The sequence below is a fragment of the Rhinolophus ferrumequinum genome, chromosome X (assembly GCF_004115265.2).
Source record: "Rhinolophus ferrumequinum isolate MPI-CBG mRhiFer1 chromosome X, mRhiFer1_v1.p, whole genome shotgun sequence".
NCBI lineage: Eukaryota > Metazoa > Chordata > Mammalia > Chiroptera > Rhinolophidae > Rhinolophus > Rhinolophus ferrumequinum.
The window spans coordinates 66,437,789-66,509,877 of NC_046284.1; the positions used below are offsets into that span (position 1 = coordinate 66,437,789).

Consider the following 72,089-nt stretch of genomic DNA (forward strand, 5'->3'; position numbering starts at 1 on the left):
TCAGAAGAACTGACTCTGCAAAGTGAACCTGCAAAGACTGCAAGTTCAAATGCACAGATACCAATGTAAGTAGAAGAACACACAGACAACAAAATGAAATTAAAAAACAAATGCATGTACAAAATGAGAGGTTCTACAAAAAAAAAAGAAGAAGAAAGAAAAAGAAAGAAAGAAACTAACAACAGCAACGAAAACAAACAGAAATCCTACAGCTAAAAATATGCAATAATTGAACTGAAGAATTCAATAAAGAGCTTCAAAAGCAGAATCAAACATGCAGAAAAAGGAATTAGTGAACTGGGAGATAGGACATTTGAAATTATTCAGCTAGGGGGGAACAAAAAACTTGGATATTCCCATGTAAAAAAAAAATGAAACTAGACCTCTGTCATACACCACTTATAAAAACTAACTCTAAATAGATTATAGACTTAAATGTAAGACCTGAAACAATAAAACTAAAATAAAACATAGGAAAAAAACTCCTAGACATGGGACTTGTAAATGAATTTTTGGATATAACACCTAAAGCACAAGCAACAAAATAAAAAAATAAACAAGTGGGACTACATCAAACTAAAAAGATTCTGTACCACAAAAAAAAAGAATCAACAAAGTGAAAAGGTAATCTACAGAGTGTACAGAATTGAAAATAAAATTTAGAAATCTTATATCTGGTAAGGGGCTAATATCACACACACACACACACACACACACACACACACATCTTACGAGTCAATAGCAAAAAAACAAAAACACATAATTCAATTAAAAATTGGGCAAAGACCTGAATAAACAATTTTCCAAAGAAGATATATGAATGGCCACCAGGTATATGAAAAGATGCTGTACAACACTAGTCTTTAGGGAAATACAAATGAAAACTATAGTGTAAAATCTCTCCACACCTGTTAGAATGGCCTTGATTAAAAAGACAAAAGATAACAAATGCTGGTGAGTATATGAAGAAAAAAAAGCCCCTGTGCCCTGTTGGTGTGATTGTAAACCGTTGCAGCCACTATTGAAAACAGTATGGGAAATCCTCATAAACTTAAAAATAAGACTACCATATGATCCAGGAATTCCACTACTCAGAATATATCCAAAGGAAATAAAAACACTAACTCTAAAAGGTATCTGCACCCCAACATTCATAGCAACATTAATTTTGAAGACATGGAAACCAAACTAAGTGTCCATCAATAGATGAATGGATAAAGAAGTGTGTATATATATATATATATATATATATGAATATTAATTAGCCATAAAATGAGGAATTCCTGCCATTTCAACAAGATGTATGGACCTTAGGCTAAGTGATGACATTATGGCAGGCAGCATGCTAAGTGAAGTAAGTCAGACAGATAAAGACAAACACTTTATGATCTCACTTATATGTGAAATCTGAAATAAATAACTCACAGAAAACTTGATGAGATTTGTGGTTACCAAAGAAGGGGTATGATGGCGGGGTGTGGGGGGGATTGGAGGAAGGTAATCAAAAAGTACAAATTCCCAGTAATAAGATAAATAAGTACTAGGGATGTAATGTACGTACAACATGACGATTATATAATAGTTGATACTGCTGTGTGCTAGAAATGAAAACTGTTAAGAGAGTAAATCCTAAAAGTTCTTAGCAAAAAGACTTTTTTATTTTTTTTATTTTTATTGTACCTAAATGAGATGATAGATGCTAACTAAACTTATTGTGGTAATCATTTCACAGTATATGTAAGTCAAACCATTATGTTGTTCAGCTTAAACTTCTGCAGTGAGGTATGTCAGTTATATGTCAATAAAACTGGAAAAATATAATAAAATAATTAAAAATTATAATAAAAACAAAAGAAAGACTATATGGGTGGAGAACTCAGGAAACGTTTTGAAATAAAATTGGAGACACAGAGAACATTTTGATGGTTGCCTAATGGGAGGAGGTTGGAGAGGTATGTGAAAATGGGGAAGGGATTGAGAAATAAAAATTGGTAGATACAAAATAGTCATGGAGCTGTTAAATATAGCATAGGGAATACAGTCAATGACATTGTAATAACTATGGTGTCAGATGGGTATTAGATTAATTGGGGTGATCACATTGTGGGTGATATACTCGTAGATGTCTAATCACTTGATTACTTCATGGGTTATATAGATGTCTAATTACTATGTTGTACAACTGGAGCTAATATAATATTGTATGTCAACTCTAATTGAAAAATTAAAAAATATAAAAAAAATTAGAGACACAGATTGGGGCCAAGACATGTGGGGCCAAATCATATAGAGAGCTTGTATTTTATGCTAAATGGAATGAAAGTTGTATGGAGGATTTAACAGTGGTAGTTATTTCATTCATACATTTGAGGCATCTCTCTGACTATTATGTAGAGAATTTATTGCAAAGGGCAAACGTGAATGGAGGACAATCAGTTAGAAGGCAATTGCAGTGGTCCCTGTGAGAGGATGAGGATATAGACTGTGGTGTTGACTGTGGTATAAGGACAATTCTGGAGGGAGAACTAGGAAGTGAACTCTTTTAATTCTATACAAGAGTATACTTTTGGTAATTGAGAAGCTAAAAAGCATTTTTTTGTTGTTTGTTTCCTATATATTACTTAGCAATATTTTAAATCTGTTTTGGAATCATGAGGTCTTAATAAATGATACAGACCCTTTCTCCCCCACCCTCCAAAAAAGTATGCTCATGCACATATACACAAGCACACATAATTTTCAGACAATACAAAGGGCTTCACTCCTGCTAAGATAAGAATGCTCAACTTACAGTTAACTGACTTACCATTGCATCCTGGTGACATGACCGCCACAAAATGGACCAAACAAAGCATCATTTGACCATCTCCAGTGCTTCAGGCCATGTTCTTTTTCTCCTGGCTCCTAGGGAAGAGTTATTACCACAGATGAGCATGTAGATCAACTGACTAGTGTCTGCATCATCTTGAAGATATTCCAAACCAATGCAAGCTATGTAATAGATACAGAATAAAGCTCCACACATTAATTGTGTGCGTATACCAATAACATACAGCACATGCCTTTCCCCCTGAGTTTTCAGAATTAGAAAATGATAGTTTTCTTATTAAACATTTACTTCTTTATATATTCCAGTTATTGTTACCTGTTGATAACTGAGAGAATTTTCTTTATAATGGTCACAGATAAAGCTAAATAAATCAACTAGCTTACTCAAAATCATATAAAAGTCTACACAATCATCAGTAAAAACAGTTAATTGTGTAAGTATCTAGATAACTCATGTGATATATAATATGTTTATATAATATTTATATTTCACCTCATCGTGGACTTTTTAAAGATTGTTTGACAGCTAGCTCAACCTCAATATAGCCGAATTATCTAGGCTTTGGTTAATACAGTCCTTTTATACAAAAGTGACATATTTTAGTCCTGAAAGGACGTCTCATGATTTATCTTTTTTCCTGTAACCAAATATTACTAAAAATACCTGGGACGTTCTTATGCATTCCAAACATTCACTCTTTAGATCCACCAACAATTCTGCTCCGAACTACTTTTCCCTTCTCCGTAGATGCGTGTAGCTGGCATTTGCTGTTTTTGCTCAGCAGACATCATTCACCCTACTTATTAGCAATAGTATCTTGGGTGTAAGGTGGTATACACCCCTATATCACACAACCAATGGACTTGAAGGAAAGTAGACCCACCTGAGCTTCGAGAGAGCTCAAATCAATCGACACATTTCAGGCTCTGAAACTGGTGATTATCTTAGGGATGTGTAAATTAAAAGTTTATGCATGCTGGGTAAAGAAGGCCTTGCTAATAATGTGACATTTGGGCAAATATGTGAAGAAGTTGAGGCAATTAGCCATGTGGATAACTGGGAGATCATTTCCCTTTGGTTTCCCCAAAGCCCTTTACTCTGCATTTCCATGCCATTTATTACCTTCTATTTTGATGTATAATTTACTCCTTAATCATGCTTTTTATTCAGTCTTTAAGATGTAAGCATAATAAAAACATAGATCTTTGTGTATTTACTCATGTACCTTTAGCACTTAGAACAGTGTCTGGCATATAATACTGTTCAAAAATATAAGTTAAGTCAGTGAGCAATTCACAAGTAAGTACATGCAATCATACCTCCTAGAGTCCATTGACCCTGGGCACGTTGTGGATATGCACTTCCACGGGTATTCTCTCCTGATTAGCTTTTTGCTTAGTTCCCTAGGCAGATCACACGATGCAGAGGTAAATGGAATGTTTTCCAGAATTTTTTATGGGTCTGGAATAAAAGTTCCAATTCTTGCTGAGGCTTCCCTTGAGGGAAAGATGAAACCAGTTTTCTCCCACACTCCCTTTCAATATTTTCATAGTTGACTCAGGTAGAGGCAAAAAAAAAAATCACAGTAAATCAGCCTTCTACATGATTAGGCACCTCACTTGCTGGATATTTCTGTTTTAGAGTAGGCTTTTCACTTTCCCTTGCATATTACAAATCTCATTAAAGCATCATATATGTTGTGTATTTGTTTATACATGCATTTTCCTAAAGTGAAAATATTCTTTCCTAATGAAGGATCAGAAAATGTGTGGAAGTTTTAAAAGAGCAGATTGTCATCCACATTAATCTAGCTTCATAGTTTGTGTATCTCAGAGAATCCTATTATATTATGTTTTAGAATACCCAGAGTAAATTACGTGAAAAATATTTTTGGAATGTATGATTTGACAGTGTGATGCCTACGTATAAATGTATGCATACACATACATGTGCAAATTGATAAACACAAAAATTCACACATGATTCTATATATATATGACAAAAGTTCTTTTGTATTTGTTTTATATCGGTCTCATATAAAATTATCACAGATTTAGAAGCTTACAGGATCACAAATTTATTATCTTACTGTTTCATAGATCAGAAGTCCTGGTACAGTATAGCTAGCTGGTTCCTGTGTTTCATGTCTCACAGGTAGAAATCAAGATGCCAGCTAGACTGTGCTCCTTTCTGGAGGCTCTGGGAAGAATTTACTTCCAAGCTCCTTCAACTTGTTTACAGAGTTTAGTTTGTTGTGGCTATGGGGCTGAGGTCCCTATTTCTTTTCTAACTGTCTTCCTAGAGCCTGTCTCATCTCTTGGAGGCTCATCATGTTGACCTTCCTTCTTCAAACCAGCAACAGCACATTGAGTCCTGCTCATGCTTCAAAATTCTCTGACTTTTTCTTCTGCCACAATTTATCTGACTTCAGCCAGAGAATGTTATTTGTTTTTAAGGGTTCACGTAGTCTCACCCATATAATCCACAATAGTATCCTTATTTAAAGATTACTACATAGTAACTTTAATTACGACTGCAAAATCATTTTAGCTACATAACATATCTATAGGTTCCAGAAAATAGGGAATGGACATCTTTGGTGGGGAGGAGGGCGGATGATAATTCTGCCTAACACATTTCTCAACCCTGTCTTAAATTTTCATCTCTTATCCATTGACCTCCAGAAACGATATACTTGGTTTTCTTTTGTAGAATTATTTATAGCACGTACTTCGAAAGCATCTACACTTCAACCCTTCTAATAGCCTTTCTCCAGCACTAGCTATTGAGGTAAAAATAAACCAATGTAGCATTATGCATATATAATCTGTTTCTAGTCAAACAAAACAGATCAAAATTCCAAAAATCTGGATTTTTTTTCTTTTTATTAGGCTGTCATACAGTTAACATTATATTTTAGTAGCAGGAAAAACAACTTAAGAATTTAATTTAAATAGAATTTGTCTAAGTTTTACATTTTTTTAGTTCTATTGTCTCCCTGACTGCTGCTTTTAAAAATGTTTAAGCTTTATGTTTCCTCTCTTTTTAGAGCATACAGCAACAATTTATTTGGAAATTATTTTAAAACACTATACTCTGCTAGAGTAGATAAAATTTCTTTCAAAAATATAATTCTGAAAAGCTATAACTAGCTTGATTAATGAATTATGCACAAGCAGCTGATGTTTGAGGGAGAGATACTGAAGTGGCAATTAGAAAAGTGAATATTGACTGTTTTAGATGTTTATTTGCTAAGGAATGACTCTCCTTGAGTAAATATAAAAGCATCAGTTATTTGGAGAAAGGCAATGACTCACACATTTCATCTTGCTTCAGTTTGAAAAATTTTCCTGTTTTATTGAGAAATAATTAACATACATGACTGTATAAGTTTAAGGTGTACAGCATGATGGTTTGATTTACATATTGTGAAGTGATTACCACAGTGTTTAGTTAACATCTGTCATTTCATACAAATGTAATAAAAAGAAAAGAATAAAATTCTTCTTGTGATGAGAACTCTTAGTATCTACTTTTAAACAGCTTTCCTATAAAAAATGGATGAGGTACTAAATAGCATGTAAGAAGACATGCAAATGGTTGAGGTGCTCAACATCACTAATCACCAGGGAAATGCAAATCAAAACCAAAATGAAATATCACCTCGTACCTCTAAGAATGGCTATCATGAAAAGTGCAAGAGATAAGTGTTGGTAAGGATGTGGAGAAAAGGGAACCCCTGTGCAATGTTGGGGGGATTGTAAACTTGTTCAGCCACTATGGAGAACAGAATGGAGGTTCCTCAATAAATTAAAAATGGAACTATCATATGATCTATAAATTCCACTTCTAGGTATATATCCAAAGGAAGTTATCAAAAAGATATATGTATTCCCATGATTCAAAATAGCCAAGATATGGAAACAACCTAAGTTTCCATCAACAAACAAATGAAGGAAATAATATATATAAATATATATTATATATTATATGCATACTATTTATTCATGAGAAAAAAAAGGAAATCTTGCTATTTGGTACAACATAGGTGTAGCTTGAGGACATTATGCTAAGTGAGATAAGTCAGACAGAGAAAGACAAATACAGTATGATATCACTGATATGTGAAATTTAAAAAAAAACTCAAACTGAGAGAGAGAAAGAGGAATAGTAGTTATCAGGTGTTGTAGAATCAGAAAATGGTAGAGATGTTGTTTAAGGTTAATACTTGCAACTAGTAGATAATTAACTCGTGGAGATCTTATACACAGTACAGCAATTATAGACAACAAAAGTATATTATAAACATTAAACTTGCTAAGAGATTGGATCTTAACTGTTCCCACCACTAGAAGAAATGACAATTATATGGCACTATAGAAATGTTAGCTAGCCCTACAATGGCAATCATATTGCAATATAAGTGCATCAAATCAATGTTGTACACCTTAAACGTATACAGTGTTATATATCAATTATGTCTCAATAAAAATGAGAATAAATATCAATAATGTATTCATTTAGCTAATAATTAAAAAGTAAAAATAAAATGACTATTTTAGGGTTTATGGCATATGTAGAATTAAAATATATGGTGAAAATAGCAAAATAGTCAAGAAGAAAAAAATGGATGTATACTATTGAAAGCTTCATTATATTTGAAGAGATATAATATCACTGTGATAGTTCAAATTGTACATATGAACCCAAGAGCAATTCTTAAAATAACAAAACAAAGAGTTATAGTTAATAAGTCATAAAGAAGATAAAACAGAATCACAAAATGCTCTATTACTCTAAAAAAAATGCATTATAAAATAGTTTGTCGGAAAAAAATGTATTTCTTTTGCATTTTTAATTTATTTAAGATTTTTATTGAAGTATAGCTAACATACAATATTATACTAATTTCAGGTGTATACCATAGTTATTCAACATTTATATACCTAAAGAAGTGGTCACCATGATAAGTCCAGTGACCATCTGACACTGTACTATGCTATCACAATATTATTGACTATAGTCCCTATGCTGTACATTACATCAGGTGTACAGCATAGTGGTTAGACATTTATATAATTTAAGAAGTAATCCTCCTAACTAATCTAGTACCCACCTGGAACTTTACATAGTTATTACCATATTATTGACTATATTCCCTATACATTACTTTACATCACATTGATTATTTTGTAACTTCCAATTTGTATTTCTTAATCCCTTCACCATTTTCATCCAGCCCCCCTTCCATCTGTCACCCTGATTGATCTAGTGTCCATGTGACCCCATACATAGTTATTACAATATTATTGACTATAATCGTTATGCTATACTGTACATCCCCATGACTACTGTGTAACAATCAATTTGTACTTCTTAATCCCTTCACCTTTTTCACCCACCCCCAACCCTCCTTCCATCTGGCAACCATCAAAATGTTCTCTGTATCTATGAGATTGTTTCTGTTTTGTTTGTTTATTTTGTTCTTTAGATTCCACTTATAAGTGAAATCATATGACATTTGTCTTTTGCTGTCTGACTTACTACACTCAGCACAATACACTCTAGGTCCAACCATGTTGTCGCACAAGGCAAGATTTCATTCTTTTTTATGGCTGGGTAATATTCCATTATATATATGTACCACCTCTTTATCCATTCATACTTTCAGGGACACCCAAGTTTCATTCATTTATTTGCTATTGTAAATAATACTGCAATGAGAGTATGGATGAACACATCCCCTCAAAGTAGGAATATTCCTTTGGGCCATATATGCTATGCCATGGAAGACTTCTAGGTTAGAGTAGAGCCTGGTGGAAAAAAGATATTTCAGGTACAGGCTATGGTTCAAGCAGCCCTGCCAACTTAGGCCACAATATCTGGCAGACCCTGAAGTGTTGGAGCTATCAGTAGTGAGAAAAGATCATGTGGAACTTATGGCAAACTCCAGGGAGGAAAATCACACACACACACACACACACACACACACACACACACACACACACACACACACACACAAATCCTAGAATTCTGGAGCATAGGAATAGTATCTGCACAGAGAACTGTATGCCTTTTGAGAAACAGGTCCTGGTATGTTACTGCATCCAGACATAGAACATTTGACTATGGGGCACCAAATGCTCATAACTCTGAAACTGCCTGGTTTATTTATTTATTTTTTTGACATTCAATATTATTATATATTAGTTTCAGGTGCACAACACAGTGGTTAGGCATTTATATAATCTATGAAGTGATCCCCCCCGATAAGTCCAGTACTCATCTGACACTGTACATTATCTTTACATTATTGATTCTGTTCCCCATACTGTATTTCACATCCCTGTGACTACTTTGTGACATTTTTACTTTCTAATCCCTTCACCTTCTCCCCCATTCCCCAACCCTCCTCCCATCTAGAAACCATCAGTTTTTTTCTCTGTATCTATGAGTCTATTTCTGTTTTGTTTGCTTGTTTATTCTGTACTTTCGATTCCACATGTGAGATAATATGGTATTTATCTTTCTCAGTCTGACTTATTTCAATTAGCATAATATATTCTGGGTGATCCATATTGTTGCAAATGGTAAGATTTCATTCTTTTTTATAGCTGAGTAATACTCCATTGTATAAATGTACCACAATTTCTTTATCCAATCGTCTATTGATGGCCATTTTGGTTGTTTCCATATCTTGGCTATTGTAATCAGCACTGCAGTAAACATAGGGGTGCATATTTTTTTTGAAGTAGTGTTTTGGATTTCTTTGGATAAATACCAAGGAGTGGACTTGCTCGGTCATAAGGTAGTTCCATTTTTAATTTTTCGAGGACTCTCCATATTGTTTTTCCATAGTGGCTGTACCAATTTACAATACTACCAACAATGCACAAGGGTTCCCTTTTCTCCACATCCTCTCTAACACTTGTTGTTTGTTGATTTATTGATGATAGCTATTCTGACAGGAGTGAGGTGGTATCTTATTGTGTGTTTTATTTGCATTTCTCTGATGATTAGTGACATTGAGCATCCTTTCATATGTCTATTGGCCATCTGTATGTCCTTTTTGGAGAAATGTCTATTCAGGTCCTCTGTCCATTTTTTTTAATTGGATTGTTTGGTTTTTTGGTGTTGAGTTGTATGTTTTTTTTAATAAATTGTGGATGTTAACCCCTTACCAGATGTATTGGCAAATATCTTCTCCCATTCAGTAGGATGTCTTTTTGTTTTGTTGATGATTTCCTTTGCTGTGAAAAAAATTTTTATTTTGATTTAGTCCCATTTATTTATTTTTTTCTTTTGTTTCCCTTTCCTGAGTGAATATATCAGTAAAAATATTACTAAGGGTAATGTCTGAGAGTTTACTTCCTATATTTTCTTCTAGGAGTTTTATTGTTTCATGTATTACATTTAAGTCTTTAGCCATTTTAAATTTATTTTTGTATATAGCATAAGAAGGTGATCCAGTTTAATTTTTTGCATGTATCTGTCCAGTTTTCCTAGCACCACTTATTGGAATAAAGACTGTCTTTATTCCAAAGTAAATTCTTGCTTCCTTTGTCGTAAATTAAATAACCATATTAGCCATGGATTTATTTCTGGGCTCTGTATTCTGTTCCATTTATTTGTGTCTGTTTTTATGCCAATACTATGCTGTTTTGATTACTATGGCCTTATAGTAGTATAATTTGATATCAGGTAGGAGGATACCTCCCACTTTGTTCTTATTTCTCAGGATTGTCATGGCTTTTTGGGGTCTTTTATGGTTCCATATAAATTTTAGGATTATTTCTTCTAGTTCTATGAAAAATGCCATTGGTATTTTGATAGGGTTTGCATTGAATCTGTATATTCTTCTAGGTAGTATGGACATTTTAACTATATTGATCATTCCTATCCATGAGCATGGCATATGGTTCCATTTATTTTTGGTTTCTGGACAACTTTGTACATCAAAATCAGAAGAACTATTTTCTTATATCATGGTGTGTTTGTATTAAAAAGAGATGATAATATTGTGTACCAAAATGAAAACAGTAGAAATTTCTAGGTGTTTTCTCATTGACATTTATTTGATTCATTCTTTCTTTTTGCATTTTTGAATATGTCTGAATGAACGTACATTACTTGTGCATTCAAAATGTGACCAAATATTGAAAAAACTGTGTTTTGTGGATAGATATTAATTTACAAGTAAATGAATACATGATAAATTAAGAAATTCTTAGGAAGAACAATTTTCTCTTATCCAAATCGAAAGCCCAATAGTTCCACATTCTCCTCTACTTAGTACTTTCTTGAAAACCAAAATTGTTTTTGTTATTCTATTCTCATTCCAAGCAGAGATAAACATATTCTGATGATCCTTAAAATACCATCAACCTTATATTTTAATATTTTAGGTGTATTTGCTTGAGTATGTGTTTATATATACAAAGGGTGCCAAAAAAAAAATGTGTACACATTTTAAGAAAGGAAAAAAAAAAAACTGTGTTAAAATTATAATACTCAATATATATCAATGACAAAAGATGAATACAAGTCATGTGTATACATTTTTTTGGCACCCTATGTATATATATATAAACTTAATCACACTTATAATGATTTTTTGTTTGTTATCTGTTTGACTTGCAAACATAGATATGAATTTATTAGAATTAGTGCCAAAAATGATTTAACATACTGTTATATCAAAAAGATTTAAGCAATTTCCACATATTTGGTTTCGATGGCTTTTATAACATTGTTATGTGTCATTTACTTCACTTCGAAAGACTAATCTGCATTTTGAGAAAATAATGTAGTTAGTATATCATTGGTCAAATGCATAGAAATAATGAATGCTTAATATCCATTAAATGTACTATTTTAAAAACTCTAATCTCTTTAAAAATGTAAATCCCCTTATTGCTCTTATGAGAATTATGTGGTTATTATGTTTTGAAGCATATTTAAATCTAGCAATCTGCTACTAATATTAATCTAATGTTAATTTTATAACAATTATATTCATTAGGGTACTTGAATTTTAGAGATATTATTTGATGGCAGCCAATAATAACCATTATTAATAAAGTCTGCCAGTGTTTTTTGTCTGTTTATATATTTCAAGCTGAGCTACTTTGCTTCTGCCCTATTTAGGAGAGTTATGTTTTGTGTTTTGTAGTGTATGAGGCATAATTTTTCTATTAAAAGTATAGAAACATAATCAAGATGCTTTAAGTGAAACACTACATTAATATCATTTAATCAACTGAAATGTTATTTTATTGTTTTTCAATCTTTTGTATTCCTACTATGTACTTCAACATCAGATCAACTAAGTCCTTTTGAGGGAATTACTGCCTGTGGCTATGTAGATTTTACAGAACAAAACACAAAATATTAACACTTCAATCAGCTTTCTATTTGATATTTTATGTATTTTCTATTATTCATAAGCCTCTCTGATTTTTTTAATTTGGAGAGAAATAATTATTCTCTGTTTGATAGAGTTGACTTTTATAATGGGTGGAGTATGGACAATCTTTAATATCTTGACATGGAAAAATGTTCTCTGCCAAAATTATGCTCGATACTGACACTGATTCTGTATTTGAAATCTGTAGTTAAATCTCTTCTCTAAAGACAGTTGCTAATATGTAAACTTCCTCTAAAATGGACATTAAGTAATTCTTTTCTATAAAACCCTTAGCTAAATTCAGTTTCTCAATCTTGGGTGTGAAGCATATACCTGAGATATTAGGGCCATAAGAGTGTTATTTTGAAGATGAAGAAAGAAGGAAAATGATAAAGAGGTAAAGGTTAATGCAGAATGGATTTTGTGCCCCAGTGGAGGACCTCAGTAGAAGACCCTTGAGCAGATGGCCAGAAAAAAAGATAAGTTATTGAAATACTGTGAATTATAGCGGAGAAACGATGTACAAAAGTAAAAAGTAGAAAGGTGTTAAAGTTTTATCTGCATAACCGTTTTGCCAAGGGTGAGCAATGGCATTTGCAACCATGCAAGTATAATTTAAGCCTGTCTGGAAGGAACACTCTCCTGGCAGATTTAAGTTAATGTACTCTTTTCACATTTTAGGTTCCCCAATGTCTATTTAAAGGTATGGAAACTGGAAATATTGTACTCAAGAATTGGCCATTTGTATTCACAGTAATCTCACATTTTTCTTAAGTATTTATATATTAAAACAAAAAAACTCCCATCCACATAAATGAAAAATGTCACACAGTGCCATAAATTAACCACAGAATAAATTCTAACATAGAAAAATAGATTGGTGGCATTTACTATTATCTAAATAAAATACACTGCCTTCAATCTCAATCATTTCATAAAATGTCTGTGTGTATAAGTGGTAGTTCTTAATAAAGACTCAGAGTAGACTATAACTTCTTTTCCCTCGATTTTCTTTATATCTATTCCCTCTTATAATATTTTCCAGAGTATGAACATAAGAGAGGCTGATCATGTGTGATCAAATTAGTCAGGTCACAGACTATAATTTGTTTTAGTTTTGTTTTATATTTTCTGGGTTGTTTCATTTAAAGTCTAACAAAGAGGCATAAACTGATTACCTGTTTAATTAAACAGCTAATAAAAGATCCAAATTGAAAAATACCACAGGTTTGAAGGTTTTTTGTTTTGTTTTGTTTTAATTAGTTTCAGGTGTACAAAGCAACATAATAGTTAGACATTTAAATCCCTCATAAAGTGATAACCCAACCGCAAGCTAATACCCCTCTGACATCTAATATAGCTGTTACAATACCATCAACTATCTTCCCTATGTTGTACTCCACATCCCATGATTATATATACACCTATATAGTTATAATTGACATTCAATATTATTCTACTTCAGCTCTTCAGGTGTAGAGCGCATTGGTCAGGCATCTACACAGTCTATGACGTGATCCCCCTGATAAGTCCAGTGCCCACCTGGTACCCTACATGATCTTTACAACATTGTTGGTTATATTTCCCATACTGTATTAACTTCAATTTGTATTTCTTAATACCTTCACCTTTTTCACCCTGCCCCCAACCCCATTCCCATCTATAACCCTGAAATATCTAGTACCTATCTGGCACCATACCTAGTTATTACAATATTGTTGACTATATTCCTTATGCTATAATCTGTATCACCATAACTACTATATAACACCCAATTTGTTCTTCTTACTCCCTTCTCTTTTCACCCATCCTTAACACCCTCCCATCTTAAAGAAGTCCCTCTAAGAGTCCTTGTAATACTGGTTTGGTGGTGATGAACTTTTTCAGCTTTTTCTTTTCTGGGAAGCTCCTTATCTGTCCTTCAATTCTAAATGACAGCCTTGCTGGGTAGAGCAATCTTCATTGTATGTCATTGCTTTTCATCACTTGGAATATTTCCTGCCACTCCCTTCTTGCCTGCAAAGTTTCTGTTGAGAAATCAGCTGACAGTCTTATGAGAGCTCCCTTTGTAGGTAACTAACAGCTTTTCTCTTGCTGCTTTTAAGATTCTTGCTTTGTATTTAACCTTTGGCATTTTAATTATGATGTGTCTCAGTGTGAGACTCTTTGGGTGTATCTTGTTTGGGACTCTCTGTGATTCCCGGGCTTGTATGTTCATTTCCTTCACCAGCTTATGGAAATTTTCTGTCATTATTTCTTCAAATAGGTTTTCAATGCCTTGCTCTCTCACTTCTCCTCTGGTACCCCTATAATGTGAATGTTGGTATGCTTGATATTGTCCCAGAGACCCCTTAAACTCTCCTCAATTTTTTGGATTCTTTTTTCTTTTTGCTGTTCTTGTTGGGTGTTTTCTGCTACTTTATCTTCTATATCACTGGTTGGATCCTCTGCTTCATCTAATCAACTGTTGATTTCCTGTAATATATTCTTTGTTTCCATTATTGTATCCTTTATTTCTGACTGGTTCTTTTTCATGGTTTCCATCTCCATTTTTATGAGCTCATTAAGCATTTTTATAACCAGTATTTGGAACTCTGTGTCTGATAGATTGCTTATCTCTGTTTCACTTAGTTCTTTTTCTGGAGCTCTGTTCTGTTCTTTCATTTGGCACGTGTTTCTTTGTCTCTCCATTTTGGCTGCCGCCCTGTGCTTGTTTCTATGTGTTAGGTAGGACTGCTATGTCTTCTGGTCTTAGTAGAGTGGCCTTATGTAGTAGGTGTGCTGTGGGGTTCAGTGGCACAGTCTTCCTGGTCACCTGAGCCATGACCTCCAGGTGCATCCCTTGTGTGGGTTGTGTGTGCCCTCCTCTTCTGGTTGAGCCTTGGTTGATAATTGCACATCAATGTGAGGGACTGACTCACGGGCTCAATGATTGTGGGGACTGGCCTTCACTACAGTGGAAGAATTGTTGTGCAGGGACTGATCCTACAGAGCAGGATCTGCCTCAGTAGGACACTGGTGCCTGCCCAGTCTGCCCCTTGAGTATGTTATACTTGGAGATGGCTAGGTGATGCTCCAGTTCGTTTTGAAGCTGGCCACTGGGGGCACGAGATCCAGGACCACCTTGGAGGGGATCTGCTGTAGGTCTACTTCAGCCATAGCCCATGCCCCACCCGGGGCCATCTAGCGGGAGCCAGAAAGAAATTCACAGATGTCTGCCGTCCGTGCTGTGCTTGGAAGTGCCTTGAGAAGCCAAGCTGCAAACCAAGGCTGGCTGCCACTAGTGCCGGCTTAGGGCTACTCAGCCAGAGTTACGGAGATGCTCAAGCTAGATGCTGCTTGTCTGGGTTCCAAGAACCTTTGAGAGACCCTAGGAAAGTGCAGCTTGAGCCAAGACAAGCGGTCTGCATGAAAAGCCACTGGAAGCGGCCTGGGTGTGCCTGAAAGTTGGGTGGGGCGGGGTCTCGAATCAAGGTGGGCAATGAACAGCAGAGACAAAGAAAGGATGGCCACCTGTGTCTGCACTCTGGGAAGGGGGAGGGCTCAGCAAAGAAACAATGGCCTCTGCCAGCTCCCCCATGCAGGAGAAAGCCACCTCTCAGCCCCTGTCCCAAGCCAGACAACTCAATTCTCCACCATTTGTCCCTGCCGCCTTTCCAGCCGCTGCCCCAGCCCATTGAGCTCAGAGCGAGTGAGTCCACTGGTGGGTAAGTCTGCACGTGGTCCCTTTAAGAGGAGCGCCTGTGAGTGCAGCTGCACTGTCTCACTCAGTCACAATCTCTGCTGTTTTTCACAACCAAAAATTATGGGGACTTCTCTCCCTGGCCCTGGCACCCTAAGCTGAGGTGGGTCTGGGATCTCTCACTCCTCTAGGGGATGGGGAAACATCCCCACAGCCAAAACAGCCCTCCCGATCTTTAATGGTCATGCACGGGTGTGGGACCAGAGCCCGTTCTGCGTCTCTGCCCCTCCTACCAGTCTGGAGGCGGCACCTACTGCATATCCTTAGTTGAAAGGCTTCAGTTCAGTTTTATTTTAGCTGATTCTCAATAATGGTTGTGTCGTGCGAGGTGGCCTGCGGGGTCTCAGCTCCCACTCCCCATATAAGAACGCAGGATATGGCGAGGCCAAAAAGGAACACCCACGGAGCCATAGATAGGGGAGTCATATCACTATAGTCTCACTGGAGGCTGGGTTGGAGACACAGGAAGCAGGAGCCACAGAATCCGCAATCCACACGCCGCCACACTCCATCACTTGCTAGCTCAGCCACCATCTCCTTGCTAGCCCCCACTTTCTGCTAGCATAGCCACAGCAGTTATATTAGGGGCCAATGGCTCACTGGTTACAGCTGACGGCCAACTAGCCACAGCTGATGGCCATCCAATCACAGTTGATGGCCATTTACTACCCGAGTGAGTACCTTTCCACATGAGGCCGAGCGCCTGGAAACTGTACTCCTGGCTCTGTCCCCACAGGTTGTTTTGTAGATTAGTTGTAATTTTGATGTGGTTATGAGAGAAGGTAAACACAGCATTTACCTACAGTGCCATCTTGGTTTTCTGAGGTCTGAAGGTTTTTGCTAGTGCTATATCTGGCTTTCTTTTCATACTTGAACGTGAAGATACCTATTGTTATGGACTAAAAGTTTGTGTTCCCTCAAAATTTTTATGTTGAAGCCCTAAACCCACAATACGTTATTTTGAAATGGGGCCATTGGGAGGTATTTAGGGTTAGATGAAGTCATAAGTGTGCGACTGTCATGATGGAATTAGTACCCCTATAAGAAGAGACCACAGAGAACTTCTTCTCCGTCTCTGTCTCTTTCTCTCCTCATCATGTGAGGAGTGAGACGATAGTCATCTGCAAGCCAGGAAGACAGTTGTCACCAGGAACCAAATTGGCCAGTACCTTGTCATATGGCGTGTCATGCAGGGTCTCTAGTTCCGCTCCCCACATAAGAACGCAGGATATGGTGAGGCCAAAAAGGAACACCCATGGAGCCATAGATAGGGGAGTCATACTACTATAGTCGTGCTGGCGGTTCGGTTGGAGTCACAGGAAGCAGGAGCCACACTCATCCACAACCTGGTGTCCACTTCTCTCTGCCTACCAACCCCACTTGCTAGCTGCTATCCGTCATGCTAACTGCAATCCGCTCTTGCTAGCTCAGCCACTATCTTCTTGCTAGCCCCACCCCCACACCTGCTGCTAGCGTAGCTACGGCAGTTATATTAGTGGCCAATGGCTCACTGGTTACAGCTGACGGCCAACTAGCCACAGCTGATGGCCATCCAATCACAGTTGATGGCCATTTACTACCTGAGCCAGCACCTTTCCACGTGAGGCTGAGAGCCTGGAAACTGCACTCCTGGCTCTGTCCCCCCAGATGGGATCTAAAATAATATGATATTTAGATGTCACTACATGGATTCTAGCCTGAGATGTCTGTTTCAAAGAGGGTAAAGGGAGTCAAATATATGGTGATGGGTGGAAAACCGACTGGGTGGCAAACACACACTGCAATATATGGATGGTGTATTACAGAATTGTACACTTAAAACCTATATAATTTTACTAACCAGTGTCACTCTAATAAATTTAACAAAGAAAGAGAAAATTCAAAATGGAGAAAGAAAAACAAAGTGGCCATTTTGTAGGGCTACTCTGATACACCATTAAATGTTTTATTATTAAAATTTTCAGTTCCTTTCCGAGACTTTTTGTTGGAATATGTCAATACAAATTTACAAAATTGACTAGTTAATTTTATCATTAAGATTTGGCCATTGGAAGCTTGTCAGCAAATGATTGTCTGACTGACTAGAGACGTTGATTGTTGTGTCATTGGAATTAGCCCCTGGTCATTTGCAAAAGGAACAAATTCATAAGCTCAGCCTGAAATGAGGAAAGCAAGGAAGTAAGTTTATTCAAGAAGAAAGATGCCAGCATAGAAGTTGCCAGGGCAGACAACTGCACCTAACTGTATGTTAGAGTTTTCTTATATAGGAAAGGGTAGGTAAATTTCCTTATAGCAGGAGATGTGACATATAGACTGAGGTCATTTGATTGACATACGTTGGTTATATAACTAGTTTCTTTCTGTGCATGCTCTTACCCAGAATGCATACAGAAAAACCCACGGGGGGTGGGGTGGCAAGCCTTAATGAACAGTTTATTTTAATTGTATTATAATGAGGCTAGAGTTCAACTAATGGACAGATTTTAACAATTTGCACATGTATGAGAAACCAGTTAATACCAGTTGGGCCTTATCTCCTCTTTTTAGGAGTGTTTGGACATTTTAGATTTATTTCTAGGGGATGAGCCTGGGCAGTTCCTGGGGAGGGGATGCAGGCCTGGGCAGTCCCCTTTCAGGCTCACTTTTATTAACCCTTTTCTGCCCCATCAGTGATTAGTTGGTAGACCTAAATAATATAGGAAGTTACTCCTGGTAGCTTCAAATTTGAAATAGTGGCTTGGTACGTATTTAAAGGATCACATTTGTTTTAATTTTATTAAAATCCTTACATACTCTATGGAAGGACAACTTTTTTTTTCCTTTTTTCTTATGGCCACAGTTGATAATACATAAACTACTAAAGTCTAAAAAAAAATTTTAAACATTTTAACAATACTTGAAATCAATGTATAATTACAAGGAAATAAAAACATAACAAATATCAGTGATTTTGTCTTACCCCAAATTGTAGTGGTCCTATTCCTTTATCCTCAGAAAATAAAATCACAGGCCTGTTTACAGCTTCATTCTACTTAATCTATCTATAGGATTCAACATTCTTAATCACTCACTCTCTCATGTGTTTTTTGTTTTTTTTTTTCCTTAAGTTTCCATGATATTGTGGGGACAGAGTCCCACAGAGTGGTTTCCAGGCTCTCGGCCTAGCGTGGGGGGCATGCTGGCTTGGGTGGTGAATGGCCATCAACTGTGCTTGGTTGGCCGTCAGCTGTAGCTGGTTGGCCAATAGGCTACTGATGTAACTGCCGGGACTGCGTTGATTGGTTGGTTGGCTCTCAGGCAGAAAAAAGTGAATGGCAGACTGCGGATCATGTGGATCCTGCTGCGTGTGTCTCACCCAGCTGCCAACAGACTATAGTGGTATGACTCCCCTACCTATGGCTCTGTGGGTGTTCCTTTCTGGCCTCGCTATATCCTGCGTTCTTATGTGGGGAGTGGGATGAGAGACCCCGCATGACAGACTGCATGACAGATATAATTTACTTTCTAGTTTTTTTGCCTCTTTGACCTTCACTCCTCAGTTTATGTTGTGGATTTACCTTTCTTGTCATCAAATTCAGTGTTGATCTGCACCACATTTTTCCCCTTGCTCTCTTTAATACTCTTCCTTATCATTTATAAATTGATAACACCTGGGCTGACTCTGGCCCCAGAAATATTTAGTTCAGCATTTGCAATATTAAACAAGAAGGATTTAAATGTCTTTCAAGCAGAGCATGTACTCTCCATTTAGACCGTGGTTTTCATCTTCTTTCATTCATCCTATAGTCCTTCTGCGTTGCTCAATTATTTCATGTAACTTGACTTGGGGACCCTGACTCTGCATAGACTTTTGGGCAATCATATTATCTTATATTTATTTAACTATCATTTAATTTTTTATGACATTCACATTGTCATTTATAGCACCAGGCTCTTTTCTGAGTTCTAAATCTCTATTTCCTACTAAATATCTCCATCACAATAAATGATAGGTACTCAGATTCAACTTGTCCCCAAATGACTTTATCATAATTTATACTAAAGCAACACTGTCTTATTTCCTGCAGTTGCTGTTATACCCTGCCATTTTCCAGGTCACAAAAGATAGAAGCTCTAAAGTCTTATTGCTCACTTAAACTCCGCTCCATCCTCCTAAAAAACAGGTTATACTACAGTATATCTATTGTGGAGTCTAGGAATGAGCATTTTTCTCAACTTCCCAAGCTGATTGTGATGCTGATGTTTGTTGGACTACATTTTGAGGAATGATGATAAGAATTTCCATGTTTAACTTCTCCTTATTATTTGCTATCTAAAGAATAGACCTTGAGATTATCATGCTAAGCAAAATAAGTCAGACAGAAAAAGTCAAGAATCATATGACTTCCCTACCAAGTTTCCCCAAAAATAAGACCTAGCTGGACAATCAGCTGTAATGGATCTTTTGGAACAAAAATTAATATTAGACCTGGTATTATATTATTTATATTATATTATATTATTACATTATACTATATAAGACCCGGTCTTATAGTAAAATAAGACCGGGTCTTATATTAATTTTTGCTCCAAAAGACGCATTAGAGCTGATTGTCCAGCTAGGTCTTATTTTCGGGGAAAGACGGAATATATGGGCTATAAAACTGAAAGCAACAAATGAACAAGACAAACAAAGAAACAAAAATCCATGGACATAGACAACACTTTAATGGTTACCAGAGGATAAGGGGGAAAGAGGGAAGGTAGAAGAGGGAAAAGGGGATCAAATATATAGTGATGGAAGGAGAGCTGACTCTGGATGGTGAACACACAATCCAATATATAAATGATGTGTTATAGAAATGTACACTTGAAACCTGTATAATTTTACTAACCAATGTCACCCCAATAAATTTAATAATAAAAAGTGGATTGACTTTTAAATCATTCTATCTCTGTAATAGGTATCAAAACTGGAGTTTATTATTTTCCATTGCCACTGTCAAATAATTAGTTAAGACCTTTCTCTTTCCTTAACAGTACCATTGCTCTAGCTTCCAAATTAGTTTCCACTCTCCTGTCTCCTCTCACACTTTGTACAGATGATGCAGTCATTTCTCTGCTTGAAACACTTCACTGGATTCCTAATGCCAAACTACAAAGTCTAAATTCCTTAACATGTCTTGCAATTTTTTCTGCAACCTGAATTTAACATTTTTAGAATTATCATTCTCACCTCACACTGCTTTCCCAACAAACACATGCATGTTTGGCAGAGAGGACCACCTCAGGTTCCATTATAATGGCCGGTTTTGTCCTAGTAATTTATTCTCCTTCCTAGTGATTCTCCTTTGTGTCCTGCTCTTCCCCAATATCTTTAGGAGTCTTTTAGGATTTACCTTAAATAACACCTCTATCAAGCCTCCTTTAACCCACTCAAGATAAATTTATAGATCCCTCATCTATGTAATCATAGCATTTTAAAAATGTTTTCAATTATCATTTTTATCAGAACATATTATGATGGTTTTTAAAGAGTCTATTTCCCCAAATAGAATGTGATTTCATAAAGCCTTTGTATCACTAGTATTAGGTTCTCAATGCATGGTTTTCTTTGAATCAGTGAGTGAAAGAATGACTACTTAACCATCAGAAGTTTACTAATTTCAAACTAAACATGTTATCTTATGTCATCTTTTCATGAAAGTGAAACAGTTTGTGTCACCTGCTGATATACATTTTTACAGCCAGGAATATCAGATACATAATTTTCTATTCATTGGAAAGGATAGTACCTTTGTTTGTTTGGCTTGGGATAATCTTGAGTCCTAGAAAATTGAAAGCTCTCATTTCTACTTTTTTCTTTTCTTCTGTGTAGGTATGCCCTTAGTTCTTTATCCCTTGGCAGTTATAGAACAGTGATTGGAAATGAAACTCCACATTTCATTATGACAACTCACTCTTAAGATTTCTCAAAGGCCTAAGTAAATAGATGGGTAGTACTTTTCAGTAGCCTTCAAATCCGAAGGTCAACTTCAGTGATTTGAGTAATATAAAATATATTGGCTAAGTAAATTGGCATTACAACCATACAGAATAAGAAAGAGTAAAAATTAGTGCAATGAAATGTATTGAAAACGTTTCTCAAGTTCTCTGTATTGAACAGGTAATATATCTGTGAAGTTTTTTATGATATTCTTCAAAGAAGACTTAATGAGTTCATTTACTAAGAAAATGTTAAGTACAAGTCACTATGTTAAGAACAATGGGGGAATATAATTATTGATCAAAAATAGATTTTTTTCTCATTTTTATTATGTGGTGAAAAGAACCAGTTTATAAACAATAAACAACAGATGACAATATGGAATAAATGTTATAATAATATCTCAAAACATATCATGGAAACACAAAGAAAGAAGTTATTAATTTTGATTGGAGAGTAACCAGGAAAATGTAAGGTGAAGAATGAAAATGGACTGAATTAGAGTAATGAGAGAGAAAAACAAAGTATGTGTGGATAGACTTAATGGTTATTCTAATAATGGAAATGATATGGGAAAAAGTAAAGCATAATATTTAACCGCATCTCTAAACTTAGACATTCTGAGTTAAATCCCAGTCCTACACTTCTTTTTTTAGATGAAACAGTTTTATTTTACAGTTGATCCTGATTTTAAAATACAAGGACACTATGTTCTTCATATCAAAACATTAGTAACAGATACCTATACATTCTAGAAAATTATTATATAGACCCTCTCAAAGAAAAATGTACCCCATTAAAGGGCAGTGAGATTGCTTGAAAGAAATTTGCATCTTGACTACTTCTTAAAAATACCATTTCACCACTTTACATCTTTTGTTTCAAAGCATAAATTATTGTCATCAGTATGTGTTTCTGCATTATTACTTTGATAATATGCACATACGTAAATGGCCTTATCACTTAATGTTCCACTGATTTATCAGCCTTTTCTGCAGTTTCCTTAGCAAGTTGAATAGGCTGTTCCATTCTCTGTGGTCTTTAAGATTTTTCCGTAAATGGGGGAAACATTATCATCATCATAAATCATAAACTCCAAGTCTTTACCAATAATTCCAATAGAAACATTCTTTGTAGTTAGGTCTTGTTCTTCATGAAGTGTCTCTTAATGTGCACAGACCGTGTTTAACCAGTTCATTCAAATTTTACTCCATAATCTCAGACATATATCTCTCCACATAAGTACAGGCTGATTGAGAACAAGTTCTAGTGGATATAGCTAAAAATAGTTAGCAGAGAGACAGGTTTGGAAAACATGAGGGCCCACATCATCATAACCAGCAATAAGCAGCCTGACACCTGGTGGATTCCAGCCATATTGTGTTAGTATCTGGGTTTTGCTTCTAATTAGAAATACAAAATGAGACACTGGAAGAAGTGAATTCAAAGGCTTCTAGTGCATAAAAGTACGTAACAGTCTAGCATCGGCAGTAAGCCAGAACTGAGATACCAATATGAGTGTGAACATGGAATAATTTCTTTTTCTGATGAGCAGCAAACTCTGACTGTCCTCCTCAATGCAGTCAACATTGCATGGGTTTTCCATTTCAGACCAACTGGCTGAATCTTATCTGCCAGCTTTCATTGTATATTCAGTTTAATGAATCCTTCCCTGGGTTTCCAACAGTGACATCATTGCCATACCTGGCTGCCACCTCCTACAAAGCTATGGATCAGGAGTTCCAGCCCCATACTTTATTTGCTATGTGCTCTTGAGCAATGAATCTTTTCATGATTTAGGTTTCTTATCTATAAAATAAGGATAACAACACTAACTTTCATAGGTGTGGTACAAGGATCAATTGAGTTAATGTATGTGACTCATCAAAAACTATGCTTGATATATACTTTTGTTATATAAAAGATTTGCAGTCATTGAGTCATCATCATTATCATTATCATCATCATAATTTCATCATTATATGGTCCAGTAGGAAAAATTGAATTTAGAATATAGGTACTTAACAAAGATTTGTGAAATGAATCAGTAAATGAATTGATAAAGTGGAAAGAAAAAAGGAAAATGGGTTCAATCAAATCAGGGAAGATCCTGAATGCCAATTTATGGCATTTGACCTTTATTTGTACACAGATGTACAGTCATGTTTTTATTGATGCTTAAAATAAAAATGTTAAATAAATACATGACAATTTATGATTGAATTTATTTGTAAATTAATTGAGTTTATCTGTAATTTATAACATTTTTGTTCAGTATCATTGTTGCTTTGATTTTATATAAACATTCAGGATTCAGATAAGTTAATTACCTGGAGTTTAAAGCTGAAGTTGAGAGAAGAAATTGTACACTTTTGCTCATTTCTAGTTTTTTGTTCTTTTTTGACGAAAAGTCAGCTAATTTGATTATTTCAAAATAGTGACAGCTTTGATAAAATGTTTTCTGACACCACTCCACAAACTTCAAAGTATAAACCATTTATTTCTATTTTTTCAGATGTAGTTGTTCTAGGAATAAATGATTTTTCTTCCCTCAAATGTTCCATGTAATAAAACTAATAAATTCATATTGTCAAATCTCAATACAATATCCATTATAAGTGTGGAATCCTCTTCCTGGAATAGCTGCCATAAGAATTAACTGAAAACCACTCCATTCACATATTTAATTTTTCTTATTTGGGCTTTGCTAATGTTAATTCAGTAGTACAAGAATCAAAAATCAACCTTAAAATGCTTTAATGGAATATTACTGTCCCATTAGAAAAGGGATATAATACAAATTTTAATGGTTTTTTAAAAATGCTATGCTGATTATTCAAAGACAAAGCAGACTATCGCATTAGGAAAGAGGGGATACAACAAAATAAAATAAATACTCTGGGGAATTTTTATGACACAGTATTATTAGAAAATGTACAATTTCTATCTGATCTAATTTAGTTTCTATTTCTAGCAGATGGCAAATTTTAGTCTTTAGAATTTAATTACCCAAGCAGCTAATTGGAACTTTGAGACATTAAGATACATCGAATAAGTTCATAGAAATATGCTATTGTAAAATTTAATTATTTTATAATATTCTACATTGCTTTTGCTAGAGAAGGGGCAAAAGCATTTGAAAATATTAAAAGTGTCTCCTATAATTGTTGTATTAAATATTTTTTTCAATTAAACATATTACAGTGAAATGCTATGGAGACTATACAAGGGATATATTTGCGAGTACAGAATGGGTATATATTTCTAAGAGAAACTAAGAAATATATAACTGAACTTAAAAACTTCTTAAACATTATATGCGCCCAATTAATCAAGGTTAGATAATATTAACAGAGTAATCAGTAATATATGCAATCATCAGAATGAAGTTAAATAACTTTGAACTAGAAAAACAAATTGTATAGTAAATGTAAGTTAAGCTATGCTGTGCTTACAACAAAAATAACCCAAAACCTCAAAATCCAAAGTAAACACAGAAAAGTTTATATTTTACTTTAATTAAAGCTCAATGCCTGACTGGGAATTTTCCAGAAAGATGACCTTCATGAATTGACGGAGTACTTTTCTACTTTTATTTTGTGGTTCCATTTTGTGACATTTTGTGACATAAATGTGGCCTCCATTGTCATTAGGGAATAGAAATCAGGAGACTCATGCATAAGCTCTTCAATGCTTCAGCCCAGAGGTATCACATATCACTTCTGTTCACCACCCAGAGAGCAGAATTAATTACATGAACTCTCCTCATAGGGATCTTAGTAATGTGGAGAGCAATGAATGTTCAGTGAGAAATAAAAATATCTGCAAGAAGTTGAATACATATACTATTCTCTTGGACAACTTTCTTACATTATATAAAAAACAAACTCAAAGTAGATTAAATAATTAAATGTAAGACCTGAAATCCTAAAACTCCTAGAAAAAGAAAATATAGGCAGTAAACACTTTGACACTCGTCTTAGTAATTTTTTTCTTTCTTTCTTTTTTTTTTTTTTGGCTATGTCTCCTAGGGCAAAGACAACAAAATAAAACTGAACAAATGAGTCTACGTCAAATTAAAAAGCTTTTGCATGGCAATGGAAACCATCAACAAGATGAAAACACACCCTAGTGAATGAGAGAAGATATTTGTCAATGATATATCTGATAAGGGGTTAATATTCAAAATATATTTTTAAAAAACTTTTACAACTCAACATTTTAAAAAGTCCGATTTAAAACTGGGCAGAGGACCTTACTAGACATTTCTCCAAGGAAGACATTCAGAGATGGCCAACAGATACATGAAAATGTGCTAAACATAACTAATCATCAGGGAAATGCACATCAAAACCACAAAGAGATATCACTTCACACCTGTGAGAATGGCTATTATCAAAAAGACAAGTAATAACATGTGTTGGTGATGTTGTGGAGGAAAGGGAAACGTGCACTGTTAGTGAGAGTGTAAATTGCTCCAGCCACTATGGTAAACAGTATGGAGTTTCCTCAAAAATTAAAAAAATAGAACTACCATATGATCCGGCACTTCTACTTCTGAGTATTTTTTTGAAGAAAACAAAAACACTAACTCAAAACAATACAGGCACCCCATGTCCATTGCAGCATTATTTATGATAGCTAATATAGGGAAGCAGCCTAATAGATGTCCATCAGTACATGAATGGATAGAGAAAGTGTGGGATACATATGCAATAATATATTTTTAGTCATAAAATGACATTCTGCCATTTATAACAACATTGGTAAACTTGGAGGGAATCCTGTTGAGTTGGCTCTGACTCAGCAGAGTATTGGCAACTTAAGAATGAAGTATGTCCACAATGTCCTTTTCTCAACAGCCCTATGTGGCTCCTGTAGACTCATGTTTATGACTTCTTTTATGAAATCAGTCCATCTCATATTTTGTCTTCGTCTTTTCCTGTTTCCATCAATTTTTCCTTGCAATACTGTCTTTGCTAATGCTAACTGAAATAAGTCAAAGACAAATATTGTATATTTTACTTATATGTGGAATTAAATTTGTTTTTAAAATACAAGCTTATAGATACAGAGAGCAGATTGGTGAATGACAGAGGTGGAGGATGGGTGGTGAACAAAATGTGTGAAAGGGGTCAAAAGTTGCAAATTTCCACTTACAGAAAAAAATAAGTAATAAGGATGCACTGTACAACATGTTGACTAGCTAATAATACTGTGTTACGTATTTGAAAGTTTCTGAGAGAGTGAATCGAAGTTCTCATCACAAGAAAACAAATTTGTAGCTTTGTATGGTGATGTATGATAACTAGCCTTCTTGTGATGCTCATTTTGCAATATATAAATATTGAATCATTATGTTGTGTACTTGAAAATAATGTTATATGTCAATTACTGAAAAGATAGATACATAGATGAATGAAGTAAAATAGAGTTCTCAGATACAGATCTGATGAAATATGGTTAATTGATTTTTCGCAAAAGTAGAAAATCAATTTAATAAAAAAGTATAGTCTTTCAACAAATTATGATGGAACAATTGGAAAACCATATGCAAAAACAATGTACTATGAACTATATATCATAACTTTAAAAAATTAACTCAATATAAAAGCCTCAATATAACACATAAAACTATTAACATTTTAGAAAAAATAGTAGCAACTCATTTTGATTTTTGAGTTATACAAATAATTATTTGAATATGACACCAAAAGCAGAATCTATAAAAAAAAAAAAAAAAAAACAAAAAAAAAACCTTAACTGGACTTCCTCAAAATTTAAGACTTTTCCTCTACTGAAAACATGGTGAAGGGAAGGAAAAGACAATCTGTAAAATGTCATAAATTATTTGCAAATGATATATCTGATAAAGTACTTGTATCTTAAATATACAAAAAAACTGTCACAATTCAAAAATTAGGGACAAGCTATTAAAAATGTACAATTTTAGACAATTACCAAACAAGATATACAGATTGCAAACCAGCATATAAAAATGTGCTAAACATTATAATTTGTTATCAAAACAAATTAAAACCAAAAATTGCATACCACTATATTCCTATTAAAAAGGCTTAACAAAAAAAATTAGCCAATAACCAAATTCTGGTGAGAATGTGAGGTGAGAGTTACCCTCATACATTGCTAGTGTGAACGAAAGCTTGTACAGCCATTTGGAAAAACATCTGGCAATGTAATAGTTTACAATCTAACAATTGAATTCTTAGGCAAAATTGAGTAAATGGTACAGAGATCTCCATATATCCCCTGCCTTCACACATGCATAGCCTCCTCCATTATCAACAACCCACATCAGAGTGGTACATTTATTACAATTAATGGATCTCCATTAACACATTATCATTCAGAGTCCATAGTTTGAATTAGGGTTTACTCTTCGTGTTGTACATTCTATGGGTTTAGACAAATGTAAACAAATTTGTAGCTTTGTGTGGTGATGGATGATAACTAGACTTCTTGCGATGCTCATTTTGCAATATATAAATATTGAATTCTTGTGATGTATCCAACATTAGAGTATTATACAAAGTAGTTTGACTGCCCTAAAATTCCTGTTTTCTCTGTCTATTTATCCCTTTCTCTTATCTAACCCCCAAAAATCACTGATATTTTTATTCTCCATAGTTTGGCCATTCCCAGTGTTATAAAGTTAGAATCATACTGTATGTAGCCTTTTCAGATTGATGTCTTTCATTTAATAATATGCCTTCGTTTTTTCCATGTCATTTCATGACTTTATGGCTCATTTATTTTTAGCACTGAAAAACATTTTATTGTTTGGATGTACCATAGTTTATTTATCTGTTCATTTACCAAAGGATATCTTGGTTGCTTCCACATTTTGGCAATGACGTATAAAGTTGTTATGAATAGCAGTGTACACATTTTTGTGTACATAAGTTTTCAATTACTTTGGGTAAATGCCAAGAAGTGAAACTGCTGAATCTTATAGGTAGAGAATGTTTAATTTTGTTAGAAACGAAGAAATGTCTTTCAAAGTGCTGTTCCATTTTTGCATTTTTAGGAGCAATGAATGAGAGTTTCTATTTCTCCACATTCTTGCCATAATTGGGTGTTGCCAGTGTTCTGGATTTTGGCCATTGTAATAGGGATGTAGTGGAATCTCATTGTTTTAATTTCTACTTTCCCCGATGACACATAATGTATAGCATTTTTCATATTCTTAGTTGCCATCTGTATATCATCTTGGGTGAGGCAGCTGTTAAGGTCTGACTCATTGTTTGCGTGTTTTTTCTTTATGTGTTTTTGAGTTTTAATAATTTTGTATTTTTTGGGTTACAGTTCTTTATCAGATATGTCTTTGAAAACATTTTATCCAAGTCTCTGGTTTTTCTTTTTGTATTCTCTTGACAGTGTCTTTCACAGAGCAGGAGTTTTTAATTTCAACTAAGCCCCGCTTATGAATTCTTTCTTTCATGGATTGTGTCTTTGGTGCTCTGTCTAAAAAGTCATCATCTAACCGAAGGTCAACTAGTTTTCTTCTGTTATTTTCTAGGAGTTTTATAGTTTTGCATTTTAAATTTAAATACATGATCTGTTTGAATTAATTTTTATGAAACATGTATGGTTGGTACCTAGATTCTTTTTTTTAAAAAATTAATGTTTATTGGGGTGACAATTGTTAATAAATTTACATAGGTTTCAAGTGTATAATTCTGTAATACATCATCTATATATCAAATTATGTGTTCTCCATCCAGAGTCAGTTCTCTTTCCATCAACATATATTTGATCCCTTTTACCTTCATCTACCACCCCCTACCCTCCTTACACTCTGGTAACCACTAAACTATTGTCTGTGTCTGTGAGTTTTTGTTTCTTCATTTGTTTGTCTTCTACCTTTGTTGTTTTCAGTTTTGTATACAACATATCAGTGAAATCATATGGTTCTCTACTTTTTTTGACTGACTTATTTCGCTTAGCATAATAATCACAAGATCTATCCATGTTATTGCGAATGGCATTATTTCATCTTTTGTTATGGCGGAATAGTATTCCATTGTGTATATATTCCACATCTCCTGTATCCAATCATCTATCAAAGGACACTTTGATTGTTTCCATGTCTTGGACACTGTAAGTAAAGCTGCAATGAACGTCAGAGCACATACATCTTTATGGATTAATGTTTTCAGATTTTTTGGGTAGATACCCAGCAGAGGGATTGCTGGGTCATATGGTAATTCTATTCTTAATTTTTTCAGGAACCTCCACACTGCCTTCCATAGCAGATGCATCAGTCTGCATTCCCACCAACAGTGTATGAGGGTTCCTTTTCTCCACAGCCTCTCCAGCACTTGTTACTATTTGTCTTGTTGATGACAGCCATTCTAACTGGTGTGAGGTGGTATCTCATTGTGATTTTGATTTGCGTTTCTCTGATGATTAGTGATGTTGAGCATTTTTTCATATGTCTGTTGGCCATTTGTATGTCCTCCTTGGAGAAATGTGTCTTCAGTTTCTTTACCCATTTTTGAATTGGATTGTTTGGTTTTTTTGGTTGTTGAATTACATGAGTCCTTACATACTTTGGATATGAGCCCCTTATCGGAGGCGTTGTTTGCAAAAATCTTCTCCCATTTGGTTGGTTGCCTCTTTATTTTGTCGATGGTTTCTTTTGCTGTGCAGAAGATTTTAGTTTGATATAGTCCCATTCATTTATTTTAGCTTTTACTTCCCTTGTCTTTGAAGCCAAATTCATAAAATGCTCTTTGAACCCAAGGTCCATCTATAAGTTTAGTACCTGTGTTTTCTTTTATGCAGTTTCTTCTCTGAGGTCTTATGTTTAGGTCTTTGATCCATTTTGAGTTAATTTTGGTACACGGTGACAGATAGCAGTCTAGTTTCATTCTTTTGCACGTGGCTTTCCAATTCTCCCTTCCAGCACCATTTATTGAAGAGGCTGTCTTTCCTCCATTGTATGTTTTTGGCTTCTTTGTCGAAAATTATCTGTCCATATTTATGTGGGTTTGTTTCTGGGTTCTCAATTGCATTCCATTGGTCTGTGTGTTTGTTTTGCTGCTGATATCATAGTGTTCTGATTACTGTTGCCATGTAGTACAAGCTGAAGTCAAGGAGTGTGACATCTCCAGCATTGTTCTTTTTTCTTAGGATTGCTTTGGCTATTTGGGGTCTTTCGTAGTTCCATAAATATGTGATGATTTTTTTTTCTATTTCTTTAAAAAAAGCCATTGGGATTTTGATGGGGATTGCATTAAATCTATATATTGCTTTGGGTAATGTGGCCATTTTAACTATGTTGGTTCTTCCAATCCATGAACACAGAATGTCTATCATTTCTTTGTGTCTTCTTCAATTTCTTTTAAAAATGTCTTATAGTTTTCAGAGTGTAGGTCTTTCACATCCTTGGTTAAGTTTATTCCTACATATTTTGTTCTTTTTGTTGCAATTGCTAAAGGAATTGGTTTATTTTTATTTTATTTCTTTTTCTGAGATTTCATTGTTAGTATGTAGGAATGCAATGGACTTTTGTACGTTGATTTTGCAGCCAGCAACTTTACTGTATTCGTTGATTGTTTCTAATAGCTTTTTGGTGGATTCTTTGGGGTTTTCTACTATACATAGCATCATGTCATCTGCAAAAAGTGACAATTCAACTTCTTTCCCAATTTGGATGCCTTTTATTCCTTTCTCTTGCCTGATTGCTCTGGCTAGGACTTGCAATACTATGTTGAAAAGCAGAGCTGATAGGGGACAGCCCTGTCATGTTCCTAATCGTAGAGCAAACAGCGCCAGTTTTTCACCATTAATTACGATATTAGCTGAGGATTTGTCATATATGGACTTTATTATATTAAGGTATTTTCCTCCTATACCATTATATTAAGTGTTTTAATCATGAGTTGATGTAGTATCTTTTCAAATGCTTTTTCTGCATCTATTGATATAATCATATGATTTTTGTCCTTTATTTGTTTATGTGGTGTATCACATTGATCGATTTGCATGTATTGAACTATCCTTGTGCCCCTGGGATGAACCCCACTTGGTTGAGATGTGTAATGTTTTTAATGCATTATTTCACCTGATTTGCTAGAATTTTGTTTAGGATTTTTGCATCTCTATTTATTAGTAATATTGATCTGTAATTTTCTATTTTTTGTGTTATCCTTACCAGGTTTTTTATCAGGGTAACGTTGGTCTCAAAAAATGATTTATGGAGTATTGTCTCTTCTTCAATTTCTTGGAAGAGTTTGAGTAGGACAGATATTAGATCCTGTTTGAATGTTTGGCTTCACTAATGAAGCCATCTAGTACTGGACTGTTGCTTTTGGGAAGGTTTCAGATGACAGATTCAATTTCCTTACTGTTAATCATTCTATTTAGATTTTTCAGCTCTTCGTTACTCAGCCTAAGAAGGCTAAATGTTTCTAACAGCATGTCCACTTCTTGTAAGTTTTTTTATTTGGTGGAATATAGTCCTTCCTAGTATTCTTGGATGATCTTTTGTATTTTTGTGGCATCTGTGGTAAATTCCCTTCTTTCATTTCTGATTTTGTTTATTTGTGTCTTTTCTCTTTTTATCTTAGTGAGTCTAGCCAAGGGTTTGTCAATTTTATTAAAGATTTCAAAGAACAAGCTCTTTGTCACATTAATTTTTTCTCTTGTCTTTCTGTTCTCTATTTCATTTAGTTCTGCTCTGATTTTTATTATTTCCTGCCTTCTGCTGACTCTAGGTTTCATGTGTTCTTCTTGTTCTAGTTCTTTAAGGTTTAACATGAGGTTATTTATCTGGGATTTTTCATCTTTCTTGACATAGGCCTGTAATGATATAAATTTCCCTCTTAACACTGCTTTTGCGGCATCCCAAAGGTTTCAGTAGGATGTACTTTCATTCTCATGTGTTTCTGTGTATCTTTTGATCTCTCCTCTTATTTCTTCTTTGACCTAGTCGTTTTTTAAAAGTATGTTATTTATTCTCCACATATTTATGGGGTTTCCTGCTTTCTTTTTGCAGTTGATATCCAATTTCAAAGCCTTGTGGTCAGAGAATATGCTTGAGATGATTTCAATCTTCTTAAATTTGCTGAGGCTAGTTTTATGTCCCAATATATGGTTTATCCTTAAGAATGTTTCATGTACACTAGAAAAAAATGTATACTCTGATGTTCTAGGATGTGCTCTATAAATATCATTTATGTCCATTTCATCTAATGTGTCATTTAGGGCTGACATTTCTTTATTTATTTTCTGTTTGAATGATCTATCCATAGCTGTCAATGATGTATTTAGGTCCTCTACTATAATTGTGTTTTTGTCAATTCCTCCCTTTAGTTCTGTTAACAGTTGCTTATATGTTTCTGTGCTCCCTGATTGGGGGCATAAATATCGATGAGTGTTACATCTTCTTGTTGTATAGTCCCTTTTATCATTATGAAATGTCCATCTTTGTCTCTTGTTACCTTTTTTATCCTGAAGTCTGTTTCATCTGATATCGGTATGGCTACACCTGATTTTCTCTGAATACCAATTGCTTGGAGTGTCAATTTCCACCCTTCCACTTTGAGTCTATATTTGTCCTGGTAGCTGAGATGTGTCTCATGGAGGCAGCATATGGTTGGGTTTAGTTTTTTGATCCAATCTGCTACTCTGTGCCTTTTTATTGATAAGTTCAATCCATTTACATTTAGGGTGATTATTGATATATGAGGATTTCCTATCATTCTATCTTTGGTTTTCTGGTAGGATTGTGTCTCCATTGTTTCTTTGCCTTTTTGTTGTCTATTATTTCAGTGTGGTGGTGGTATTATATGATTTTCCCTCTGTTTCTTCTTTTTTATCTTATATATTTCAGTTCTGGATTTATTTTGAGTGCTTACCATTAAAATTATGTTAAAAAAGGTTCATATTTAGAGTATTCTTTTTTTCAGCATGCTTCCTTTCTCCATTCCTTTGTGCTGTTTCAGACCTTTATTCTCTCCCCTTTTATGTTTTCATTGTCACAAATTATCCCCATTTATGTTGTGAGTTGATTTCTGTGCTGCAGTAGCAAGTTGTCTTTTTAATCTCTTTTTTTTGTAAGTGCTTTTTTCATTTGTTTGTTTCCTTTATTCTGTATGTTATGTTTAAGTGTATAGTGTCTTATTTGTTGTAGGGGTTGCCATTTCCTGCTTCTGTCTGTTCCTAATACTACTCACGGTTTTGTATTCTTTTCTTTTTTTGTTTCAGGTCAAATAACTTCCTTCAGTATTTCTTGTAGTGTTAGAAAATTCCATTAGCTTCTACATGTCTGGAAAGGTCTTTATTCCTCCTTCATATCTAAAGGATATCTTTGCTGGATATATTCTTCTTGGCCCATAATTTCTGTCTTTCAACAGTTTGAATATTTGATTGCACGCCCTCCTGGTTTGTAGAGTTTCTGCTGAAAAATCTGATGATATTCTAATGGGCTTTCCTTTGTAGGTTACTGTGTTCTTTTCCCTGGGTGCCTTTGGGATTCTTTCTTTGTCGTTCATTTTTGAGAGCTTCAGTACAATGGGCCTTGGAGAAGACCTGTTGGGATTGAGGTAATTAGGTGTTCTATTTGTTTCTTGGATTTGAGGATCTGGTTCTTTCCACAAGTTTGGGAAGTTCTTGTTGACTATTTGTTTGAATATACTCTGTTCTCTTCTCCCTTTCTTCTCCTACTGGTATGCTCATTATTCCTATATTGCTCTATGTGATGGAGTCAGAAAGTTCTTGTGAAGTTCTTTCATTTCTTTTAAGTCTCAAGCCCCTCTCTTCTTCCATCTGTGTCATTTCCAGATTTCAATCTTCGATGTCACTGATTCTTTCTTCCATCTGGTCAGCTGTATTACCTAAGCTGGCTATTTCATTCTTCATTTCTTTTATTGAGTTCGAAATCTCCAGAAATTCTATTTGGTTCTTTTTTTTTAAATTTCAACCTCTGGTAAAATGTCATTTTGTTCTTTGATTGTGTTTCTGAGTTCATTAAACTGCCTGTCTGTGTTTTCTTGCATTTCATTGAGTTTTTTCAGAAATGCAATCCTGAATTCTCTGTCCTTTAAGTCACGTATTTCCATGTCTTTGAGTTCATTTTCTGGAGACTTGTCATTTTCTTTCTGAGCTGCCTTGTTACCTTGGTTATTCATCATAATTAATGGGTGTCTCTTCCTGGGTGTCTACAGGAGTGAATTATGCAGCAGGTTTATCTGAAGAGGTCTTTCTTTTGTTTTCTACCAGGTAGCACTGGAGCATTTTATTTTCTCTTGCCCTATTTTGGCTTCTCCCAGTAGAAGATTTCCTGGGGAAGTGGGCATCTCCTCCTTGACCAGGTCATGTGGGTCTCAGGGCACCACCCTTGTGGGAAGATGTGGTGGGCAATAGGGTTTGAGCCCTTGAAACCCCAGTGCTGCCCCTGCAGCCAGATACAGAGTTATGGACCTCAGCAGCCCTTGGTGCCCCCACTAGGATCAGCTGTGAAAAGCAGGGTTGGGACGGCCTGAGAGAGACTTCTGTTGTGTTTCTGTCTTTGTTCTCCTTTAAGTAATGGTCACTGCCAGACCTCAGCTATCTCGCCCTTTTCCCTAGTCACTGGAATTAGCCGCAGTGTGTGTCTGCCACTCAGAAACTATCTCTTCAGTTCCAAGGGCTATAGATATTCTGGTCTTTAATCCGACACTGAAACCTTTTTTTCTGAGGCCAGCTACTAACACTGGGAGAGTATGGGGGTGGCAAAGTCTGGGAGCATGGAAAGGAGGTGGCCAGGCTCCGTGGCTTTGTTTTCTACATGGTGGTGATTGATCCAATCTGCTACTCCAATCTGTGTTAGACCACAGTTGTCACATTTCTGTACTTAAGTGTTTGCCTGCTGGTGTACCTGATCACTGCATTCAACTGTATTACATGCTGATCACTCAAGCAGGATTGCTGGGGCCACAGAGAGTGCATCTATAGTTTCCATCCTCCCCTCTCCCAGGACTACAGTCAGTGAGTTTTGAGCTGCATCCCATAGCCCCCATCTCTTCATGTCTCCCTTCCCATCTCCCTTGTTTGCCCCACTTGCCAACCTTCAGATGTTTCAATGCTCAGATATCTCAGATGTATTTGTGTGTTGCACAGGGAATCCTGTTTTGAATTATAGCTGTGCAACTTGTTGTAACTTCAAGAAGAGAGATCAAGGGGGACCACTCACACCGCCATGTTTCTGATGTGACCTGTCAGCTGTTTTAGATGAGTAGAATTGAAAACAGCTTTATTCTTGCCTTTTTATTATTAAGCTTTGGAACAACAAGTAAAGTTAGCATCACTTTCTGATATTACCCTCTGACAAAGAATGGGTTGTTGTGATCCTGTGACTTTTCAAATGATTTCTTCATCTTGTAAACAATCAGGAAACTCTTATGGGATGAATCTGACTGATCTTGTTACACTAAAAACCACAGTACATCTCCAGATTTAGGAGATGAGGAGAAACCCACTAGTTTGCCAGCTCTAGCAAATCATCAACATAGCCTAAATCTATGGGGACTTGACTGATGAATGAGGGAAAGAGATCAAAGAGGACAGAAGAAAAGCAAGGGCACATTTAAAATAAGAACAATGACTATAGGCTCAGGAATAAATAAAAAAAAAGACTTTCAATGTCTTCAGAGAATTTAAGAAAGCATTTTGTTGTAACAAGGCAAAAACTTGATGAATATAAAACAAAACAAAAAAAAAATCCTTGGGGCACAAACTCGATGATTAGAAATATTAAAGCAAGGCATCTGTTAGAATTTTTATGAGGCACCTAACTCACCCACTGCACACATAAATGAGAGTTCAGTTTACTAATGCTGCTGTTTTAAGACTAAACACAACATAATTTGCATTCAAAGAAGATACAAATTAAATATGCAAAGGCTGTAAAACTTAGAAAATGATAGTGGTGATGCTCTGTGTGTCTAAAGGAGATAAGTAAACAGGCATCTGTCTACAGTGAGTAAATGTTCATTATGAAGAATTCCCCATGAGATGTCAGTGTGACATTACTAGACTGAAATGCAAATTTAAAAAAAAATTAAACAGAGAGAATAGAGAATGAATAAGGATTGGTGGGAAATGACAGGGATATCTCTTTTTGGAGCCTGTTATAAGAAATTATTAAGATAAAATTTTACATAAAGGAGACACATAACATTAGGCACAATATGTCCTATGATTATGGGATTTCTGCTCAGTATAAATCTAATATTTCAATTAATGATTGTCCAATATTTACAAACCTGTAACTCATTTTGAGTGGACTAAATACATACTCCAGAGCAAAGCTAAAGAAGCTGGTGGTATACTGCAACCTGTTGGTATATCCCATGTAGGTACACGCTCTGCCTAAAATGCAGTGTATGGCAGTAAAAGAATCCATCGACAAAATAAAGAGGCAACCAACTGAATGGGAGAAGATTTTTGAAAACAGTGCCTCCAATACAGGGCTAATATCCAAAATATACAGGGAACTCATGAAACTCAACAACAAAAAAACAAACAGCCCAATTGTAAAATGGGCAGAGGACCGGAGAGACATTTCTCCAAAGAGGATATACAAATGTCAAATAGACATATGAAAAAAATGCTCAACATCACTAATCATCAGAGAAATGCAAATAAAAACCACAATAAGATATCACCAGTCAGAATGGCTATCATCAACAAGACAAATAGTAACAAGTGTTGGAGAGGCTGTGGAGAAAAAGGACCCCTCAAACACTGTTGATGGGAATGCAGACTGGTTCAGCCGTTATGGAAGACAGTGTGGAGGTTCCTCAAAAAATTACGAATAGAATTACCATATGACCCAGCAATCCCTCTGCTGTGTATCTACCCAAAAAATCTGAAAACATCTACACATAAAGACACGCGTGCTCCAATGTTCATTGCAGCTTTGTTTACGGTGGCCAAGACATGGAAACCACCAAAATGTCCTTCGATAGATGAATAGATAAAGAAGTTGTGGTATATATACACAATGGAATATTATTCAGCGGTAAGAAAAGATGATATAGGAACATTTTTGACAACATGGATGGATCTTGAGAGTATAATGCTAAGCGAAATAAGTCAGACAGGAAAAGCAGAGAACCTTATGATTTCACTGATATGTAGTATATAAACCAAAAACAACAAAAGAACAAGATAAACAAATGAGAAACAAAAACTCATAGTCACAGACAATAGTTTAGTGGTTACCAGAGGGTAAGGAGGGGTGGGGGTGGGAGATGAGGGTAAGGGGGATCAAATATATGGTGATGGAAGGAGAACTGACTCCGGGTGGTGAACACACAATGGGATTTATCGATGATGTACTACAGAATTGTACACCTGAAATCTATGTAATTTTACTGACAATTGTCACCCCAATAAAGTAAAAAAAAAAAAAAATGCAGTGCATGGGTAATTGGAGGCAGTTTTTAGGATCATTCATATAGTAGAATCTATTCTCCTTTTCATTATCTGGACAGATCAGGCAAGAATATTCATTTAAAACAAATTTTCTTGCTGATTGCCTATTTTTTTCATATTAGTTTGCATGTGCAGATGTAGCCTAAGACTATCCCAAAACCCAAGATGTTACTTCTATATGTCTAATAATTAACAATATTGAAGATGAGGAAAATTTGGATATAGTATATAATGGTATTTGGCCAAGAAATTCCATTCATTATATATGAGAATTGTAGATGCAATGAGAGTCAAGTAGCTCTTCTTATTATGTATATTTCTGAATAACCAATCGTATATCCCAATGAAATCCTCAAGCTTTTTAATCTTGATTCCTGAATGATATAACTCATTCTACTTAATTATCACCTGCTCTAATTATAATTTAAGAAGGCTGTTAAATTATTGTTTCTACAATTCATTTTTAAAAGAGTATTTTGTGAGTGGGATGAGGATAAATTAGTTACATGATAAATAGAAAATATTGGTTAGATTGAGACTTTGTCAACATTAGCTGTAATAATTCCTACAAGAAAAATAAACATATGCTGAAATATGAGAAACAAAATCTGCTTTGTGGATAAAGGTAAAAATCAACCCAAGAGTTTACAGTCCACAGTAGACATGGATAGCCTGTCTTTTTTATTTGCATGTATGTGGTAATTTATCACCGATTTATTGAGTAGGTATTATTTGATTACTCAGCATGCACCTGGCCCAATTTTTAACTTAATTGACCAACAGGCATTTAAGCTTCTATTATGTGTTTAAACAAAAGTCAGAAGTTCTATAGCTGCTGGTTTCAAGGAGATTGCAAACTCTTTGGAGAGGCAAGATTAGACAAAGGAGAAAATAGACATTAAAGAGGTACTAAATCCAAAGAGATTGCATCATAATAATTTAGAAATTGGAGAAATATTGAGGGTCTAGAATAGTTATTGAACCACTTCACAGGCAATATGAAATTTTACCTGGAAAATCCTAATATAAACAATTTCGTATTTTCAATTATATAATTTATCACTAAAATATATGCTATGGAGCACTGTTTTTCAAAGATTTCTTCAAAAATAGAAACGTTCCTTAAACAGAACTATATACAGAAGCCCAATATTTTAAAAAATGCATAAAAATGGAACTGCTGTAGAGTGAGGATGGTGTGCCTGGCCTGCTCACTTCTCCCTATTTACACATATACACCCTAATTCTTAATTTAGAAGACTTACTTTCTCCCTACTACATATATAAAGTCAGAATCTGAACATGCCCCACGTCTCTCTCTTCTCTTTCTGTCTCTCTCCCTCTCTCTCTCTGTCCTCTCTCTCTCTCCAGCTTATTAACTTTCTATTGAATTTAGAATAAATTGCAAACTTCAAAGGTATGCAATGCCTGTACGACATGGACTATATTTTTCTTATTACCTCATTAGTCTCATCTCTCCCTTTGTTGTTCTCCATGTTCTAACCATAAAACTACTTAGAGATTCCAAACAGCTCATGATCAAGGCGTACGTGTCTGATTAAGATACAGGAGTTAAGTTATAGAATATTGACTTGTCTAAAGATATTTTATTAAACAAATTCTTTTAAATTAGACTGTTCAGGGATTCTATAAAATAAAAAGCTGAGACATTAATCCAGCACACATTTATTGTGTGTTGTTTTTCCCATCTGAACATGAAATAGCAACACGACTAAATAATAACAGTAATGATAGGAATAAAATTCTTACAGACATATTTGAATTTTTAATCTATTAATGATTTAAACAAACTTTTTTTCAAATCTGCTTCACTCTCAAACAACGTGAGTTTTCAAGAATTTTTTTTTTCACTAACATCTGATATTCTTGTCTTAATATTGCTGTTAGATAAGTATCAGACGGTTACTTATAGGTTGTATGTTTACTCAGTTTTCTTCTTTAAATTCCATAGTTAACATATTGCGTAGTGTCTTTATAATTTGATTGAGGGGTCAGAGCAAATGTTAACGACTCACAATAGAATCTCCTTCGTGGGCCTGCCCAAAATTTGTCCTCATTAGCAGATCTTCGTAAGGTGAAAGCCACCGAAGAATCCACCCTGTTGATAGCTTTGAAATGGAAGGGTCTATTTAAAAAGGAATTCATGGAAACTTCATTTCATATATGTCAATGTTTGAATTCTTTGCTGAGTACGTGTGTTGAAAAAATAAAATTTCTTTGGAACAGAAAGATTTACAATTAATTTTCAAAAGATTAAGCTATAGAATATGTCTGCTAATCCAATGGTTCTAGACTAGGGGCAATCTCCCCACCTTCCAGGGGACATTAGGCAATGTCTGGGGATATTTTAATTTGTTACAACTGGGAGAAAGGAGCATTACTGGCACGGTGTGTGTAGAGCGAAGCTACTATCATACTAAAAATGCACAGCACAGGCACTCTCAACCTAGAATTATGCAGCTCAAAATGTCAATAGTGTTCAGCTTGAGAAACCCTGATCTAATAACACAAACATATAGCTACTTATTATGTCCTTTTAGAAAGTAGAGTTTTTCATGTATTTATTTTGTTTCATGTAATGGTAATAACAAATACTATTTCACTCTGATTAAGTTTTAAATTATTCTTTTTTATCTAAAATGAAATGTAAAATATATGTTTGTGGAAGAAGCAGAGGGAATAACTACTGAGTAACACAACTATCTGGTGTCCAAATCTGGTGTCCATCAAATTGCCACACAAAGTGAGAGTTGCCACTTCACCTCCTAAAGTCCAATTTTCTTACCTGTCGTTTGAGAGGATTGGACTAATTTCCAGATCTAATGGTCTATGATCTATCCTCAGTATTAAAGGTTTCTTCTAAAAAATTGTATCTTCTAATTATCCATTCCTTGACAAATAAAATAAAGGCAGTAGAACCCTCTGCAGTGTCCCTCCCTTTGAACATATTTTAAAAGCATCACTTTGTAAACAATAATAGAAATGGAGCTGGAGCTGTCATGCCAGAGGAATAGCCTTGCATGTTTTATATCTCTGTGAACTTTAACATCATTATATTATAATTTGGGGGCAAAATATTCAGACTTTTTTGCGATTTGGACTCTAATTTTGCCTACATGACAAATGGTGTTCTCTGTATTGTTTATTTTATCACAAAAACTTGTTTTTGCAAGATCTAAGGGAGCTGGAACCTTGACCGTATCTTGTTTTTTTCCAAGCCTTACAGGAACCAAGATGTTTGTCACATCTTGTATACAATCTCTTGATACTGCTCTGGTAGTTTAACTGAGACTTAAAAAGCCCATTGCCCCAACCAATCAGAAAATATATAAAGTATACTTATGATTTCTCTTCCCTTGCCAACCACTCCCCTTAAAAGTCAGCTTCTTGCAGTTTTTCCTTTAAAAACCCTGCCCTAACTCCCCTGTGGTGGAGCATACGTTTGGTTTATGCTGAGGGCTACATTCCCTGGTTTGCAATCCATATATGAGTAACACTCTTTTTTTCCCTCACAGAAGTCTTCTGGATTTTTTTTCGAAAATTAACTAAACTCTTTATGTACAGTTTTAACATATTTCTTTTGATTTTATTCATATACTCCAGGCAATGTAGCTAGGAGTGTGCTGCGGTGATCCAGCAGGCAGGCCAAAGCACACAAATAGAGCTCCTACCTGCCCTATAGAAGTTGAGGGGCACGTAAGCGATGGCACCCACAGGCTCCTCTGGCCCAGAGAATTCCCTCAGCTCCCGGAGGACTCCCGTGGTTTCCAAGCCTTCTCTATTCGGTCTCTATCTCTTGCTTGTTGTTCAGGAGCTGTTCATTCAGCCCTCAGTTGTCTTGCAGGAGGAATTGTTCTCTATATACGTGCATATTTGAATTTGCTCACGGGAAGATGTGAGTTCAGCATCCTTCTGTGCTGCCACCATCTTGGACCTCAAGTTTATATTTTTTTAGTGAGACATTGTTGCCTCAAACTCTTACAGAAAAAAGTTCAGCATAAAAAATTACAGAAAATAATTACAATGTGACTTACTGTTTTTACAGTGTGCTTTTTCTTGTTTACAATCACAGGTTCAAATACCATCAGTATTTATTAAGAATGTTGCACTCACTGGGTGGATAAGAGAGTGCCAGAAAATTTTCCATGTTGGGGTTTTGTCCTTGTATAGAGCATATGAAATGTATTATATATGTTGGATTGAGGTTTGCAAAACAAGTTTTCTACTAGTAGTGACAGGAGTATGGCCACACATATGAGACTGATAAGAGTAAAGTGAAAGTAAACATGTTTATGTTTATGTGTGAAACTGAGCATAACAAAATTGAATGGTAAACACGTTCACCAAAACGACTCCTGGCAAACAACTTCTGGTTATCACCTAAGAAGTAAACAAGTCCAAGGAAAAGATGATAAAAGTAGAACTCCAGAGCAATGCCATGAGTAGTCCAATTGGGCACTCTGACTAAGACTTTCTGCGAGGCTCTGAGTGAGACACTCCAGAACGATCCTCCGGGACATTCGTTTGAGCGATCCAAGAGTCCCCTGCGAGGTGCAAGCCACGATATTTTGGGACCCTCCAAAGTTCTTCCTTGCAAGAACAGCTTGCCTCAGACGCATCGTGGACCCAGTCACCTCTCCCGGACCAGGGACTTTCTCCACCTTGATTGACTCTGGGACTTGGTTCGTTATTAAATTCTATTCTATTCAGTATAACCTTCTGTGCTTACCAGAGCGTTGGCCTCTGGAGGGACACTGGTTCCCAAATAAAGCTGTGTTAACTCACTCTATCTGAACCTGTGTGTCAGGACTTTGTTCCCCACTCACATCATGAGTCCCACGCAGGGACACAGGGCCCTGCTGAGGGATTAATGTCCCCTTGATTTTCAGGAAGAGACTGAAATGTGGCTATTGCCCTTCCAGGCGCTCGCAACAGTCCTTTAGAAAATGAAAATCCAAAGGTGAATTGAATAGTGTGCATTCTATGGTAACTTTTATAAGATTCAAGCTTTTGCCTGATATTTATAGCATCTGGCTAAAAATATTGGACAGTAGAGACTATTCTATTGCTGTATTTTTTTCTAGCCTAATTTAGAATCATTGTCATCAAACCACCTTCTTCAGTTATGGCTCCCATAGATCTAATTTTCATAAAGGCTCAAGAACAGAACATCAGAATGGGATGAATGTAAAGACATTTTCAAGAAAGATGTGCTTAGTTATGAATAAAAAATCTATACACTGAATAATTCACTAGATAATTAAAGCCAGACTATACTGAAAAGTCTGCACTTTAACATGCAAATATTACTCATTATGATAAATATGAAAATCCAAAAAACTGTGGTACTGGGTAAATAAGGAGATATGTATACAACAGTTTCGGTGATGAGTGTGATTAGATGATACACAGATCAGCAGAGTTGAGCCAGCTTCCTAGCCAATGCAATGTAGGGCTTTATGAAAACAGAATCCACAAAGAGAATGTTAAACTCCAATTGTTCCCATACAATTACAGGCCATCTCAAAAATATGGAGAGGTAGACTTATTTTGTATCCACAGAGTGAAAAAGCTGATCACTTCCCTCCCCACTAATCACTCAGTCTCTTGTTATTTCAAATAATCACACTTTTTATGTTCCTGGGATATTTTTATGTACCTTTCATTTTATTTGGTTCTTTATATACAAATATCGACTTCATAAAAATAGTGTGTTTATATAAACTAATAAAGAGTTTATTTGGTTTAAATTAGCATAGTTCATGAATTTAAAGAGTTCACATTAGGCTGAATTTATTTTATAATCAATGTTATAGCTTAATTAGCAGTGTTTTTCTTTCTTTCTTTGTGTTATATGAAATGATGCATAGTATAATCAATCACATATGACCTTTGACAAAATATGGCATATTCTTTAGGATTAATTAATTATTAACTTCCAAGGGAAACTTCCTCTAGGTTCCACAGGAGCTATTTCTGGGGTGGTAGAAGAGGGAAAAGGGGGTCAAATATATGGTGATGGAAGGAGAACTGACTCTGGGTGGTGAACACATAATGCAGTATATAGATGATTATAGAAATGTACACTTGAAACCTATGTAATTTTACTAACCAATGTCATGCCAATAAATTTAATTAAAATACAAAAAAATACAAAGAAGGTATTGATATGGGAGAGCTCCCTCAATATAAAAGTTTTAAGTCTCCCTCACTATAGAAAATTTAAGTCTCCTTTTCCCCAGTTTCTTAGCTCCTTAGCCCCAGGTTTTAATCACTCTTTTAATCAGTTTCTTAGTCCTAAACTAAAGCTTGCTCCTAGCCTAAATCACAAAATGTCTTTCACCCCTGCCTAATAACTACTTAAAAGCCTGTGAGCTATAATCATTATAGCCCAACGTTCCCCAGAGCCATTCCAGACCTAACTCTTGGAAAAACAAATGCCATTCCAGAAACCAAATGGGTTTTAACAATCCTCCAGGCCAGTCCATACCTAACCCCTGGGTAAAGTTAAGATAATTGGGCTTCAAGTCCTACTCCTAGAGCCAGCGCTTTTTATTTATTAACTAACATCTGTCTGTCCTCATCTAGGGGCCATCAGGATAGGAGTATGTCCCAGCGAGGCTTCCGGTGCATCCCAACCAAGACAGATATGAGACACCCTCTTTATTTAAGAACAGATAGGGTGAGAGTTTCGTGAATCCCCATTAGGCAGGGACAGCTCTACTCCCTTCTCAGATTGAAGCAGATACAGAAGAAAGAGATCTCCTGTCCCTCAACTCCCCACAGAGATTTATGGGTATCATGTCTCTCAGGGAAAACAAGGCAGGCAGTTAGAAACAGGTAATTGGGTCTCTACATTACTGCATGTCCAATACAATCTACGGAGAGCACCGCCTGTAGACCTCCCAAATTTTTCCTTATCTGCCCTAGCCATTAACCGCTGTGAGGACCTAACTAAATTGGACTATTCATTGACACCTGACTATAGGAAGTCACCACGACCTCCATTTCACCCTAGCCATCATTATAATATCATACATATGCAGGGTAGTTCATTAATATCATTATAACAGACTGATCTCTGGGAAGGGACATGCACAGTCTAAGAGGGAGAGATAATAGCCCCTTATCAATCACAGGTGTCAATCAAACAGTCCCATGCCTGGAGGGGAACAGCCCATCCTAGAAAAAATAAATAAAACCACCAGACCCTCGCTAACTAAGGGCCTTGAGCCACTTTTCTCAGTGCTCGGCCAGTTCCTAATTCTTTGGAGTGTACTGTCTCTTTCAGTAAACTTTTTCACAACATTACTTCTGTGTCTCATTCAATTCTTTGCTCAAAATACCCAGAACCTGGACACCGTGCAGAGGAGGGCCCCACTCTGGTAACAGTAGGGTATAGAATAAATTCCTTGTTTTCAACTTTCCACTCAAAATGGGAAGAGGGTGGAATGAATAAAAAGGAAACATTTGAATCGCATTTTCTACATTTTTATTTTCTTCCCTTCTTATGCTCTCTCCCTCTCTTTAGAGTCTCATTGAATAATTTACATTTCTGAAGGCAGACAGATAAAAAGATTTTCTGTCTGAGAAATGAGACTTCTTGTGCTAGTGTAGTTTTGTCTGGTTGTGCACAAATTTTGGTGCATACAAATATAACAAAGGTACAACATTTAACCTTAAGGAGTCTTGTCCTAATAGGAAAAAGTAAAAATTGCTCTCAAATATAACTGAATATTATAGTGTGGGGACAGAGTCCCAGAGAGCACTTTCCAGGCTTTCGACCTCACAGGAAAGGTGCTGGCTTGGTTGTTAAATGGCCATTAACTGTAATCAGATGGCCATCAGCTATAACCAGTTAGCCATTGGCCACTGATACAGTTGCTGTGGCTGAGCTAGCAGCCATGGATTGCAGCTAGCAAGTGGAGTTGGTTAGTTGGAAGAGAAGCAGCCAGCAGGTTACAGATGGCTCGGCTCCTGCTTCCTATGTCTCGAACCCAGCTGCCAGCAAGAATATAGAGATATGACTCCGCTATCTATGGCTTCGTGGGTGTTCCTTTTTGGCCTCACCATATCCTGCGTTCTTATGCGGGGAGCAGAATCAGAGACCCCGCATGACAATAGATACTGTTAAGGGATAAAGCAAGAACTGCAAGAACAACAAGAGTTTGCTTATTGTATTTTATCGCAGGGGTATGGGAAGGCTTCTTGGAGGGATTGGCAGTAGACCTGTTCTTGAAACAGTGGTGACTTGTGTAGGAGGTTGGGAGAAAAGATGACATTTTAGCAAGACTGAAAACATCAAGACAAGAAATCACAGAATATGTCATAAGATTAATAATTCAATTTTGCTAAAGCAGGCTATACTTAAGGAATGTATTGGCACAAATGATGTGGAGGATCTTGAATGTTTGACTGAATGACATTTCATTCTATGTATAATAAGAGACTGTCGCGCGGCACGGCCTGCGGGGTCTCTGGTCCCACTCCCCACACAAGAAGGCAGGATAAGGTGAGGCCAAAAAGGAACACCCACGGAGCCATAGGTAGGGGAGTCATACCACTATATTCTCGCTGGCGGCTGGGTTGGAGACACAGGAAGCAGGAGCCACACGATCCGCAACCCTCATTGCGCCGCTTGCAGGCTCAGCCACCATCTCCTTGCTAGCCCCCACTTTCTGCTAGTGTAGCCACGGCAGTTATATTAGTGGCCAATGGCTCACTGGTTACAGCTGACGGCCAACTAGCCACAGCTGATGGCCATCCAATCACAGCTGATGGCCATTTACTACCTGAGCCAGCACCTTTCCATGTGAGGCCGAGAGCCTGGAAACTGCACTCCGGGCTCTGTCCCCACAGAGACTTTGCATATTATGTGGCAAATTAGCATGATGAGAACAATGTGCTGTATGGATTAAAGATACAAAGAATCAAAGGCAGGTAATTCCCCTAGGGAGGTGGTGGTCAATCTATTGCAAGCAGACCTGCCGCTATGGCTACTCTTTATATAGAACAAAGAATCTACAAAAAAAATTATAATCTATTTTTGCTATGTTTTGTACATGAGGGTGCTGTACTATGCAAATTTTAGCCCTTTCAGTTTTTCTTATGTCAAATTATATCTTCAAATTTATGTAAATTTAAACATATACTTTAAAGAATTCAGTTTACTTGTAACTTTTTGAGGGTACAGCATTTTGGAAGGATAAATATGATTTGAGTTTCACTGGTTTTCTACTTTTCCCTAATTTTGTTGAGTTTGTAGAAGTTATTGATCTTCCTCCTTGCTTTATTTACTAAAAGTTGTCATTGTCACTTTTTCCTAAATGTATAAATACCAGCATTTATTGTTCCTACTGATTTTCCAGATTGATTTTCCATTTGTCTTTATATTGTCTTGTCCTTAGCAGTTTGGAACATAGCCATATTCTCTTGGCAGTGAGTCACTTATATAGTCTGAATATATGTATTTTTATCCTGTATCTGAGAGTAGAATTATATTGTTTGCAGGCCTGAAATTATAGCACACCTGGTCAATGAACCAATCTGGATATTCTGTAACTCTCCTGAAATTTGTATTTTAGTCACACAGTATTAAATGGAGCTAGGCAAGTCACAAATTATGTATCTGCCACATTCCTTCTATTTCTTCAACTACTGAAATCTTTCAACAATTTGTTTTTGCTATATAAATATGATATCTACTGAAAAATCTCCCCAGAATCATTAAATGTGTATAATAATCTCAGCTCTCTCCTAAAAATATTTGAAATTGTAGCATACATTATGTAATGTTAGTTTTCAGAGTTTGGCAAACATTATCTGCAAAAACCCAGATTGTAAATATTTTTGGTTTTGTGAACCATACAGTCTCTGTCACAACTACTCAACTCTGCTGTTGTAGTATAGACAATATGTAAACAAATAGATGTGACGTTGTTCCAATAAAAACTTACTTACAAAAAGAGATGACAAGCTAAATTTGGTCTGTGGCCTGTAGTTTAGTTTACCAACCTCTGTTCTAGATGGCTAACTCTGTTAGTGGGGAGAATTTCAAGGAACTAAATAACATAGAGATTTGGTAGGTAAGAGAGATAAGGAAAATAGTTTGTTGTACTATCTTCATTATTCATAAGCAGAAGGAATATACAATCTCAGTGAAAGGATTTAAGAATAGTTAATTCCACCTGTTCCATTCAGGTGTCATGAAACACTTTCTGCTTTACCCTCCTAAATGAAAATGGGTGGAGATAGGAAATATTTCCTCATTGAGAAATTGCAGTAGTAAGGACAGAGAACAGATATATAAATATAAAATCAGCATAGCAATTAGTCATAAAGGAGCCCTCAGGAGAAGCAACATGTTCTAGAGATCTCTGAAAACGTTTTTGAGAATATGTATGTGTTGCCCATGTGTCTGGCAGAAGCTCAATACATAAAAGGAGTACCTTTCCCCAATTCCTAATTTTTAACAATGAATCTGCATCTCTTAGGGTCTGGATCAACAAAGGATAATTATTAGTGTGAGCTGATTGGTAGCAATTGCAAAATGAAAACAAGGTCATCTATTGTATATTCATTGAACTTAAAATATAATGGTAGAATGTTCTTTGTAAGGCATAAAGATACATGTTATATTGTTAATCATTGTATTATCTACACTGATAATGAGAGTAATAGACTCTAGCCAATACAACCAAACATTTGCACTTTGTCCCTCGAAAGTTCATTAAATTATTTGAATATGTATCGTCCATCAGTAGAGACATCCAGTTTTAAATGTCAAGAATTAAGAAGTGATTTGCAAACAGCAAGACTAAATCTTTTAAAATTTAAGTAAAATATATATTTATATGATGATTTTAAAGCAAGTCCTCAAATTCACCACAGCATACACTTTAGATATTTGCAAAAAAATTAAATTGCAAGTAGTTTTATTTCAAAACCACATTTTATATGAATACTTGTGTAGTATATTAGAAAGTAGTAGCAAAATAGGAAATACCTCACATTTATTTAACCCAATTAATTTTTGAAGTATTACTTTAAGATAACTTGGGAAATAATTAGAAATACCTCTGATGATGGTTGAATTCATGTTGACTGTGTGATGAGGGACAGGCTTTTTTTCCCCATTGAATATTTAGTTTAAATTACTATCCGAGTGTACTTAAGGTAAGCTACCTTATAGTAAATATCTTCCAGGATGCATGAGACTCCTGATTTTGGATTTATGTAGAAAAGAGTGCTTCATTTCTAAGTCCTTTAGTGAACTGTCTCTCAACAGATGACTCCTATAGTTCAATCTCCTCTTGTCCTTATCAGGATATAGATGTCGCTAAGAACATAAGCATGAGTTGAGGAAAATAATAAAATGTTTGATGATACCATAGTATTGCTAGTGCCAGACTATAATAAAAAGTGCAAAAATGAGGGAGAAAATGATAGAAGGTTAGAACTTTAAAGGATCACTTATTGTAACCCCTTCATTATGTGGATGCTAACACTGAGGCCTAAAGAGGGAAGCAGATTTTCCAATGTTACAAAGTTAGTTTGTTGCAGATTCAGAATTGTAACTCATGTCTCCTTCAAGTCCAATGAGCATTCTGACATTAAATCAGTCACAGACCTCTTCTCCTCCCCAAACCATCTGGCCAAAAAGTAGACACATTCTCTGATGACACCTTTTAGTGATCCTTCTCTGCGGGAGTCTGGTAAATGCTTCAGTGATGAAAATGACTACAGTACTTACTACAACTACTCTCTGAAGCTTTTAGCCTGATCTTTGACAGTGTAGAGAGGGCCTTTGGGCCCCAAGATCTACCCACTTCTTCACAATTCTTCTGTTCTACTTTTCTTCTCCTGTTTAAACTAATTTAACTAATAAAAAAATACTCTCATGTCAATGAAAAAAAATGATTTCTCTCATAGGGACTGACATTGGGATTTTATGAAAACTGCTGAGATGATATATCCAGTGGTCACAACCACTCTAGTCTTTTTCTTTACTTTCTGATGTATTACTTTTATCCCTTTACTTACTGTTATAAGTATAGAGTTCCATTTTCACAGTTGCCAGTCTCATTCTTTGGAAAGCATAAAATTCTCTTTAAAAAATGAAACTCACAGAAGGAGATTTTTAAGAGAAATGACATAATTTTGTGTGTGTGTCATTCTCCAGACACTGAAACAACTTTTGTCCATGTAGAAAATACAAAATATAGAATAGGCTACATGTAAAAACTTTTAAATAAGAAATTTATCCTGGATACTACTAATAATTAGGATGGACTTAGTAGTGCTTCCTTAAAGATTCATATTTTCCCCTAAATACTTGATTTATTTTCAATGACTTTAAATATCATCATACATATCTTAAGTTGCCATATTTTACAGTTACATTTACAGATCTCTAAATGGAAAAGTTTCTCTGGGGCACAGTGATTTTGGAATTTGATTTATTCTCCTTTAAAAAGGAACTTTACAAACTAGGATTAAGAGACACTGTCTAATCTTTCGTTCTTAGTTTACAAAATAAGGAGAAAGGCAACTGCTGTTTTCAAATGTACAGGACATTTATTTCATCACCTCAATTTTACATATATAAAGTGTTCTATGTTGGGTTGGTATTACTTTTCTTTATTTTTCAATCAGTTGAAATTTAATTATTATTATTATTATTATTATTATTTTTAATTCCTTGACTCACTGAAATAACTTTTGTTACTGTGGAATCTGTGACGGAGAAACTCATGAAGTGTGAATTTTGATACATCACATTTGAATGCTAGCAGGCATTAGAAAGCAGACTTAAACATTTATAAATAATTAATGCCAATGTTCATCTCAGAATTAAATAACCATCTCAGGATCTTTACTGATCCTGATCTAAGGGCATACCCAATTTTGGAGAAAAATCACATAATTACACTGACTGAATTCCCCCTAGCTACTGTTCCAAACCTTTGTCACACTTCCTAAGTACTCAACACTATCCTCCCACACTGAACATATGATCTCACTTCCTGCTTCACAAGAAAATTACTGTTATGAGGCTCTAAATTCCTTTTTTTCCCCTCATATTCTCATCTACACTTTTGCTACACATTCTTTCTCCCATCCCGAAGATAAATTCTTCCATCAGATAAATTGTTACTGCTTCTTTCCATTTGCCTCTTGATTTCGTGTTATCCATCTTCTTCCCTCACCTTGACCATTAACTATACTTGTATTTCTTGCATTTTAAGTTATTCCTCTCCAATAGATTCTACCAATTAGTAGGAACGTGCTCATCTCTCTCCGTTGTAATCCACAAATTGTGGTTCCATTTTTTCCTCTGCTTTCCTTACAATATTTTCATTGCTGATTAACATTGCAATCCACTATCATCCTCTGATAACTACAAAGCATATAATGTTATTCTAATCTTTCACTTGAGCTCTAGAATCATATATCCAACTTCCTGTTGAGTCTTGTATACTAACGCTTCAAGCTCAGCATGTCAAAAACTGAATTTGCCATCTACAACTTCCTTATCACTCACACATGCACATACATACATACAAATGCACACATTACCACACACTCAGACAAAGCTGGTTTCTCTTTATGTACTCTTATTAAATAGCGTTAAACTTCACTTAATGGCACAAGTTAGGAATCTTGAAATCTTCTATTTTTCTCACTTATGATATTCAGGTAGTCACCAAATTCTAATGATTCTAACTTTCAGGACAATGTCAGACCCATATATTCTAAATGCTAAAAACATATGAGCCTTGATTTGGGAAAACAGCTAGCAGTCTCATTTTCCTACAATTCAGTCTCAGGGTAAACCTAGGGGCCTATATTGCTGAAAACATATCCTCCAGTGGCCCTGTTGCAACTTCAATAAGTCCCCATCTTTTTTCTCAGAATACCTTACTTTATCATATTTTTCATACTTTTAAAATCAGAATGTAACTAGAATGATTTAAAAGACACCTGAATAGTATGGCAGGCACACTACACTAAAGTTTGTTCTAGTAACCTAAGAATTTGAAAACTGCTTCAAATGTGCTTGAATTGCAGCTCATTGGGAATTTGAGCCTTAGGAGAATGTCATTCACTCTGATATATTTCAGTAATTCACAATGAAGTATCTTTGAAAATTGAGCTTCAGGGGTCCACGTGTAAGGAGATTGGAAGTTGCTACTTGATTTTAACAAAAAGGTAAAAGCTGAACAAACTGAAAATGCAACAACTCTTCTTGAATCTGTGAGAGAGGGCACAGGGCAAATCACTGACCCCATAATGGGAGAGACATAGCTGAACATAGGGAGCTGTGGCTTGCCAGAGCAGAGACTCATAAGCAGAAACCATCTCAGGAATCAGGGCCGTGGTAGGAAAACCAAAAATGTAATTGAGAAATTGCTGGAGGCTTATTGAGAACAAGTCTGAGTTAAAAACTCCAGGGGACCCTGTCATAGGTGAACCTGCACAATAATGTGAGATTCATATCCAGGACGTTGACCAGTTTCCCACAGTAAATATTGAATAAAAATCCCCTTGTGCTTCTGGTAGGGGTAGGGGAAAAGAAACCATTTTGAATTACATTCGAGCACTCTGTTTTTCTTAACAAGGCCCGAACGCAGTGGAAACTAGTTAATCAAAACATAATTTGCGGAAGTATTATTAGAGCTTAACTGACCTTGGGGAAGGGAAATACCCAGTTCTACCCAGCTCTAGCCATCCTTTCCCACCTAGTGAGGAGGAAAACACTGAGAAATACTTGTGAAATTCACAGTTGAGAGCTGTAAGCTCACTAAAAGACTGACACCTAAGCACAGGACTATAAAACATTTCCCCTTATCCCACACCTCAACACCATATTACTAATGGCTTTTTTTTTTTTTACGTCTGTTTCTTTTACCTGGTACAACATGTCCTGTTATCAAGAAAAAATATATATGACAAGATATACCAAAGACAAAAAACACAATTTGAAAACAGAGCAAGTATTAGAACCAGACATGGCTGGTATGTTGGAATTATCAGACCAAGAATGTAACAGCTGATATATATGACAACAATGATACAAAGGGCAGGAGGAAGAAATTAGGATTATTTTGTTACTGTAAGGTGATCAAACCCATGAAGTGGTATAATGTTATTTGAAAGTGGACTTGTATTAGTTGTAAATATATATTTGTGGGGACAGAGCCCCAAAAAGCAGTTTCCAGGCTCTTGGCCTCACATAGAAAGGTGCTGGCTCAGGTAGTAAATGGCCATCGACTGTTATCGGGTGGCCATCGGCTGTGGCTGGTTGGTCGTCAGCTGTGGCCGGTGAGCCATTGGGCACTGGTATGACTGCCGTGGCTGGGCTAGCAGGGAATGGGGGCTGGCGGGAGGATGGTGGCTGGGCCTGTGGGCGGCACGCTGAGGGTTGAGAGTTGTGTGGCTCCTGTTTCCTGTGTCTCCAACCCAGCCGCCAGTGAGAGTATAGTGGTATGACTTCCCTACCTATGGCTCCGTGGGTGTTCCTTTTTGGCCTCACCATGTCCTGTGTTCTTGTGTGGGGAGTGGGACCAGAGACCCTGCAGGCCGCACTGCACGACACATGGCGCAGCGAGCAGGGTCTCCTGCATGACAATATTGCAAACTCTTGAACAACTATCAAAAAAGTTTTGAAAAAGTATAACAAATATGCTAAGAAAGGAGTGACATCACCAAGATTGCAACATAGGTTATTCTTGATTTTCCTTACCCTCACAAGTAAAACAACTAACAAATATTCATGAACAAGACACCACTGAGAGAATCCTATAACACAAGGCTGAGGTTGAAGCATCCCCTGCACCAGAGACTGAGAGACTGCTTCCGAAGGGCAAGAGTAATTGTTACACACTGACCACACTGCCCCTCCCCCAAGACAATGCAGAAAAACACCAAGAGGTCTCCCCTGAGCCAATAGTTTCTCCACTTGGAAAAGAGAGCCCACGAGTGACATCAAAACTTTTCAGTATTATGAGTTCCTTCCTGTGAGCCCCTGCTTTGGTTTCACCCCATGTGGAACACAGGGAAACCTGCAGTACTCGACAGTTGGGAATCTAATTGTGACAGAGAAGGGCAAAAGGGCTTCTAAAAACCAGCACTGAGATATTAGCAGACCAAGTCCTACCTTCAGAGCTCAATTAGTAGTCACAAACATCAGCTTTGCTCATCTGCAGAACCAAGTTGGTGTCACAGTCTGAGCAGGGAACTTGATGAGGTGCAGGTGTGCCTGACTTGTGTTCTCAAAGGAAGAATGTTGCCAGCCCTGGATCCTGGCCTGCCTATGCCCACTCAAAAGAGCTGAGTTATAGTCACAGTCACTGTGGAGCATGGCTCCCAGACCCTCCTGACCAGAAAACCCATTTGGGAAAATTGGGAATTGTCTACAATGGGCTCTCCCAGTCCTGCCTAGGCATGAGAGACCAGTCATAGCTCCAGTCTCTACATAGCATGGCCCCCAATCTATCTCACAGGAGAAGCTGGTGAGAACACCAGGAAACTGTATAATCCAGCAATGCTTAGGCTGAGAGGAGGGTAGACAGAGATGATCACCCTCAGAGCAAAGCCAGTTCTGGGTGTGGAGGATTCCTGTAGTACACCTAAGCCGGGGAGTTAATTCATAGCCAAACCCATTGTGGGGACAGAGCCCCAGAGAGCAGTTTCCAGACTCTCGGTCTCACGTGGAAGGGTGCTGGCTCGGGTAGTAGATGGCCGTCAGCTGTGGCTAGTTGGCCGTCAGCTGTAACCAGTTAGCCATTGGCCACTGATATAACTGCGTGGCTACGTTGGGGAGTCGATACGAGGGAAGTCGAGGAGAGAGTCAGTCAGTTGGCAGCAAAGCGGACAGCAGGTTGCAGGTCGTGTGAATCCAGCCTCCAGTGAGACTATAGCGGTATGACTCCCCTACCTATGGCTCCATGGGTGTTCCTTTTTGGCCTAGCTACATCCTGCGTTCTTATATGGGGAGTGGGACCAGAGGCCCCCCACAACACCCACTGTGGAGTGTGTTTCCTGGCTCCTCCTAACCAGAAACCCTGTTCAGAAAAATCTGGGAGTTGCCTGAAGTGATCCCTTCCAGTCTTGTCCAGGCAGGGCAGCTGAGTCATGACCTACTGCAGAGTATGGCACATGACTCCATCTGAAAGAAAGCACAAATGAGAACACCTGGAGGCTGCTGCATAGTGCAGCAATACTCTAGCCAAAGGGGTGGTCAAACATTGCTGATTGTCGGAACAAAGCCAGGGAACTTGAGGCATTGCTTAGCTTGAGTCAAGACAACAAAGAACCTTACTGGCCTTGGAGATGCTTCTCCCACTGCACTCAGGCAGGGAAATTAATTAGTATCCCAATTACTGCTGGATACAGCAAATTAAATCTAGCAACATATAAAAAGAATAACAAACTATGGTCAAATGGGATTTTTCCTATTGATGTGACATTGGTTTAACATATAAAAATTAATTAATGCAATACACCATATCGGTAAAATAAAATACAAAAAATACATAATGGTCTTAGACACAGAAAAGAAGTTTGACAAAATCTAATGTGCGCTCATTACACAAAAACAAACAAAAACAACAACAAAAAAACACATAAAAACTATGTGTAAAAGGAAACTTCATTAGACTGGTGAAGGGCATCTGTGAAAAACCCACAGCTAAAATAATACTGATGAAAGACTGGATGCTTTCCCATTTAAGATCAGAAACGTGACAAGAATGGCCACTCTCACCACTTCTATTCAAAATCATACTAGAGGTTCTAGCCAACACAATAGGCTAGAAAAATAAATAATAGGCATCCAGATTGGAAAGGACAAAGTAAAACAATCTAAATTTGCATGACCTTATATATAAAAGTTTGCATGACCTTATATATAAAAAATCCCAAGGAATCCACTAAATTAGCTATTGAAACTAATAAAAAAATCTTTAGCAATATTGTAAGATACAAAATCAATGTTCAAAATTCAATTACATTTATATACATTTGTAATGAACAATCCAAAAATGGAATTAAAAAAACAATTCTATTTACAACAGCATCAACATGAATAAAGTAACTAGGGAATTTTTTAAAATGCAAAGCATATATTCTGAAAACTATAAAATATTGTTGATTAAGTTAAAGAAGATGTAAATAAATAAAAAGCTAGCTCATGTTTATGAATTAGAAGACCCAATATCTTTAAGATGCCAATATTTTCCAAATTAATCCACAGATTCAACAAAATCCTTCACTGAACCCCAGCTGGCTTCTTGGTAGATATTGACAAGCCGATTTTACAATTCATATAGAATTCTCACTGACCTTGAATAACCAAGATAACCTTAAAGAAGAATATAGGCGGACTCACACTTCCTGATATCAAAATTACTATGAAGTAACGGTATTCAGGACACTGTAATACTGGCCTAAGGAGACATACAGATCAATGGAATGAAATCAAGTGTCTGGAAATAAACTTATGTGTTTATGATCAACTTGTATTCAACAAGGGTGCCAAGGTCATTCAGTGGAGATATTTTCGATGAATGTCATTCTTTTAAACATATGGTGCTAGAACAAGTGAATAACTGCATGCAAAAGAACAAAGTTGCACCCTTATGCCACACCATAAATAAAATCAAGTCAAAATTATAAAAGATACAAGTGTAAGAGATACAAATTATAAAACTCTTAGAAGTAAACAGGGATAAGACGTCATGACTTTGGATTTAGCAATGGTTTCTTAGTTTTGACACCAAAAGCACAAGACAAATTTTAAAAATTTGTGCTAAAAGAAAGTGAAACACAATCAGAAGAATGGGAGAAAATATTTGAAAATTATGTACATGATAAGGGACTTGTATCCAGAATATAAAATAGAAATAAATCAATAATAAAAAGACAAATTAATTAAGAAATGGCCCAAGAAACTTTTTAAAAATATTTTTTAAAGACTTTTATTAAAATATAGCTAGCATACAATATTACATTAGTTTCAGGTGTACATCAAAGTTATTCAACAGTACCCACCTGGCACTGTATAGAGTTATTACCACATTATTGATTGTATTCCCTATGCTAAAGAAGTGATCACCATGAGAAGTCCAGCAACCATCTGACACTGTAGCATGCTATCACAATATTATTAATTTTCTCCCCTTTTAAAATTTTTCAATTAGAGTTGACATTCAATATTATTTTATATCAGTTTCAAGTGCATAACATAGTGGTTAGACATTTATATAATTTAGGAAGTGATCCCCCTGACTAGTACCACCTGGCACTATACATAGTTATTACCACATTATTGATTATATTCCCTACACTTTACATCGTCATGACTATTTTGTAACTATCAATCAATTTGTATTTCTTAATTCCTTCAACTTTTTCACCCTGCCTCCAAACCCCCTTCCATCTATCACCCCAATAGGTCTAGTACCCTTCTGACACCGTACATAGTTATTACAATATTATTGACTATATTCCATATGCTATACCCTACATCCCCATGTAACAACCTGTGTAACAACCAATTTGTACTTCTTACCATATTTCACCTTGTAAGTGCACTTTTTGGCCCAAATTTGTGAGGGAAAAATAAGGATGTGCATTATACATGGGTAGTGCTAATTCTGTATCTATATAAATGTTTTTAATTCCTTTATTTATGCTTATGAGTTAAAAGTGTAACTCTAGAAATCAATAATGGTATCCATATGCAAAATAATACCCTGGAATACGATGATAATCGGTTTTGTTGAATTTATGATGAACTTGCAACGACGAAGATTCTTGGCTTCTATGATGCATAAATATCGTAAATTTGTTACCAGTACATAAAATTTACTGTACCTTGTATACGTTCTTGTTTTGTAATTATTTGTTACATAAAATTTCTTGTACCATAATATGCTAAAAAAATAAATGCTGAAATTCCTTTATAATACAAAAAGCAAGTACCTAAATGTAAACAAATAAAAATTGAATTAAAAAATAAAAATGAAAGATTGTTTTCCCTGAAAGTTTGTGCCAAAAACGTGGGTGCACATTACATACAGGAGTGCATTATACATGGCATAATACGGTAATTCTTTCCTCTTCTTCACTCACCCCCAACACCCCTCCTATTTGGCAACCATCAATATAATCTCTGTATCTATGAGTTTTTTTTTCTTTGTTTATTTTATTCTTTAGATTCCACATATAAGCGAAATCACATTGCGTCTGTCTTTCTCTGACACTGCACTCAGCACAATGCCCTCCAGGTCCATCCATGCCACCGCAGATGGCAAGAACCCATTCCCTTCCATAGTTGAGTGATATACCATTTTTGACATGTATCATCTCCTCTTTATCCACTCATCCATTGGTAGCTACCTCTATAGCTTGGCAATTGTAAACAATGATGCAATGTACACATGGATGCACACATCTTCTCGAAATAGCATTTGGGTTTCTTCAGATACTAAATATCCTGAAGTGAGATTACGGGGTCCTTCTTTGTCTCTTGTTATGGCCTTTGTTTTAAAGTCTACTGTGTCTTTTACAAGTTTTATAAGTATTGCTACCCTAAATTTTGTTTTTGTTTTTATTTCCATTTCCATTTTCATAAAATCTTTTTTTCTACTCTTTACTTTCAGTCTATATGTGTCTGTCAATCTGAATTGTCTCTTGCAGGCAGCCTATGTAAGGGTCTTGTTTTCTTATCCATTCTGCCCTCCTATGTCTTTTGAGTTGAGCATTTAATCCATTTATATTGAAAGTAACTGTTGATAAATATGTAGCTATTGCCATTTTATTATTCATAATTTTGATATTTATTTATTTATTTATTTATTTATTTATTTATTTATTTATATCTTAAAGAAGTCCCTCTAGCATTCCTTGTAATACTGGTTTGGTGATGATGAACTCCTTTACTTTTTCTTCTCTGGGAAGCTCTTTATCTGTCCTTCAATTCTAAGTGATAGCTTTGCTGGGTAGAGTAATCTTGTTTGTTGGTCTTTGCTTTTCATCAGGTTGAATATTTTTCACCAGTCCCTTTTGGCCTGCAAAGTTTCTGTTGAGAAATCATGTCCCAGTCTTATGGGAGCTCCTTTATAAGTTACTAGTTGCCTTTTGCTCTCTGCTTTTAGGATTCTCTCTTTGTCTTTAACCTTTGCCATGCTAATTATAGTGTGTCTTGGTGTGGGACTGTTTGGGTTTATCTTGTTTGGGACTCTGCTTCCTGGACTTGTATGCGTATTTCTTTTGCCAGGTTAGGAAAATTTTCAGTCGTTATTTCTTCAAATAGATTCTCAATCCCTTGCTTTCTCTCTTCTCCTTCTGCGAATGTTGTTATGCTTGATGTTGTCCCAGAGACCCCTTAAACTCTCCTCATTTTTTTCGATTCTCTTTCTTTTTGCTGTTCCGTTTGGGTGTTTTCTGCTACCTTATCTTCCAAATCATTGATTTGACACTCTGCTTCATCTAGTCTTCTAATGAGTCCTTCTAGTGCATTCTTCATTTCAGTTATTGTATTCTTCACTTTTGTTTTTTTATGGTTTTGTGGTTTTTAATGTCATTTTCTATGCTTGCTATCTCTTTGTTGAAGTTCTCACTAAGTTCCTTGAGCTTCCTTATAACCACTGTTTTGAACTCTGGTAGGTTGCTTGCCTTCATTTTGTTTAGTTCTTTTTCTGGAGTTTTCTCTTATCCTTTCATTTGTGATATATTTCTTTGTTTCCTCAGTTTGGCTGCCTCTCTGTTTGTTTCTACGTATTAAGGAGATATGTTACTTCCTGCAGTCTTGGCCAGGTGGCCTTATGTAGTATGTGCCCTGTGGAGCCCAATGGCACATTCTCCTCCTGTCACCTGCTTTGGGTGCTCCAGGAATGTCCCTTGTGTGCCCTCCTTGAGCCTTGGTTGCTATTGGCATGTCAGTGGATGGGATTGATCCTGAGGCTGTTTGGCTGTGGGGTTTGGCCAGGTCCACAACTTATAGGCTGTTCTATCGGGGAATTATCCCACTGAGTGTGATTTGCCCCAGTGGGCTCTGGTGCCTGTTGAGACTGCCCTTTGGGTGTGCTTCTTGTAGGGCTAATTGGGCAGTGCTCTGCTGTGGTCTGAAGCCATCCTCCACATATTTTGGTTCTGGCGCCTCTTGCGAGGGACTCCATGGCAAGCCCAGGTCACCCACTGCCTGTGACTAGCCAGGGACTACCTGGTAAGAGCTACAAAGTGATATGCAGTTGTTTGCTGCCTCTGCTAACTCTGGAGGTGCGTGGGAGAAGCTATGTTGCGAACTGAGGATGTCTGTCACCAGTACCAGGCCTAGGGTATCTCCACAAAATATCAGGACACCCTGAGGCCTGCCTGCTGCCACCTGCTGGCTCCCTTAAGGTTCAGCCACTGATAAAGCCACATGTTGGGTGGGGCAGGGTCTCAAGGAGTCACTAGAGTGGGAAGAGTTGTGGTCACCAGGTTAATGTAAATTCTGGCTTGGTGCCAATGCTGAGCCTGAAGCTACTCAGCAAAAGTGTCAGAGCATATCAAGGCCAGTCACCACCCACCTGGGGTCTGTCAGAGTCTGATAGTTTTCTAAGAAAGACTGCAATGCAGGCGGATCTGGCTGCTCTTGGAGAAAGGACCTCAGGTGATGCAGGAATTGGGTAAGGCAGGGTCCCAGTGAGTCAGCAGAGCAGAACTGGGAGTAGCTCACCAAACCAATCTGATTCAGATTTGGCTATGTGGGGGTGAGCTCAGCACAAGAAAGATGTCACCCACTGGCTGCACAGGAGGAGGACCTCCTCACAGGGAAATGACACCTGTCCTCCAGATCCTCAACCCAAAGCAACACAACTCAGTCTGTCCCTCCCCCTCCTCCCTGTATATCTCTGATACCCTCCTAGTCACCATCCCTCTGCTGGAGCCCAAGGTGAGTCCCGGGGAGTGAGAGCATCTGTGCACAGACCCTTTAAGAGGATACCTGGGTTACCCACTGCCTTCCATCCCACCTGAACAGTTGGAATCCCTACTGATTTTCACAGTGAAATGTTGTGGGAGCTCTTCTTCCTCAACCAGTACTCTGGGCTGGGGAGGCTGGTGTGGGATGAGGTCCCTGACTTCTCCAGGGGAACCTACATGGCCAAGATATCCCTCCTGGTTCTCAACCACCACACAGAGGGTTGGGGTAGCCAGTTCTGTGTCTCTGCCCTTCCTGCCAATCTCAACATAGCTTCTTCCGTATATTCTTAGTAATAAAACTTCTGTTAAGCCAGACTTCAAATAGTTCTCCAGATTGATTGTCCTATAATTTAGTTGTAATTCTAATTTGTTCATGGAAGGAAGCAGGAACAGTGTTTATGTACTCTGCCATCTTGGATCTCCTAAGTGACTTCTTTCTGAGGTGATAAAAATGTTCTAAAATCGACTGTGGTGAAAGCTGCACATATCGGTGAATGTCTTAAAAATTATTGAACTGTATATATACATATTTTTTTAAATTATAGTTGGCATTCATTATTGTTCAGCTTCAAGTGTACAGTGCAGTGATCAGGCATCTACATCATCCCTGAGGTGGTCTCCCAAATGGGACAAGTGTCCATCGGATACCCTATGAAATCCTTACAACATTATTGATTATATTCCCCAAAGTAATTTTCAAAACCCATGTCTATCTTGTGGTCGACTGTTTTCTAATCCCCTCACCTTCCCCACCCCTTATCCCCACGCCCCCACCCCTCTAGCAACCCTCAGTTTTTCCTCTATGTCTCCAAAATTGTTTCTGATTAGTTCATTCACTTATTCTTTCTTTAGATTCCACATATAAGTGAGATCATATAGTATTTGTCTTTCTCTGTCTGACATTTCACTTAACATAATGTTCTCTAGGTCAATCTATGTTGTTGCAAATAGTAAGATTTCTTTCTTCTTTATGGCTGTGTAATACTCCATTGTGTAAATGTACCACCGTTTCTTAATCCAGTCATCTACCGATGGGCATTTCGGTTGTTTCCATGTCTTGGCTATTGTGTGTAGTGCTGCAATAAACATAGGAGTGAATAAAGTTTTTGAATTACAGTTTTGGATTTCTCCGGATAGATACCTATGAGTGTAATTGCTGGATCATAAGGTAGTTCCATTTTCAGATTCTTGAGATACCTCCATACTGTTTTCCATAGTGGCTGCACCTATCTGCAATCCCACCAACAGTGCTCAAGCGTTCCCTTTTTTCCACATCCTCGCCAGCACTTGTTGTTTGTTGATTTATTGATGATAGCCATTTTGACTGGGGTGAGGTGGTATCTCATTGTGGTTTTTATTCGCATTTCTCTGATGGTTAGTGAGGTTGAGCATTTCTTCATATGTCTGTTTGCCATCTGTATGTCCTTTTTAGAAAAATGTCTCTTCATGTCCTCTGCCCATTTTTTAATTGGGTTGTTTGTTTTTTTGGAGTTGAGTTGAGTGAGTTTTTCATAAATTTGTGATATTAACCCCGTATCAGATATATCATTGGCAAATATCTTTTCGCATTTAGTAGGGTCGCTTTTTGTTTTATTGATGGTTTCTTTGCTGTGAAAAAACTTTTTAGTTTGATGTAATCCCACATGTTTATTATTTCTCTTACTTCTCTCGCGTGAGGGGATATATCAGTAAAAATCTTATTCCGGGTAATGTCTGTGAAGTTTCTTCCTATATTTGCTTCTAGGAATTTTATGGTTTCAGATCTTACATTTAAGTCTTTAAGCCATTTTGAATTTATTTTTGTATATGGTGTAAGGAGGTGGTCCAGCTTCATATTTTTGCATGTGCCTGTCCAGGTTTCCCAGCACCATTTATTGAATAGGCTGTCTTTACCCCACCGTACATTCTTGCTTCCATTGTCATAGATTAAATGGCCATATAGGCATGGATTTATTTCTGGAATCTCTATTCTGTTCCATTGATCTTTGTGTCTGTTTTTATGCCAGTACCATGCTGTTTTGATTACTGTAGACTTGTAGTATAATTTGATGTCAGGTATTGTTATACCTCCCACTTTGTTCTTATTTCTCAAGATTGCTGAGGCTATCCGGGGTCTTTTACGGTCCAATATAACTGTTAGGATATAATGTTCTATTTTTGTGAAAAACGTCGTTGGTAGTTTGATAGGAATTGTGTTGAATCTGTATATTGCCTTAGGCAGTATGGACATTTTAACTATATTAATTCTTCCTATCCATGAACATATTATGTGTTTCCATCTATTTGTATCTTCTTTCATTTCTTTCTTCAGTGTCTTATAATTTTCTGAGTACAGATCTTTTACTTCTTTGATTAAATTTATTCCCAGGTATATTATAGTCTTTGGAGCAATTGTAAACGGGATTATTATTTTAATTTCTCCTTCTGATGTTTTATTATTGGTATATACAAATGCCACTGATTTCTGAATATTAATTTTGTATCCTGCTACTTTACTAAATTCATCTATCAGCTCTAATAGTTTCTTGGTGGAGTCTTTAGGGTTCTCTATCTATAGTATCATATCATCTGCATATAATGACAATTTTACTTCCTCCTTACCAATTTGGATGTCTTTTATTTATTTGTCTTGTCTGATTCCTGTGGCTAGAACTTCCAGCACTATGTTGAATAGAAGTGGAGAAAGTGAGAAACCTTGCCTCGTTCCTGATCTTAAGGGGAATGGTTTTAGCTTTTCCCCATTGAGTATGATGTTAGCTGTGGGTTTATCATATATGGCCTTTATTATATTGAGATATGATCCCTCTATTCCCACTTTCTTAAGGGTATTTATCATAAATGGCTGCTGGATTTTATCAAATGCTTTTTCTGCATCTATTGATAGGATCATGTGATTTTTATTTTTCATTTTGTTAATGTGGTGTATCACATTAATTGATTTGCGGATGTTGAACCACCCTTGCATACCAGGGATGAATCCCACTTGATCATGGTGTATGACTTTTTTAATGTATTGCTTAATTCTGTTCACTAATATTTTGTTGAGGACTTTTGCATCTATGTTCATTAGAGATATCGGCCTGTAGTTTTCTTTTTTTGTGGTGTCTTTGTCTGAATTTGGAATCAGGGTGATAGTGGCTTCGTAAAAAGTGTTTGGGAGCCTTCCCTCCTTCTGGATTTTTTGGAACAGCCTGAGGAGAATAGGTGATAATTTTTTTTTAACGTTTTGCAAAATTCACCTGTAAAGCCATCTGGTCCAGGGCTTTTATTTGTTGGGAGATTGTTGGTTACTGATTCAATTTCCCTGGTGGTAATCAGTCTATTCAGGTTTTCTGTTTCTTTTTGAGTTAGCCTTGGAAGGTTGTACACATCTAGAAAATTGTCCATTTCTTCCAGATTGTCAAATTTGTTGGCATATAGTTGCTCATAGTAATTTCTTAAAGTTTTTTGTATTTCTGCATTGTCTGTTGTCACTTCTCCTCTTTCATTTCTGATTTTATTAATTTGGGTACTCTCTCTCTTTTTTTCCAATCAGTCTGGCTAAAGGTTTGTCAATTTTGTTTATCTTCTCTAAGAACCAACTCTTGGATTCATTGACATTTTGCATTGTTTTTCTGGTTTCTGTTTCATTTATTTCCGCTCTGATCTTTACTATCTCCTTCCTTGTACTCCCTTAGGGCTTATTTTGCTGTTCTTTTTCCAGATCCCTTAAGTGTGAAGATAAACTGTTGATTAGTGATGTTTCTTGTTTCTTTAGGTAGGCCTGCCATGCTATAAATTTCCCTCTTAGGACTGCTTTTGCGGCATCCCATAGATTGTGGGTCACCGTGTTTTCATTTTCATTTGTCTTGAGATATCTTTTGGTTTCTTCCTTGATCTCCTGGTTGACTCATTCATTATTTAGTAACATGTTATTCAGCCTCCATGAATTGGTGTGTCTTCCGTTTTTTTTCCTATAGTTCATTTCTAATTTCATAGCACTGTGGTCAGAGAAGACAATTGTATGATTTCAATTTTCTTAAATTTATCAAGACTTGTTTTGTGGCCTAACATATGGTCTATCTTGGAAAATATTCAATGTGAGCTTGAGAAGAACCTGTATTCTGCAGCTTTGGGGTGAAATGCTCTGAAAATATCGATTAAATCCAAGTGGTCCAATGTGTCATTTAAGGCTGTTGTTTCCATATTGATTTTCTGTCTGGAATACCTGTCCCTTGTTGTCAGAGGTGTGTTGAAGTCCCCTGCTTATAGTTTTACTGTTGATTTCTGTCTTTATGTCAGTCAGTATCTGTTTTATATATTTAGGTGCTCCTATGTTGGGTGCATAGATGTTTACTAGGGTTATGTCCTCTTGTCGGATCGATCCCTTTATTATTATATAGTGCTCATCTTTGTCTTTTAATATGTTCTTCATTTTAAAGTCTACTTTTTCAGATATAAGTATTGCAACTCCAACTTTTTTCTCATTTCCATTTGCATGAAATATCTTACTCCAATCCTTCACTTTCAGCCAGTGTGTGTCTTTTGATCTGAGGTGAGTCTCTTGTATACAGCATATACAAGGGTCTTGCTTTCTTATCCACTCAGCCACCCTATGTCTCTTGATTGGAGCATTTAATCCATTTACATTTAAAGTGATTATTGATAGGTACATAGTTAATGCCATGTTTAAATTTGTAGCTGGATTGTTTTCATCTTTCTTCTATTTACAAAAGTCCTTTTAGTATTTGTTGCAATGCTGGCTTGGTGGTAATAAATTCATTTAGCTTATTTTTTTCTAGGAAGCTGTTTATCTCTCCATCAACTTTAAATGATAGCCTTGCTGGATAAAGCAATCTAGGTTGTAGACCTTTGTTTTCCATCACTTTGAGTATCTCCTGCTAGTCCCTCCTGGCCTTCAATGTTTCTGTAGAAAAGTCATTTGATAGTCTTATGGGAGTTCCCTTGTATGTAACCCTCTGTCTTTCCCTTGCTGCTTTTAGGATTCTCTCTATGTCTTTAACCTTTGCCATTTTAACTATAATGTGTCTTGGTGTGGGCCTGTTTGGGTTTATCCTGGTTGGAATTCTCTGCACTTCCTGGACTTGTATGTTGGTTTCCTTCGTCAGGTTAGGGAAGTTTTCAGACATTATTACTTCAAATATGTTCTCAATCCCTTTCTTCCTCTCTTCACCTTCTGGTATTCCTATCATGTGCATGTTGTTGCACTTGATGTTATCCCAGAGGTCTCTTAAACGATTTTCATTGTTTTTTATTCTTTTTTCTTTCTGTTGTTCTGTTTGGGTGATCTCTGCTAACTTGTCTTGTAAGTCGCTGATTTGATCCTCTTCTTCATCTAACCTGCTGTTAATTCCTTCAAGTGAGTTCTTTATTTCGGTAATTGTGTTCTTTATTTCTAACTGGTTATTCGTTATGATTTCTACATCCTTCTTTATGTCATCTCTAAGCTCCTTAGACATTCTTATCATCAGTGTTCTGAACTCTGTCTCTGTTAGGTTGATTACCTCTGTTTCATTTGGTTCCATTTCTGGAGGTTTCTTCTGTTCTTTTATTTGGGACATGTTTCTTTGTTTCCCCATTCTGGCTGACTCTCTGTGTTTGCTTTGATGTATTAGGTAGATCCCCTAGAGTTCTTAGTTCTTGCTGGGTTATCTTATGTAGTATGTGTTCTTTATGTTTGACTTGCACTACTTCGTTCTTCTCCTCTGCGTGTGCTCCAAATATGACTCTTGTGTTGTGTATATTGTCCTGTTAAAGAAGATCTTTAATTGCTTTTCGCTTGTGAGTAGGTGGAGTCCTAGGCTGACTCGTTATGAGACTTGGCTCTGCCCACCACAGGGTGTTCTGCTGCGTGAGGGTTGACCACTTAAATGTGGTTTGGTCTCTATGGGCTCTTGTGCCTGTAGAGAATTCCCTCTGGGTGTGTCATTTGTAGGTCAAACCCGGTAGTACTCTGGTTTGGTCTGGAGTTGGCCTCTGGTTGTGTTGAATCTTGTGCCTCTTAAGATGGGCCCTGGTAGTGCAATTTCAGAACAAAGCAAATCACCAAGCACAACAACAACAACAACAACAACAAAGAAAAAATCAAATACCTTCATATGTAAAAACAACCGACAACACCTACTTAACACAGGCAAAGATATCAAAGATATAAAGACAAAACAAAACCAAAAGCAGTGCCAGTCTTGGCTTAAGCCCACCAAGTAATCTCCAGGTTGTCCTCTGCTGTACCAAAGAGTCCTCTGCGTATTGTACAGGCAGAGCCGGTCACCTGGTGCCCAGAGTGACGTTGGAACTGCAGATTTAGATGCGGGGGGCTGAGGGTTCTGGATGGTAGTTTCTACAAAGTCAGTGCAGTTTCTGCTCTTGCCTGCACATATGCGCACTGAGTATCACTACCAGCCCTGTGTCCAGTTCTGAGTCTTAGGGCACTTCTTGTGTGTGTGAGTGTGTGTGTGTGTGTGTGTGTGTAGCTGGCAGGAGATTTCTGAGCTGCTGAAAGCCCAGAGCTGCATCTGCCGCTTACTGCTGATCCCTGGGAATGCCTCCACAGTTGTAATTGCCCTGCCCTAGGCAGGCCAGAAAGGGTGGGGGCTGGGGATGGAGGAGTCTCTTCTCTCCTAGCCCAGCAAAAATCATACTCTTCCCAGCCTCTTCCTTGGGTCCGAGCTGCACACCAGTCTTCCCAGAGCCTGAGCACTAAGGCTCCTCTGTAATCTAACACTACTCTTCAGTTCAGGGGCCAGTTTAAGTCTCTGGAAAGGCGGGGGTAGGATTGGAAGAGGGGAGGAGAGGCCCAGGTATGGAGTTTGTGTCCTTTGTCCAGCCTAGGGCCCAACTGGAGGTCTCACTGAGGTTATTGCCTCAAATGCTGGATATGCTGCCCCCTTGGTGGGAGAGATCAGCTGTGGGATGCAGGGAAGGAGCCCACCTCCTAGCTTTTGTGTTCTCTGTTCTGTCCTGGGATCCCCTGCGTCTCTGTAGCTGCAGATGCCGGCTGCGTTTCCACCGTCGCAGATGCGGGCCGGGTCTCCACTCCGCTCCCTTCACTCTTCCCCTGCTCGCCCAATTTGCCCACCTTCAAGTAATCCTTGCACGAGTTTCTTAGCTGTTCTGCGTGATAAGCAGAGAGTCCTTTAATGCGTTATAGATGTCCCGTTTGTGATAAGATCCGGAGGAGAACTCAAAAAGTCTGAACTGTATATTTTAAATGGGTGAATTATATGACATATGTTAACTACATCTAAATAAAGCTGTATATGAAATAAGTAGGGGGATCAAATTAAATAACTTATTTGCTTATATTTTCAAAAAGAAACCATGCAAGTATTGTACATTTTTTAAAGTTAGATTTAGGGATAGAAAGGGAACAGAATTAACATGACAGGGATAGAAAGGAGAATTTTGTGACTGTATCTTGTTATTCATCTTTGACTTGGAAGGATGTATATATTTGATATAATTGACAAAATTAAATCAGAGTGGAAAGAATGCTCTAAAAATTCTAAAAATTGTACGTAGAATGAGAGGAATGAGTCTTGATGTATATAAAGTTGTTGCCAGAATTGCTCAGGGACTTATATCGAATGTCTTGAAAGCATTGTATTTTTTAGATTAATTGTATTAAAGTAAATCTTTACTTATAGTAAGATGAACTCACATTACATGTAGAATTCAATGAGTTTTGACTAATGTATATATACTCATTTAACCACCACCATAATCAATGTATAGGTTTTCCATCACTTCAAAAAGTTATCTTTTGTATCTTCATATATATATTTGCTGTGGTAAATTAAGATAAATATGTTTTTATTAGAATACAGTATTTTCAGTACAAAGAAAAGATACAAATACAAAATGAAAGAAGTGAAGTGAAAATCTGAAATCTGAAATTTGAAGTGGAAAGTTGAAGTCATAATTTATTGTTTATTTTCTAAAATATATGTTTTTCTTATCTCTTTCCACTGAAAGACCTATAAGCTATGAGAACTGAGTAGCAAAGTTTATGCATAATCCCTAGATTGAAGTCTTAAAATATTCTTAATAAATAAAATTAATGGTCCTTGAACAAATAGAAGAAAAAAATCTGGGTCAGGAAATATACAAGAAGAGCCTGGGAATGTTGTTTTGCCAGCAAACAAGGGGGATATAAAAAACTATTGGAGTCATGTCAAAGCAATGCAGAAACAATACTAAGGGAACCCCCCCCCCCCACTGGCAAAGTCAGCCAACTGAGTATTAAAAGAAAAATTACAATAATGGAGTAAATTATATCAAATATATAAATATCCGTAAATTTACATAGATATTTGTAGTGTTTTCCAACAGTATGTCTGACACTGAATGTGTTTCCCAACTCTCCACTGTATTAGTGTCTTACATTCATTTTAATTCTAACACTGACTATAATTAGTATAGATCCCACAGGTTGAAGATTCAGTCCCACAAGACTCCCTCCACTTCAGATCCCAGTTGCAAATCCCACTTTGCCACATGCACTTCTGATCAACTGGTTATAAATTCAGAGGTTTCCACAACCCCTTCATCAGGATTGAAAATTTACTAGACTGACTTACAAAAGTCAGAGAAACACATAACTGTCACTGTTTTTTTTATAAGAGATATAACTCAGGAACAGCCAAATGGAAGAGATACATAAGGCAAGGTATGGGGGAGGGAATATGGAGCTCTCATACCCTCTGAGTGTGCCACCCTCCCAGCATCAATCTAGAAGCTCTCCATACCCCATCATTTAGGGATTTTTTTATGGAGGTTTCATTTAATAAGCATGAATGATTAAACCTTTGGTCATTGATGATTAACTCAATTTTTAGCTCCCCTCTCCTCCCTGGAGGTTGAGTGTGAGGCTGAGAATTCTAATCTTAATAAACTCTTGGTGTTTCTGGTGGCAAGTCCCTATACTGAAACTAGGTAAAGGCCCTCCACGAATCACCTTAGCAGAACAAAAATGCTCATATCACTACTATCACCCAGGAAATTCCAAGGAATTTAGGAGCTCTGTGTCACAAACTGGAGATAAAGACCAAGTTTTTATATATTTCTTATTGTTTCAAATACTAAAAACTAATGCAATAGTCTTCTTTGTAGGTTGCTAGACCTACAACTAATTTGAAATTTAATAGGTAAAGAGTCAAGCATTTATCCAGTTTATTTAAGCAAATTATTTTAGGGTAATCAAATAGTTGATGTGGGTACATATTTTATTTAAAAAATCTATTACTGAATAAAATAAGTATAGAATTAGGAAAAACATCACCTGTATGCATTACCTAATAAAATAATAAATCCAGAAAATGATTATTAATGGATGCTAAACTTTTAGGTAACAAGTTAATCAATAACACTATAATGAAAGGGTCAGGCAGACATCACCTGAATTCACTAAGCAATCTTAATTTCACTAAACTCAAGATAACCAAACTGCATATATCTCCTGATGTTTTGCAATAATTAGTACACATCACCGACCATGAAGTATCTCTGCTACAAAAAAAAAAAAAAAAAAAAAAAAAAAAAATTAAGCTTAACCTACTTAAGCTCCTAGATATAACTATTTAACAGGTAATGTGGATACAGGAAAAGTGGATAGAGCTACAAAAAAAAAAGCCAAATGAACAATTATACAGAGTGAATTTGCTGTGATTCTCAGTAAATGAAAATTCAAAAATTCAAACAAGAAATAAATAAGCATATAGAGAATTTTCAAAAAATAAAATGATTGTTCTAATGTCAATTCACACACACACACATACGCACAAATCCTAATACCAACTATTGGAAACTACTCATTCTTCTTAAGTATATATTGAAGATATAGTTGAAACTGACTTCATAATTTAATACTTCAAAATAAAAACTCATGAGATACCTTTAAAGCAGTTTTAGAGAAAAAAACTAATTATGAACTAAGGACCCAAGTCATAAGATTGGAAAGATGAAGAGTAAATAAACTCAAAGAAAACTCAAAATATGAAAGAACAAAAATTAATCAAATTGAATACAAACATATTAAAGTCAAATGTCTTTTGCAAAGACTAATTAATGGTAAATACAGTGCAAGACTGATCAAGAAAATGAGAAATAAGGCACAAATGAACAATAAAATAAACGGGAAGGGGTTATCCACAGATACAGAATAACATAAAATAGTTATAAACATGCTGTTTAAATGATAAATATCAAAACCTAAGAGAAATGGACAATTTCATTTTTTTTTTAATTTCCAAAACCAGATCAAGAACTAAGAGGAAAAGGAGGAGAAGGAAAAAAAAAATCAAATCTTGAATACACCTATTAGAATTAAAGAACTTGAGTTTGGAGGTAAAATTTTAATTCCTAAAATAATATCAGTTCAAGGTAATTATTTAAACAAATTTTTAATCAGCAGCCAAGGAAAACATAATCCAATTGTATACAGATTCTTTAAGAGAAAAATGAGGCAAATGCCCCAACTCTTTTAAAAAGGTTAGTTTAACTTTGATATCAAGAAAAGGACACAAACAGAAAGGAATATTACCCTGATAAACATAGACAAGTAAACCAAATCTAGAATTAAAATATATCATCACCCATAGGGTTTATTTACAGAAGGCACAAATATTGTAACATCAGAAAAGGTGATTATGTATATATTTTGTTAACAGATTAAAGCATGGTTGGATAAATAAATAAATAAAATAAATCA

General features: G+C 36.3%; 1 pseudogene; it reads right to left on the reverse strand.

Annotated features, from left to right (window-relative positions):
- Positions 1–22,906: 22,906 nt before the first annotated feature.
- On the reverse strand, positions 22,907–43,029 carry LOC117013233 (proteasome subunit alpha type-1-like; annotated as a pseudogene).
- Positions 43,030–72,089: the final 29,060 nt, after the last annotated feature.